This window comes from Saccostrea echinata, unplaced genomic scaffold (assembly GCF_033153115.1).
Source record: "Saccostrea echinata isolate AGI-Se365-2 ecotype Australia unplaced genomic scaffold, CSIRO_AGI_Sech_v1 ptg000008l, whole genome shotgun sequence".
Classification (NCBI taxonomy): domain Eukaryota; kingdom Metazoa; phylum Mollusca; class Bivalvia; order Ostreida; family Ostreidae; genus Saccostrea; species Saccostrea echinata.
The window spans coordinates 4096991-4169079 of record NW_026889757.1 but is presented as its reverse complement, the minus strand read 5'-3'; the positions used below and the strand labels follow the sequence as shown (position 1 = coordinate 4169079).

The window sequence follows — 72089 nt, the reverse complement described above, 5'->3', positions numbered from 1 at the left end:
TTAGTCGGTAGGTAGGCGACAATTTTTTCCCCTAGAAAATGTCACTATGAATGCTGAATTTTCAAAATCTATTTTCTAGAATGCATGAAAAAATAACTTCTTCCTGGAGATTAAAAAGTTTTGAGAAGGGCCATATTTAGCCAGTCGATGGCCTTAAAGTTAGTTTCTATATTATCTTAACGGTGTCTTCCCACTTAGCCAACATTTTGAAAAAATACAGGTAAAACATAGGTAAATGTGTGTTGGCTAAGTGGGAATGGGGTGCAGACTGAGAACAAAAGAAATAAATTACAGGTAGGCTATAGTCTGTTTTAAGCTTCATGTATAAGCCGAATAAAATAATTTATTTAATTTGTAGCATGTACATATAAGAACACCATAATGAATGTAATATTTTTATGATGAATTGAGTTTCAGTGCAAGTACAAAAAATATCTTTTCTTAAAAATATAATAATAATTGATATATTATTTACAGTGTGATTTAATTATTTTTAATAATTAACAGTTTTATTCTTCTTTATTGCTGTGTTGTATCACAATTTTTTTTTAATTTTCTTTGTCACATTTGTAACATCTTTGGCGGGAAACGTTTTCAAATATATCTATTATAAAATAAATATTCAAAAATCGATCATTGAATATATTTAAATTATTAATCATTATATCCTTCTTCTTGAATTATTAATCATTATATCCTTCTTCTTAACCGAGCTGATGTGTATAGAGTGTTGAAATAAAAAAAAAAAGAATTACCGGTAGTTAATTTCCTATTTCGGTGCAGTCGAGAGAAATCGAAAATTTTGAACTACTTCAATAACTTCATTATGCCGAAGAAGATATATCAAATATTAACATAAAGTTATATTATTGTCTGTAACATGTTAAAATTCCAATAACATATGTATACAGTCAAAACTCTCTTTTTTCACCTCTTCCAACATTTTTTACAATCCTCCTTTTTTTATTTCTTCCAAAATCAAAGGGAGGGGTTGCATTCCCCCTAACCCCTCTGAATCTGCCATTGCATATGATGTAAAGAAACACATATTTAATTATCATGATCGATTAATGTAGTAATTTAATTGTTTCTAAAATGTGCCAAGATTGAAATATTTTTAATCTCTACCAATCTATACATTTCTAACCTATTTAATTGTTTTAAATTTATTCGTTTTAATATATGTCAGAGATAATGAAAGAAAATTCTCAGGTAAACGTTAAAACGTATTTCTATACGGTTTGTTTGCAGTCCGCTGTCCGTAGTGCGATGTCAGGTGTCTGAGATTCCGAAAATGTTCAGTTGAGCGATTGAGACGTCATAGCTTAGCAACATAATTTGTGAGGAATTTTACAGTTTTAGTCTCTATCAAGATGGTTTAGTTACCCATCTCTTTCTTATGACAGGCCAGAAATCATTTTTACCTACTTTGATGTTCTTTCACACTGTGACAGATTATCATTTAAAGTGACACTGTGACGGAAAAAGGGGAAACTGACAAAAGTAAAATTTATGGATGACACATGCAAATTTTGTTCAATTCTTGAAGATATTAGGTTTAAGAAAATTACAGGTTTCAGAACCTAAAAAATCTACTTTTTTGGAGAAAAATAAAAGTAAAAATAATATTAGTTTGCCCCAACACAAAAATATTGCTTCACTTCTTCCTCTTTATTGTACGCATGCGCAGAAAAGTTGAAGAATTTACCCTGGTGTGAATTCCATAGAAATAAATGTCGGATGACCGAGGATTTTCATACAATCTCCAATAAAGATGATCAGAACTTATTAATTACTTTTGTTTGCTCCAATTCAATGTTGTTTACAAGTTTCACCCTAAAAATAAAAGTCGCGTGGCCTTGACATCGTTGACATTGACGATAAAAACAAAGTGGTAGATACAACCTTTGTTTTTCCGGCACTTACATTTTGAAGTTCTTATCTTGCTTTACAGTGCAGTTCAGTTGTCAAAACTTCGCTTTTGTCATATTTCACATAAATCTTTTGTTTTATGATACAATTACCTTAAAAGAAACACATGATTTTGACTCATTATGTGACTTTAAGTATCCTTTTACACGGTGAAAGAATATCACTTTTATTTAATAAATAAATCACAGTATTTCACTATTGAAAACGTAATAATTTAATTCTAGTTATAACACGGTATTTGATTGGATAAAATATTTACTTTATATCGGGTTGCCTACGTCACAATGACTAGCGTCAAAAACGTATCGATCCGCCTGACGTTGCATTTAAATTTTGTAGAAGATGAAATTATTTTTTAAGGGCAATTATCTTTTTTCTTACACTAAATGAATGAAAATTAAATTATAAGGAATGAAATTAGTAGCTACCCTCTTTATACGGTATAAAGAGGTTGGAACAGTTAACGATTTTTTATAAACCACTTCGCGGTTTATAAAGCGTAAACTGCCCCAACCCACTTTATACCGTATAAATTGGATAGCTATTAAATTCATTCCTTAAATAAAATATGTATTTGCAATGTTATATCATTGTATTGCTGTGCCATTTTATTCCACTTACATGTCCTTTCGGCGATTGTAAATCAAATGATCCGGAGATACGACACCAATGCTTTCTAATACTTGAATGCTTCTATCTTCTAAATTTAGAACCTTGATTGACTTTTGTGATGACACATCAATATAAAATATCCTCCTGAAATTTACATTTTAATTTCATTTTTTCTTCTCTTAATTCGTTTTCTATAATTATGTAGATATAGTTTAAATAAGTAATAAGCTAAAAAAGACTCTTAAATAACAAATATATACCTTTTAAACGGATCAACTTTTAATGCTTTAGGAATTCCCATATTTGGTGTTGATATCTCTATCGTGTTACTGATTCTTTCACTTGATACATTCCATGCATAAATCTTGCTGACTTTATCCTCACTCCAGTATAACGTATTAGTAACCCAGTCGTAATCTAAGCCTGGAAATGATAATTTGTGATAAAGAATCATTACTTATTTAATATTATAAAATAGAGTCCAAAATTCAGCTAGGGTTTTATTTTCGTGTAATTTCACGAGAAGCACCACTAGCGAATTAAAATTGATTTATATATCTTTTAGGTGTCTAAAGTATACCGGTATATTAATAAGTACTCTCGTTCAATAAGGAGTCTACAACAGGCATTATGGATAATAATGATTTCAAATTACCTAAGATTCGGTTTTGAGTTGAAAAATTTGAGGAAAAAGTTTCAAATAGTTCTTGTCTGTAAATGGTATTCTCTTTTGCAAGAAATATTTCATTGGCTTGTATTGAAACAGCAAAGTATGAAACATCAGCAGGTGTGGAGGCTATGATATCACAATTTACTGGCGAATTGAGAAATTTAAAAGAATTGATGGTGGTGATCGTGATATGACAAATTTTAGGTCCGGCTGCCACCAAAATACTCCTCTTCAATAGTTTGTCGGTTTCTGTCAAAAGAAAAAGGTAATGTTGTTAAATGAGGTTTTAAGTATTTTAATAATCATAACATTAACTGAGAAGAGCAAAATATATTTGAGTGCTAATTATTCTTCATTTAGGGGCTGTAACACTATAACATGCATCGGACTTTTAAATTGTGATATTTACTCTTTAAATAAAACCTTTTTTTACACGTTTTTATCTTCCAATAAAAGAAGAAAAGTGGAGAGTAAAACCTATCAGCTGTTCTTAAAAAGCAAGCCTTGGAATAAAAAAAAGAAACTGGTGTTTGTTAAAATACTTTCAATAGACAAAAATACAAGAGACTCAAGTTAGCTTCACATAGCTGGTTGGATAGAAAGGCAAAATGATATTATGTATAAAATTTAGTATCAAATATAAACACACTGAAACTGATATTCTACCTGTACACGTTTTATTGTCCGCTGATAAAGAGAACCCATCCTCACAAAGACATTTAGCCCCAGACAATTCCGTGATACAGATCTGGTTACAGCCGAAAGTGTCACATGCTGGAAATAGGAAAAACATATCGTCTATGTCTTCCTAATTGGCATTTTACCTCATAATTAAATTCTAAGTTTCATATTCCTTAAGTCTTTTCGTTTTACATTGTTTTCCTTACTTCCTATCTCTGGGAAATGATTAAAATATCCATTGAAGGATTTTAAAATAATATGGTCAAATTTTATTAGCATGTCATCATATTTATCATTTCTCGTTGAGCAACGTGTGTATGATTTATATGATCTATGAAAAATATTTTCCACGAAATTATTAGTCTTTTTTGTGAACTTCATTTAAAAAAAATACAATGAAAAGACATCTTTTGATTTAAATTAATTCAATTTAACTTGAAGGGAGAGAGATTAAGTCATTTTTAATACATAAATGCTTATCCTTTCCTTTAAAAACTTTAAACTGACATATGCATGTGTGAAATACTTTAAAGTATCTATAATTACCTGTTGAACTCTGTGGCTGATTGGCTTCAGAAAACAAACCTAATGAATATGGAGTGGACTCCATTGTCACCGGACGTGCTACTTTGTGTCCAGTCGTGTTAGAAAGGACCAAAATGCGATTTGTAGACTGGTCTGAGACGAAAACTAAACTCTGCAAAGAAGAGCAAAACTTGAAAGTTATCAATATTTTGTGGCCAAAAACAGTATTCCGGTACCCCAAGCTGGTAAAATGCTTAATTACTAATATAACCTTTTTGCTGAATGTTTCACCACATTTTGGCTATATCAATAAATTTAAATCAATCTGTGATAATGATAAATAAACGCATGTGTAGTACTTTTTTCCTATCTAATATTATATAAAAAAGATATAATCTTATCATTTATTGCTTTTCGATAAGGACAAATACAGTGCCAAACTATTTTATGTTATAAGATTGTAAATCTCTTTAACAGTTTTATATCAAGAACTGTGATATTTCGGAGCACACATAATATATTACACTACATGTTGCGCCTTTCAAAACAATATTTTATATAGTGAATAATACCTCTTACGTCAAATAAAGGTAGTTAAATTTCCATTCAGTATTTTATTACTGAATTCATTGTGATCATAAACGATTGGATCCAGTGGATAAGAATAAGATTTACCGCAGTGCATGGAATGCAAATAAAACATTTTAATTGCTATATTGCTTGAAAGTTTGTCCCAGTAATTTAAACTTGAAATTGTTTAAGTTTTTTTTTTTAAATTTCTTTAACAAAATTTCAAAAGATATAGGTATGAAAAATAGTTCTGACCTTAAAAATTTCTACGCCATAGAAGTCAGAATTGGTCTCGTAAAAAAGAATGCGTCTCGAGTTTCCTTCTAGATCACAAGACTCTACAGTTTCCCGTGCTGAGTCGGTGAAGTATAGCAGGTTGTTGTGTATATCCACAGTTACAGACACAGGTTTGATGATGCCAGACCAAATGAGGATTTTCCTGTTTGAACCATCAGTTGAGGATCGTTCTATTTTTGGTTGTGTCCCAATGTCTGTCCAGAATAGTAATCTGTTACAGAAGAAAAAATACAATTTATATTAGAGTAAATAATTAAAAACAAAACTGATGTGTTCTTTTTATCTTTGTCTATTTCCAATTATTAACATCTCTGGCAATGAACCGTTAAATAAGTAAGCTAAAGCATCAAGACATCATGTAACCAATTAATAGCTGACATATAATGTGAACCTTTTTCTATATATATCAAGATCCTTTTATATACACTGAAGATTGGCTTATTCTCTTTTATTCTTTACCAAGGTACATAATTTTCATTTTTTTTTAACACGTTACCTTCTACTAGCATGCACAGCAAGACCAGAAGGAACGTCCAAGAACTTGTCCACCACAACCCTGAATTTACTATTAAATGATATTGTTTCTATGTTTCTAGGAAGAGCTTGAAGTCCTATCCAGCCAAATAAGCTATCTGACCAGTAGACATTGGAGCTGACCCAGTCCACGGCTACATGACCAACACCAGAGGAAGTGCCGACGTGGACAAAAGTCCCTTGAGCTGCACCATTACTTCTCTCTCCAAATAGTGTAATTGTATTGGCACTATTGTCACTGAAGATGAGAAATCCTCTTTCAAAATCATAGGAACATCCTAGATGTTTATGTCTCGTATCCCCATAAGAAAAGCTGAATATATATGGGTTTGTATTGTTGAAGACCCATTGCTCTGTATTGTTCTGGTAAAATAGCATATTTGTCTTTACTGTCCAGAATAAGTATGGGATATCGGGGAAAAACGCTACAATAAAAATGATAAAAATTATGTTTTAAAAAGATGGTCGCATTTTCGTATATATTATAGAATTTGTCTATCACTAAAAATAATGTTTTCGTACAAACTGCACTATCTATTCAATAACACTGAAGCTTTGATCTGGAAATTTGTAGGGCTGAATCTTATCTTCTATTCTCAAGCAATAAAATCCTCAAAACATTTTATACATGACATGATGAACGGAGGCGAGAACATTTTAAGGTTTAAGGTTTTCAGAAGAGAACCATGATGGTAATTAGACTTGAAAGACTTCATCATTCAGAAAAATTCAGTAGAATACTACAAAATTAATGACGCAAATTTTGCATCACCTAACACAATAGTTTTTAAAATTCTTAATGCATGAAGGTATACTCACCCGGTTTACAAACTGTATGACCAAAAATAATAACTAAATAAATAAATCCATGGCTGAACCTGCTTTCCTTCATTTTAGCTCTATGGCTTTGTACAGATTAACAGTGCAGTGTCTTTAAATATCCTTAGTATATGATATTTTCACTTCCTGAATTTCTATCAACATTATTATACGGTTAACTGGACACTACCCGTCCATTTGTGTAGTTTGCTTTTAACTTTAAGTGGTGACTCATAGAGTAACAAACAAAGGTATTGAACAGTCTCATTATATTCGTAGTTTCATTTACAAGCACCTGTGCATTATCCACCTAAAGTATTCCATCACCAACAAAGAATCGTCAACTTATCGATTCTTCAACAGATTTGATCTTATTTTATTGTCAATTTAAACTCTAGTTTCAACGTGTTTTTTTTAAATATATATAGTCCTGGATGGCTTGTCACGTACGCATGCGTAAATGAAGTCCCTCATAGTTTTCATGCGGTGAATATCATATCATAAATGATTTTTCCCTAATTATAACTTCATTTACAGATATCAATCTACTTGAAGTAAATATTTTCAAATTATATAATAATAACAATACACTAAATATTTGGGCGACATTTTTTTTTAGAAGTAATCATTACAAATATTTGTGCGAAAAAATAAATACACAAATAAAATCATGAACTTCATTAATGAAAATAAAAGTAACTGTGAGTTCTCCAGGTTCAATACTTTTCTAAAAATACACTTCATGTTGGGTTCCTGACCTGCCATTTTTTTGTATTTTTAGATTTCATGAGCACTTTGTCAGCTTATAATTAATCTTAATTTGTCTGATTTCTTTTGACATTTTTTAAAATTCAAGAAGGAAGACCTATTTGGTGTTCATATCTTGTTTTAGATCTGAAGAGGGGTTCATTATTCCTGAAAGAGTTTAAAGTATGTTCACTTTACTTCCCCACTTAAACAATCTGAGAATTCTTCTAGAATCCCGAACTTTATATAATTTGTCTTTGCTAATTTATCTTTATATTTTTGCTTAAGTTTTGCTTAACTGAGAAATATATATAAATGAAGAAGTCTACAATATTTTTTTATTATTATAGAATTGACTTTTGTGTTAAAAGTAGTTAGTTTCTGATTCATACGTATGAAATTGGAATTGAAAGTGTTTATTTGTTGGAGAAAATATAAATCATAATTTGGACATTTGAACCATGTGACTTTTTGCAAATTTCCGATAAATTTGGATTCAGTTCATGTAAATACTAAGAAAATTATATATCTGTGTAGTTTTTTTTTTTTTTTTTTTTTTTTTTTTTTAGATTATTAATTTCAAAATAACTTGCGTTTGGAAAGTAATGTTTTTATTTACAAAATAACTTTGGGCAATTTTTTTAATGAAATAACATTCAAAGTGTCTTTCTATGAAAAATGCCCTTAAAATGAAACCAAGATTCATTGACTGTGTCAATGGTTGATGAAATAATGAACTATTAATACCATTGGGGGAGGGAGTGTTGAGCGGACACAGTAAATAGAAAAAAAGGAACCATAAATTTAAAAGATTTTTATCAATGCATCCTGTACTATTTTAGAATAGTAACATCTTTGCAAGATTGTTGTGAAAAAAATACATTCTACATTTATTGAAATAAATTCTTACATTCAGTTTTATATAATTTTTTTTCAATTCTAATGATTAAAGAAAAATATCACTTTCCTATCACAAATTAGGAATCTTTGTATCTTACATACAATAACACAATATTAGGGGTCGGAGATGGTAGATTATTTTGAAGCTTTGTTAGCTTATACTGATAAAATGATTTAGTCTCATGCATCTTAATTTTCTTTTTTAGTTGATTGAGAATTTTTAAAAAATACAAAAGTTTTTATAATTATTGTAATAAAATAATCATAAATCAATCATTGATTGAATGTTCCGTGTGATATATTTGTATATTATATATCATTTTCTCGTTTTTCCTTTTCGTTCTTGCTGGTACATAATCATTTCACACAATTTCTTATTATTTTTCCTTTATTTCTTTTTCATGTTGTTTTTGTTCATATCCTTTCCCCTCTACATGGTTTTCTTTCCTAATACAATATAATTATATCCTGCTCTTTTTCCACTCTTAGAGCACGTCCACCCTATCATCATCTGTCATCTCGCATAATTTCTTAATTTTCAAAATTAATTTTGGAATAAATCTAAATACTTTTTGGCGTTTAGTGTAATGGTGTTGAATTCCTTGTGTTTAATGTACAACTATTTCGTCAATATAGGGAAAAAAACCTTGTCTATCTTCTAGAGTGTTTCCTTATGTTTATTTTACTCTCCCCCTTATTTCTCCGTCAGTAGGAATGTCACGGTTCAAACCCCGGCCGCGACTGACCTCAGTTAATATAAAGGTGGCAACTGTTTCTTCGCTAATCGCTCGGCATTTTGAAGTGAATGTTGCAGGTCTTTCCTGAAAAACTGAGGTCCCGTGTCACGGAAGGCCATCCCTAAATGCCCAAATGCCGAGTAAGGTCTCAATTTGAAAGCTCTTCACCTTTCACTGGTGGTGAAGACTCTACATGAGTGAAAAAATTCTCGAACGGGACGTAAAATAACATATAATCAATCAATATCTCTCTTCCATATTGTAACAAATGTTAGACTCGGACATTTTTTGACGAGCAAAAAAACCACTTCTTGCTAAAACCTGAAAATCCTATTTCGTGTGTGTGAAGGGGAGGGGGGCACGGCGGTGTAGGATACGCCTTCTTTCCTAATTTTCTTCTTGTACATGACTCTCCTTACTATTTTTAAAGGGCTTTGTGTTTCCTAGGGGGTGGGGTGGGGTTTCCAAGGTCATTTTTTTTTTACTTTTTCATAAAAATTTAATCACACTGAAAACTCCGGGGAGGTCCGGAGCCCCACCGCACCCCTTTAGATAGGCCCATGTTTTTAATGTCTATAAATTAAGGTTTTCATAACACTACCATTATAATAAGACTTGAAACACTCCATCATTCAGAAAAATTCAGTAGAATAATTACAAATTACTTACAAAATTAACGACGCGAATTTTGCATCACCTTACACTAAAGTTTTTTTAAATTCTTTTTGCATGAAGGTACACTTACCCGGTTTACAAACTGCATGAACAAAAATAATGACTAAATAAATAAATCCATGGCTGAACCTGCTTTCCTTCATTTCAACTCTCTGGTTTGGTAAAAATAAGCAGTGGAGTGTCTTTACCTATCCTTAGTTTATGACTATTTTCACTTCCTGAATTTCTGTCAATGTTATTATACCGTTAACTGGACACTACCTGTCCATTTGTGCAGTGTTCTTAACTTTAAGTGGTTGCTTATAGAGTAACAAACAAAGGTATTGAGCAGAGTCTTATTACATGTATGGATTCTTTTAAGAGCACCTGTGCATTATTCACTCAAAGTATCCCCTCACCAACAAAGAATCGTCATCTTATCAATACTTTAACAGATTTGACCTTGTTTATCGTCAATTTAAACTCTAGCTTCAACGTTGTTTTTTATATACATTCCTCCGATTTTGGCTGGCTTGTCACGTTCGCATATGTAAATGAAGTTCCTTATGCTTCCATGCTATCATATTGTACGAAATTATTTTTTCCTCCCATATGTCTTTCTGTAAATAAGATCCTAACTAAAATTACACATCATAATTATTTTCAGCTATCATTATACACATATACTTTATTTAAAGCTATCAATCTACTTGTGTAGATATGTTTTAAGAATATTTTTTTACTATAGAAGTGGTTTTTGTGTTAAAAGTAGTTAGTTTCTGACTGATACGTATAATCAAATTACATAATTATAGCAATACACCAAATATTTGAGCGATAATTTTTAGAAACAATAATTACAATTACATACAAAAAAAGACAAGAAATTCAATAAGAAATGCATGTCGATCTTATCAATCAAAGACGGAAAACCTACACGTATTTTGTAAGGAGGGGTTGTGTACACACATGTAACTAATTTTAGATCTTAAGAGGGGACCGTTATTCCTGAAAGAGTTCGAGGGGGCCATTATTCCTGAAAGAGTTCAAAGTCATTTTCACCTTACTTGCTCCCTTTGAGAGTCTGGGAAATCTTCTGGAATCCCAAACTTCAACTTCCTTTACTTATGCAGCAACAAACCCTTACCACCTGCATATGGGGTGTATATATTTCAGTTGACTCAATACACAAGAGCATATGAACAATTTCTAAAACGATGTAAGTTATTGAAAAATAAGTTGATGAAACAAGAATATCAACAGTCTCGTTTAAAGTCATCATTTCGTACGTTCTATGGTCGATACAATGACCTTGTCAGCAAATACAATCTATTATTTAGTCCTATGCCGACTGACATTTTTATACTAATTGTATCGGCTTTTTCCGTTACTTCCCGATCATGACAAGGAGCACACGGCGGGTTTGACCGGTCGGCAGGGGATGCTCACTCCTCCATGGCACCTGATCCCACCTCTGAGGTTTTGGAGGTCCTTGTTTGCTCTGCTCCCGATTTGTAATGTTTTGATGAACTTTGAGCTTGAATACAGTTCGTTATCTCAATATTTCATTAGATTAAAGGTATTTTTCTAAAAGTCTAGACTATTTTTTTTAACTATAAAAGAAGTGGTTTTCCTGTTAAAAGTAGTTGGTTTCTGACTCATACGTATAAAATGTATAAAGGATATTGTCTTTATTTGTTGAAAAAAATGTAAATCATAATTTTATAGCATTATACCCTGTGACTTTTGCTAAATTAATTTTAGCTTCAATTCCTGTAAATACAACAAATGTCCCGAGAAAATTGTATTTACACACTAGTATGTTGGGGTACCTTGTAGGATTCACTGTGTAATTTTGCATAGTTCCGAGTACATGGGCTTTTTCCTTAATATTTTCGCTTACAATTCAGAATGTATGCGTTCTCTGTTATTTTCTCTCTCCCTCAAAATAACTTGTGTTATTTATTTATTTTTTTTTTTTTACAAAATAACTTGGACAATGTTTTATCAAAATTATTATCTCTATTTCTATAATTAATGCCATTAAAATGATTCCAAGTATCATAAATATCGGTAATGGTTGATGAAATAATGAATTATTAATAACACTGAGGGAAGTGATGTGGAGCGGATACAGTGAATCTAATTAATTTAAAGAACACTATCAATGCATCCTGTATTATTTTTGGATAGTAACAACTTTGCAAGATTGTGGTGAAAAAAATACATCCATTTATATATATATATATATATATATATATATATATATATATATATATATATATATATATATATATATATATATATATATATATATATATATATATATATATATATATATATATATATAATCGTACATTCATTTCTTTGTTTCATTCTAATAAACATCACTTTATTAACACAATTTAGGAATCTTTGCATCTTACATACAAAAATACAATATTAGGTATAGGGATAGTACACTTGGTCTACAAGATTATTTTCAAGTTTTGTTAGCCTAAATCGACAAGGTGATTTAGTCTCACGCACCTAAATTTACTTGTAGAGTGTAACAGTTTCCTCATGTTTATTTTTTTAATTCTCTCTCTCTCTCTCTTCTATGATATTTTAAATCAATTTACCTCTTTCTTATTTCTTGCTTGTCTTAATCATTTTTACAATGTATACCCATTCGGGGTCTTTTTAGGTCTTTAAATCAAGGGCTTGGACCTTTCTATTTGGAAAAAATTGCGACATTTGGTTGAAATTGGGAAAAATTTGTTTATGTTTCGAACCGTCTTTTGGGAATTCCTTCTATGAAATCGGGAAGAACACACACTTTTTACCATTGGGAATGGGGCAGAATAGAGGTCTCTGATGACCCCTATAAACCCTTTCATCTGTGTGTGTTTTAATTCCACTGAAGTCTGAAGTTTTTCTAGTACAAAACGAGATGTGTTTGTGAAACACTGATGCCCCCGTATGGCAACATATAGCGAAGGTTAAACTTTCTCAAATGCAAATCAAATATGTTGATACCCAAATTAAAGCCTTGTACCGAGGAATATACCTGTGAAATATAAAAACCCTAGCAGCAACCATTGAAAAGATATGGAAAAGGTTAAAGTTTTTCAAAAGTAAGTCAAACATCAAGGTCAAGGTCAAAATTAATGGTGCCCAAGGAAAGGCCTTCTCACAAGAAATACAGATGTGAAATTTGAAAACCCTAGCACCAACCGTCTAAAAGATAAGGCCAAGGTTAAAGTTTTTCAAAAATAAGTGAAACCCCAAAGTCCCGGTCAAAGGGTCAAAGTTGTTGGTATCCTAAGTAAAGTCTTGTCACAAGGATTGCATATGTGAAGTATGAAAGCCCTAGAACTAACTGTTTAAAAGAAATGGCCAAGGTTAAAGTTTTCCAAAAGTACGTCAAACTCCAAGGTCAAGGTCAAAGGGGCAAAGTTGTTGGTATTCATAGAAAGGTCTTGTCACAAGGATTACACATATGAAGTATGAAAGCCCTAGCATTAAGCGTTCAAAAGTTATAGCCAATGTTAATGTTTTTCAAAAGTAGATCAAACTCCAAGGTCAAGGTCAAAGCGTCAAAGTTATTGGTATCCGTAGAAAGGTCTTGTCACAAGGATTACATATGTGAAGTGTGAAAGCCCTAGCTTCAAGTGTTCAAAAGTTATAGCCAATGTTAAAGTTTTTCAAAAGTAGGTCAACCTCCAGGGTCAAGGTTAAAGGGTCAAAGTTGTTGGTATCCAAAAAGAGGTCTTGTCACAAAGATTACACATGTGCAGTATGAAAGCCCAAGCATCAACCGTTCAAATGTTATGGCCAAAGTTAAAGTTGGGAAAAATTTGTAAAACTGGGTCAAACTCCAAGGTCAAGGTCGAAAGGTCAAATATGATGGTACCCAAAGAAAGGTCTTGTCACAAGGAATACACATGTGAAATATGAATGTCATAGCTCTAATCAATCAAAAGTTATGAGCAATGTTAAAGTTTTGCGGGAAAACAGACAAACAGATAAACAGACGGACAGACAGCTAGACAGACGAACGGACAGGGCAAAAACTATATTTCCCCAATTCTTCGATACGGGGGCATAAAAAATACAGGAAAAAATATTCCACCCTCAACTAAAACACCATTCTGGTATTTCATTATTTACGTCAGACTAATGAGATACATTCAATCTATCCTACATTTCTTAACTCTTCTTTTTCGTTACATGGATTTGTTTACGCTTGGTTTTTATCCAGTTTAAATTCTCCTGCAATAGTCCAAGTCTTCGGGAGTGTTATTTTGTTCGCAAGTTCTTTTGAGTCATTGTCTCCTTTTGGCTGATTACCTTTTTCTATATTGCAAATTATTGATAAGATATCGATGCGGTTATCTGTTCCTCCCAAACTTTCGTTATCATACATCGATTTAAATCAAGCATCTGATTTGGTTCAAGTAGTTTTCAATTCAATTTTTGATGTAGAAAGAAAGTATATTGTAACGAAAAATACCGAGGTTAAATTTAATTAATTGATCTTATTATTTTAATTTAATTATTTAATGTATTCTACAGCATTTCGTTATAAATAATAGGTGGGCTCTGTACCTTTATCGGTCGACAAGACAACAAAGTCTTTTTTAAATACACACAAATTTATTGTAATAAATTAAAAATTACACCAATGCTGAGGTTAACAGCTGACGAGGTAGATCCAAGGGATAATACATTCGTCAGGAATAATGTGTAAAATAAATATAAAAACACTCTAAATGGACCTAGGTCGTAGGAAAATATTGTTTCTGGTAAAGGTACAAGTATATGCGCCTTTGTATACAATAAATTATGGGAAGGCGCGTACATGTCCGAGAAGGTGTGCCGTAACTAATGTAAACAATAGCCTGGTTCCCTGTCCCTGCTATGCCTTGTATACTCCGCGCCAGGTGGACTACAAGACATTCAGGTCGATTCTGTCCTGAATCTATGCCCATTGTGACGTCGTATTTAGCTGCACCGTCGATGTAGAAGTTTATTGTGACGTCCTATTTTTCAACATTATTGTGACGACGATATTTATTTATTCGTCCAATATGATTTAATAATTTAATTTCGTTTGTAACGCGTCATTTGATTAGATAAAACTTAGTTTATACCTTATAACCTGTGGTTGCCTACGTCACAATGACTTACGTCAAAAACGTATCAATCCGCTTGACGTTCTTTTAAAATATGTTCAAAAGCATTTTTGAAGGAGAAATTTATATTCTGCACTTTATGATGGAAAATTAAATTGTTTAAAGGCATAATTTAATAGCTACCCAAGTTATACTGGTATAAGCTGGGGTGGATCAGTTTACCCTTTTTTATAAAACCGCTCGATCTGCGGTTGAAGCAGGTAAGAAAGCCCCAACCCAGGTTAAACAGTACATGTATAACTTGGGTAGCTATTAAATCATTTCTAAAATAAATAATCACCTCCTGCACCTTCGCTGAATCGTGCAGTAATTGCTGTTGTGACATATTGGTGGATTTAGAACTTCTCAGTGCCTCTCTATTTATAAACACTATACATGTATGCTGACCAATCATAGATCGGCTTACTAAAGAGGTAGCACGCGAATCATGAATCATGAAAGTCTGAATCATGAACAAGGCACAAATAGAAACCCTGGAAGCATCCGAGATGGGATCAGGTGCCTAAGAGGACTACTCATCCTCTTTCGATCGGTAACTCTGTTTTGATCACGATTCATATGTAGTTAATATATATATATATATATATATATATATATATATATATATATATATATATATATATATATATATATATATATATATATATATATATATATAGTATAAATGTCAATCGAATACAGAATTCCTAATCGGTTAACCACAAGACCTTCCGACCGATTAACCGGTTTATCAAACCAAAATACACATTTACATTTTCTTGACACTTTTTTCAGGAAGCTCTTTCCATATAATTATACACAAGAAGACTAAAAAAAAACCCCACACATCAGAAATTAGAAACATTCTGTTTATCTTGATCAGAAAACTATACATGGATACATAGTTTATTTCTATTTCAATACACACACAAAAAATTAAGAAGAGCATGAAACATGTCTACGAAATCAGATATTGATAATTTTCCAGAGAAGATGTCACACAAGTTCATTCTGCAATGTCACCATAATCAAAACTAAGTCTGAACTATGACTTCATTTACAATCTTTCTTTAAAAAGATAATTTGATAGATAACTGCAAAGATAGCACATACCAATTCACAGTGCTCAACGGTGATTTGATCAATATCATTAATACAAATTACAGGATAGTCATGGTAACGGCTAGACCAGTGTTTAAATAGAAATCAGAGTTTCAGATTTTTATCGAACTGAAAGACATACTTCTTATAGGTATAAATACATTCCTAAATACAGTACACAATAGAGCAACATTTATAGCATAATATTGTAAAATAATTAAAGCATTTATAAATCCAGCAGTTTATTAGTCCCCTACCGGTGAAACCGAAGGGGACTATAGGTTTCCTCTGAGTCTCTCCGTCCGTCTGCCTGTCTGTCAGTCTGTCCCACTTGGTTTTCCGCACCTTTCTTCTAAACGCTTGCAGATATTGAGCTGATTTTTGGTATGTAAGTGTACCTTGATGAGTTATAGATCAAGTTTGCATTTTGTTCCGCTTCATTGATTTTTGACTGAATTATGGCATTTTCAATTTTTAACGGGAACCAGATTACACTTGCCGGTAGGGGACTAGTATTGCTAATGCAATACTCTCAGAATGCTTGTTTCTAAAGGTTTGCAAAAAATATATATTTTCCAAGGTTATACATTTCCTACAGGTATGTATTTGAAATGGTCAACAGTTGTATTAGTTTATAAACACTAGGGCGACAGGAGTAATAGTTTTTGAAATACTTTTTTCTCAAATTTTCAAATTTTGGGCATTTAAGTATAAAATGAAATTCAACTTCTAAATCACCTGTAGTACAAAGATCACATTTTCTACAATTCCTTGGGGTATCATTATTTCTTTCTCATTCAATTTTCAAATCATGAGCACATGATCTTATTCAGGAAACACATGTTCTATAATTTGTGTGTAAATGTTTAGTATGATTGTAAAGTAAAAATATCCACGAAATGTCGGTATAAAAATCCTTGGAATGAAACATTGATATTTAACAATGTTTTTTGTTTGAAAATATCACAAATGCTTTCATACAATATCTTAACAGAGTGTGAATCAACATTACTGTTGTTATACAGATCTGATGGACCATTCAGATTGAATCCATTTCTTATGTTTGTAATCCACACATCATTTTCTACCATATCCTGTAAACATGACTTTAGTATACAATTATCACCATTTTGTAATTTTAACCAGTAACTTAAGGTAGGTCCCTACTAGCAGAATTTGTGTGTTAACAGTGCAATTTTTGTCCTAATTTACATTAAGAAATACCTTATGTACTTCAAAAGCACAAAGAAACACAGATAATCTACTGAGATAGAGTGTGAAACACTCATGTATCTACATGTACCAATGAAAAAATTCAAGACTGTTATCAAGGCAGTTTGTATTTTATGTCATTGCACAAGGTAAATAAATTCTTTTTAATATAAATCAAATGAATAATGATTATTTGGAATAATTACAAGTTAAAGTACTCATTTGTGGTTAAAACTAAGAAAATATTGAAGAATTTATTTCATTTGCTACTAAATAATAATATTAATATAATAAATAAATAAATATTTATAAATCAGCGAAAAAAACATGAAAAAGGTAAAATATTCTTTTTAAGAACAATTACATAAAAAATTACACAATCTTTCTTAAACACAAACAAAAAATTTCATTCAAACTTTAATAGTCAATATATATACTGAGGACATATCCATCACTACTGAACCGACTTTCCTGAATGTTTATTAATAGAGATTGTTCTATCTGACGTATCCGTATAAGTATATAAGTATATCGAGGTGAGAGAGGCATATCGATCCCGATGTCTAAACTATTTACTATAATTTCCATCGTTATTTGTTTGGTTTTAAAGCAGCCCCATTCATTAAAGAATAGCATATGGTATTTTTTCTAATAAAAAATGTATTAAGCTGCTGTAAAAGTTTGTTATTTTGCTGGAAAATTAAAAAAAAAAAAAAGATAATGAAATTCAATAAATTTTGCTTAAAAACATTTATCGGGATCCCCGGCCTCTCTCCCTCTTAACATCAGGACATTTTATTGATTGATTCTGTAATTTACATTAGATGACATAAACTTTAACCCCCTCACTCACACACTAAATGCAAAAGACGTTGATATCCACACAATCAATAAAACCGTGTAGCAGTTTTCTAAAGAGAATTTGCTTCCAGACCCTTACCAGTATATGCTTAAAAATGCCAGTCCCCCCCCCCCCCCCCGGAACACACACAAACTTTCATAGCGTCTGTTGACTTTCTTCATTTTTTTTTTCAATGAACTATTTGACAAATACCTGTATGTCTCCCCTTCCCCTCCCCAGTTGAAATTGCTACTTTCGGGCCTATTCTCACACGGCTTGATTTTGTTTTATATTTTGTCCTTTCAGCAGTAATAACTTGAAAAGACTTCATGGCGACAAAAATAGGTAATGAAATGAAAATTCAGTTGTTAAATTTGATCTTTCTTTTTAGTTCTCTTGTTGTCGTACATGTGTATTATAATTCATGGTTTGATATAGAACTGTTTCAAAATAGGGTATTCATTATCTTAACTCTCTTTTTATAAAAAAGAAAAGAACATTAGACTAAAAAATGCCAAAACAAAAGATTTATCTATTTCTTCTATGCTACCTTGTCCATCCAGTTGATTTTTATTTATTTATATATTTTTATTTTTATTTATTTATGCATTTTGGCCCAGATTGGGACAAGTGTGAGTCAATTCAACACGCAGTTCATAGAATTGAATAGAAGAGGCTGCTTCAACGTAGCAGAGAAATAAAAAAAAAACACAGAATAAAGGATAAATTTATACAAAACATATATAGATAAAATATCAGCATTTTTTCAGAGTTTTGATCCCGCTTGTACACAAAGAATTACAGTCATCTTAATTTCAATAAATAAATCATTTAAGTAAACTTTAGTAAACATGTATATAAAGTAATGTATAAGACATAAAAAAATTTCTCCGTTTATCTCCTTTTATCGACAATTGTTAATTCATCCTCGACAAAAACTGCGTGTAATTGCAACACTTTCGGAAATCGTAGTCCTTTCTCAAGCTCTCTGGAATTTCGGATACGGTTATCACCTAACAATTTAGGGAATTTAGAGTCTTCAAACCACCCCAGAATTGCCAGTTTTCCAAAGCTTCTCTGGAGAACTATGTCCATCAAATATAATCAAATGATATACAGAATGTTGATAATGACAAAAAAGAAAATGAGGATGGAAATTTTCAGTGACCCCCCCCCCCCCACCCACACACACACAGAGTATTCAGTATGGTCACGTTTTTATTGTCAAAGTTTTGATAAGGTGACTTGTCATTTTTTAGTTTAGTTTAGTTTCTCCCTGCCTCGGCCCAGCTTCCCCCTTCTTCACTTTGTTAATCAATTTTAAGTGTCTGCTTGATGTAGACAAAGTCCCTTTTTGAACCTTTTTTTTTTTTAATTTTTTAACAATTTAATAAAAATATACATATTTTTTTGTACTAATTTTATTTTTTTAAAAATCCTTCCATAAAATAATAGGTGAGAACAGCAACTTGATACGTTTCATTAGAAATATTACTATATATCTTATTTTCCAATGAATGAGGTTAAAATCAAACAAGAAACGATGGAAATGTTACCCAACGGTTAAATCATCGGGATCGAGATGCCTCTCATACTTCGATACGGATACGGATACGTATACGGATACGTCAGATAGAACAATCTCTAATACTAACAAATGATGATAAGAAAGAGTTACAATGTCTTTCATGCAAAAATTATGTTTAAGAATCCTCTTTCAAGCTCACAATAAACCATATCATTACAAGTACTTTTTCTTACCTTTAAAATTCTCTTACAGTTTGACACGTACTTTTTAGCTCACATCAACGAAATTGGGGGGAGCTTATGTAGTACCCTCGACGTCGGCGTCCCAGGTTAAAGTTTTTGGAGCAGATTTCATTTCAGGTACTTCTGTGCCCTATATTAATCAGAGATGCATGGAAAATGCTTCTAGTATGTTTCACTGTACCACTCAGAGTTTCAGAAAGAAATTCTTAGAGAATTTTGAACAAGAGAACCACTTTTTCCCAAATTGGACCCCTTTAATTTATTTTTTATAAGTAAAGTTTTAAATCATTGAATAGTCCTACTGTCACTGTAATTGTCTTTTTTATAAACTGCTTTTATTTTTTCTTGTCCAAAAATTTCATGTTATAGTATATTTTGTTTTCTTTGATTTATTTCCCTCCAGATTTTATGACGCGTCCCCAGCTCGCTCCATCAGAGCGTTTCATGTTTTTGTTTAGTTACCGTGATAGATAACTAGGTAACAAATTTATTACGGAGATGGTCGTTAGTTAAAGATGTCACTCACTATACACAATAATAGCACTCTCTTGTAAGCACTTACGAAGACAAGGCAAAAATGTACACAGCTCTCTCTCTCTTTTTATATAAAGTTATATGTACTATAGAGTGTATTTTTATAAACCAGTTATTTCCTAAATAGATTAAACTTCAAACTTTATTGTAGATGAAAGACTTTAGAAAAAATGTAAACTTCAAAACTTCATCAATCACAGAGCAAGAAGGTATCTCTCTCTCTCTCTCTCTCTCTCTCTCTCTCTCTCTCTGAGGGGGATATTCAGGTATTTACACGATGCATTTGCACCAATTAATTGTTATTATTTAGATAGTTAAGTATATTTGGATTTGTACAGCAATATCATAATGGTGATTTAATCCATTCATTATTTCTAAGGTTGCTTTTAAAGTTATGCAAATATTTTTTTCGATGTTCTGAAATCAAAGATGGAAAAGAATATTATATCAAGTCCTTCTGTCTGTTATTCTGCTTGACTCTGCGTTTTCCTATAACTTTAATAAGCATTAGCTAGAAACTATATGTCACAACACTAATCAAGGACATTTTTGATAAGATCAAGGTCATATGCAATTAAAAGTATAAAACACGATAAAGGCTACAGACTGACGGTGCTTCAGTCACTCGTGTTTAACAGGCATCTTGTATCATTGCATATTTGATTGTATATTGTATCATTGTATATTTGATTGTATATGGTATCATTGTATATTTGATTGTATATTGTATCATTGTATATTTGTGTCATTGTATATTTGATTGTATATTGTATCATTGTATATTTGATTGTATATTGTATCATTGTACATTTTTTGTATATTTGATTGTATATTGTATCATTGTATATTTGATTGTATATTGTATCATTGTACATTTTTTGTATATTTGATTGTATATTGTATCATTGTATATTTGTATCATTGTATATTTGTATCATTGTATATTGTATCATTAATATATTGCATCATTGTATATTTGATTATATATTGTATCATTGTATTTTTGATTGTATATTGTATCATTGTATATTTGATTGTATATTGTATCATTGTATATTTGATTGTATATTGTATCATTGTATATTGTATCATTGTATATTTGATTGTATATTGTATCATTGTATATTTGATTTTATTTTGTATCATTGTATATTAGATGATAATGGCGAACCATGATGTGCAAAAATTCATTAATTGTAATTTTTATCTAAAAAGGTGACTGAACTCAAACATTCAGAGAATGACTATTTCATTATTCATATCAAAAACGTGTTTAACAGGTTTGAAAACAGGACTGTTTTAAATAAAGTGATAAAATTCTTTAGAATTACGAGAAAATGTCAATTTCCTTGTTAATAACTTAGTTATTTACAATATTTTTTCAATCATTTTCCCCCTACTTCTATTCTTGATTGATGAATGTCATTACTTGCGGGCCTTAGGGAATCTATACAGACGATATTTCTCTGTAGTTTATAATTACCTTTGGTCATTAATTTTCGACAAGTTTGCATTTGATGAGAAACATTTCTGGTGATAAAAGTTAATATAAATATTCTTTGTTTTTCCTTGGAGTGTACAATATTTCCATTTTATTAGCATTCGTTGAATTCATAAAGTTAAATTTGATTTATTTTTTTTCTGTTAGGCTGCATGTTTTGAATGTTAATAATTCTAATTAAGTAGACTAAAATTGTTTAATGTATTCAAATAATGTGCAGCTCGGACTGTGATTAAAACAACATGCAGCCTTCATAAATTGTAGATTAGCTTTGTAGCATTTTTATAATAGCTTTAATCTTTATGAACTTCGAACTGAAGGCAACCAAAATATTAATGTCAATTTGGAATTTTCTATATTTAAAAAGGATTGTGGTCTCACTTACAATGTTAAGTATTTATCTAGAATTAACGCATTATAGATCAAATACCATCTATAAAAACATTTATAAATAACAAAAGTTTCTGATCCCACGAGTATGCAAATTAGACAAAGACACGTCATATTTTTTACCTCCAGCGTGATTTGTAGGGAGAGAATGGCGAATTACAAATTGAATAAATTTCATTGTTTTTACAGATTTCATACGTAAAGGAATGGAACACCTCGGCATTGATCCACTATTTGTGATGGATTGTTTCTTCCGAAACACGCCCTTTTATACCAAGACAGGTTTAATTATTTGCTTGTCGGTATTACACATTGCACGACCTAATTCATTACGTGTGTAAAAATATCATGAAATTATGTCTGGTCTATTGAGAGGTGTGTAGGCCTTCATGTGGAGTTCTCCTTTGGTAAGATACTTTTAATTCTTTATTGGTGATGGCGTGGAGAATCTTATGACGGCAACTACTATTATATCATATTGATTATATAAGTATTAAAGAATAAGTGTTTACAATATTACAGGTGATATATTTCATGTAATAAGTCATATCTACTTTTTCTTATCTTAATTTATTAATATATATACTTTTTATTATTTGAATACGTTATAATCATGATAATTAAAGAATACTTTGACAATTCCATATGTATACTTAGAGCTCTTTTATGTACAGTATTTACACGTGTATCAATCAATCTCCAGCATTGCAGAGACATAAAAATTACATAGAAAGAGAAAGTAAGCTTTAATTACTAGGACTGAAAATAGTTTTATCCGTTCCAACATGTTTCGACCACCTTGAATCTACATATCTTGAGTAAGCAATATTGATGCCACATTTCATAACAGTATCCGGTCATACTTTCATAACAGGCGATTGCTAGAACATCTTGTGCTTTATCGGAATAAACTGTTGACTACATTCTGTGATTAAAACAATAGAATCAGAAAGGAAAAAAGCATAACATCAGTATGGTGGCATATTTCTGCCCTCTACATGCAAGATAAATTATGTCGACATGCCAAATAATAATGTCTACGTGCAAGTTATATGTTGACATTAAAGTTTATACCATTTTTTACATAAGATTTTGATTTTAATATGGACAACTTTGTTTACAGTTTCTGATATCATTTATCTATGCAAGATGCAACATAAGTATGTAGACATGCGATTTAAATTATTTATGTCAACATGCGAGATAATTATGTTGCCATGCGACCTTTTTATGTCAACATGCGAGATAAATATGTTGCCATGCGACCTTTTTACGTAAACATGCGAGATAGTTATGTAAGCATGCGACTTTTTTATGTGTTGACAGGCGACTTACTTATGTCAACATGCAAAATAGTTATTTCGAACAGTTGCATACCAACATAAATATCTCGAATGTTGACATAAATAAGTCGCATGCGTGTACATAATTATATCGCATGTTGTCATAAGTTGGTTGCATGTCTAAATAATTATGTTGCATCTCGCATGTATGATGTCAGATACTGACGTTAGTAAGTTAAGTTACCCGTAATAAAATCTAATTCTCTAAAAAAAAAAAAATGGTAACTTGCATATTAGCATACTTATCTTGCATGTAGACATAATTATCTTGCCTGATGACGTACTTTTCTCGCATGCTGACATAATTTAACTTGCAAGTAAGGGGGGGTCACTTTTTTCATGAGATCTAGTCATGTGCAATTACATGAATTTTTAATATTCATCATTCTTTATTATATTTCTAAAATTTACAAGGCAACTTGAGTATTAAAAATATTTTCCGAAACTATTTTTCGACAGAGAAATACATTGACACAAACTTTTTTTCCTTCTCAGCCAAAGTTTGGTTGATTCTGATAACTAACGAAAAACTTGAAAAAGAGATCAGGAATTGCAGTTTGGCATTATCGAGAGCTATTTAATGTATGATTCTTTGCCGTTCTTTGTAAATTCCTTCCTTTCATTTTCAGGTTGTTTGGAATTGGAAGAAGTTATTTAAAAAACATGAATAGAAACAAGAGAGTGTTTATATTCTTTGGGATTTGGATTTTACTTGCCTTTATCGCCATCTTATTAAACGTGTTGAACGTGGATTGGACCAAAACCAACTACATAAACGCCATCTTCATCATTGTAGTATTGGGTGTTTTACAGGGAAGCGTGATGGAATTCCCCATGCAAACTGTGGCTACATTATTAATAGGTGGAGAAACTCGAGACCCACAAAGAGCCAAGTGTGACAGGTTTACCATTCTTTTGAACTACAATCTTCTTGCGCTCAGTAAAGATGAAATTGACGATTGTTTGGATAATATGTTCCAAGCTTTCATGGGGAACCTGAGTCCTAATGTCTCAGCTGTGCTTGTTAGTGCAACTGGTGCACAAGAACTTAAAGACTACGAAATAGAAGTAGTACAAAAATACAGATCCCTCATATATGATCATTTATTCCAGGAAGGGGTATCTTTTGCTGAAGAGGATTTTGATTCAATCAATCCTGCACATTTGGAACATTTGTGGAAATTATACGATGATGTGGAGAAATCTGTATTTATTACAGAGTACTTGCATGATATTTGTGATCGATTTGCGCGTGAATTTATGGTTATACATCGTGTCAGTCGCGTATTACGCAAGTGTGGACAGTACCAGGACCTGATGCTCCTTTCGGAAGGGGATGACTTAGCTTTCACATACTGTGACAGAGAATTTTATGGCAGGGATGCTAGACCGTACTCAGAGCCTCTATTTCACGATTCAGAAGACGTGAATAACATTTTTGGAAGAAAATTTGACTATACTTTAGTGTTAGACGGTGATACTGGTGTACCAGATGGGTGTGTTTATGAGTTATTGTCCATCGCTGCAGCGAATCCTGAGCGAGGAATCATACAGCCTGCCATCAAACTGTATTGCAATGACACAGACACAATTTTTATGCACATAGAAGCAATGAGACAGTCTATTTATGAACCAATGACAAATGCAGTGATGGCTTTGCTTGGTCAATCAGCTTACTTTGGGAAGGCAATGATAAAAAATAAAATATATATTGAAAGAGTGATTGGGACAAGAGATAATTTAATAGAGCGAGTTCCTGTCGATGTTTTGAGTCATGACACTTTCGAGGCAGCATTATTACAACCTTTATATGCGGGTTCGGCGTATCTCCTAGAAGCACCCTCATTTAATTTCGTTACATGGAACATTCGAGAAAGACGCTGGAATCGAGGAGAAGTGCTTTTAGCGATGTACTTCTGGAAGAATGCCGTAGGGAGGCTTATGAGATGGATTCAAAGGCAGATGAAAGGAGATAAGTTTAACCCTACAAAACTTCGTACCGAGTCTCATCTCGATTTTGTGAGCAGTTTCATTGCCTATGCTGCTCTCAGACAGATGATGATGAAACCATTCTTACTTTTTTACGTTCTTATTCACATCAGCGTACATCTCCGATACAGATATGCTTCTATCATCATTGTAATGTTTCTAGTTCTTGTATTCCCAAAATTTGCAACGTGTAATAAGAAGAACTACAAATATGTCATTATTGAAACTATCGCTTCTATTTTACAATTCACACCAGAAGCAATAGTGGGTTGTGTTAGATTTGTGAAAGCAGTACAAGCGAACCTTGGTGCTAATGTTAAATGGATCCCGCAGAGGGCAGTAGAAGACGAATTTAGAGCGTCCAATTGCTTCATATCCAGTCTAAAACATCTTTGGGGATATTCAGTTTTTGCTGTTATTTGTAGCATAATCATTGCATTATTTGTGGAACAAGCTTTATTATTGTTAGTCATGTTTACCACATTATTTTTCCTACCCCTTTATACTGGTGTAACGTCACTTCCTCTGAAAAAAGAGGTAGAACGCCATTTTTACAAAACAAATGTCGAAATTGCTACTGGCGCAGCACACACTCCGGGAATTTACAGATCATTTGAAGATTCTGAATGTGTTAACAAAGGTGCAGAGCTAGATATTATTTGATATTTTTTTCTTTATATTTCATCATATTATTTATAAATATTTATACAAAATTGCGTGCTATAAGTAACATTCTTTTTTTTTAAACCTCCTAAAATGTATTTTGTTACATTAATTTGTGTACATAACAAAATAAATGAAATTTTTTAAAAAATGTTTTGTAATAATGTGTCTTTTTTTCACTTCCAACTTATACTCATAGTTCCCTTTCTAAGGAGGAAAATTTTCAAAATCATACGTCAGTTTTAAATATTTTTAATATTCATATCAACCAAATTGAATATTTGAATTACTATACCTATACTGATTCCTAAATTACATAAAAATCTTTATAAATAGAGATTCATAGCGTGTTCTACTAAATGTTTTTTAAAAAGCCTTAGTCGCTGCGTGGCCTATGTAGTGGTTATAGCGTTTGCTCTTGATTTGTGGAGTGAGGAATTAATCCTTATGTTGCGGGTCCGAATCCCACTGCAGGACGTGGAGGCCAGTCCTTCGAATGAGACCGTATAAACGAGGTCCCGTGTCGCAGTAGGTGCTTGCACGAAAAAGATCCCTCACTGCTCAAAGGCCGTAAAAGCCGAGTACAAGTCTGAATTTGCAGCCCTCCAGCAGCAAGTAATGGATTTTCAATATGAGTGAAAAATTAGCGAAGGGTGTTAAGCAAACAAGAAAAAAACGAAGCCTCCCTCTTTACTCCTCACAAATTTATTAACAGCAACAAAGGAGAAATCTCAAGAGTGTTGCACAACATATTTGAGAAGTGGTGTTAGTCAGATGTGGATACTTAAAGACTCTAAAGGAACTATTAGAAAATTTAAAATCACAAATTTTTCAAAATCCAAAGTATCAAATCGCACGCCATTTCAAGACTATATACAACCATGCCCCATGACAAATTAAAGACCAGGCTTTACATACTCCAAAGTTGATATTAAAAAGATCTTAAATTCTGATTGTCAATATCTAATATGTACTTTTTGGAGACCAGGTCTTCCAACAATCTGTTAGAATTGCCATGTGTTCTAATTGTTCCTCTTTATTAGACCTGTTTTTGTATTCATATGAAGCAGAGTTTATTCAAAAACATCTGAAAAGAAAAAAAAATATGTTGCCCTCATTTCGACATTTAGATATATCGGCGCCGTTTTATCAGTTAAAAGTATTCATTTTCATTCCTGAGTTGATTCAATATATCCCTTTGAACTCAAAATAAGACACCACAGTCTGACACATCTGTTTCATATTTGGATATTTTACTACAGACTGACATTTATGGCAAACTAACAACTAAACGTTATGATAAACGTGATGACTTCGAATTTTCTATTGTCAACTTCCCTTATTTATGTAGAATATACCATTATCACCTGCATATGGAGTTTATGTCTGGAAGTTGAATATACTAGTATACGTAAGAGCATGTTCTACGTAAGAACAATTTCTAAAACTAGGCAAGCTATTGACGAATAAGTTGATGATCCAATGATATCAGCAGTCTCGCTTGAAGTCAACATTTTGTAATTTCTATTGTCGATAGTGTAGAAACCTTGTTAGCAAATTATGTTGAATGTTAACTGACTTTCTCATTCAAATTGTTCGGCTTTTATTTTCACACTGAATTGTCTACGGATTTTCCAACTTATCTGATCATGACAAGGAGCACACGGCGGGTGTGACCGGTCGACAGGGGATGCTTATTCCCCCATGGCACCCGATCCCATCTATGATATTTTTAGAGGTCTGCGTTTGCTCTGCTCATAATTTGTATTGTTTCGATGGACATTTGAGCTTGAATACTGTTCGTTATCTTCATATTTCATTCCTCTTGTAAAGGAAAGCATAATTTTCCTAGTCACAGTTACAGGTACCTGAGGACAGGATTGTGCTTCTATGATGCACCACCACCTTTTTAGTAATTGTATGATTTTTTTTTTTACCTTTATAACCTTTTCAGTTTTATGTTTTTATTTAAAATCACATCAAAATTAACAACTCAGATACAAATTTTAATAACATTCATTACCCCTAGAGGGCGTCCAGATGCTTTATACTTTAGTATCCAATGCAAATTATAATAACATTCGTCACCTCTATATGGTGACGAATGTTATTAGTATTTGTATCTGGGTTGTAATTTTTCTGTGATTTTTAAAGAGAGACACGTAGGTGAATCGCAAGAGATTAAAAATAAACAAAATAATTTTTTTTTTTACAAATGATAAAATTTTAAAGGGGAAATCGTAGAGGCACGATCCTATCCATAAAGTTCTGTGTGACTGTCCTATATATTACGTATCTCTTGTTTTAAAAGCCATACTGCTGGAATTGTGGTTTTTTTTTAAAAAGTTTTGTCAAAGTTTATTTAAATCTCATAAGGTAAGTAATCCTGATATTTTACAAAAACCAACTGCATGAGCAAAGGATATGCAAAAACATTCAGTTGCTCCCCCTTTTGGTTAAAAAGAGACATAGTTTTTGTCTGCATTGTGTAGTGTTAATCAAATATGAAGATATAGAACAGTAATCAAGCTCAAAAGTCCATTGAAACAATAAAAAAAAATCGGGAGTAGAGCAAACTACAGACCTCTAAAAACATCAGAGGTGTGATCAGGTGCTATTGAGGAGTAAGCGTCCCATGTCCGCCGGTCACACCCGCCGTGTGCTCCTTGTCATGATCGGGAAAACGGAAAAATCTTTAAACAATTCAATGTGTAAATAATGGCCCAACAATTAGTACATCTATGGTAAAAGAACCAAACATTTCAATTTTTTGTATAAAATGCAGAAAAAAACGTTTGCGTGGTAAAAGTAATTTATGACCAAAGAAAAAATACTTTGCATAATTGTGAGTTTTTAATTGACCGCGTTGCAGTAAATTCAAAATTTCAAAATTTTGATATTGCAACCTCCTGGTAAATTTAAAATTTACAAAATGAAATAAACATATTGAGGTCATAATAAACTGTGTCCAGTATTTGTAATTTGTAAAATTTGTGCATAACATTCATAGTTGAAAAAAATCACAAATTCACAACTAGTTATGCAATTGCATTTTTTTCTTCCCATGTCATGATTTTATATGCATTTGAAATCTATTTCATAATAATATGTAGAAATTTTGTAAACATCTCACAATACAGAATAAGTAGCCAGACAAAACAATTTGGGTGTGTCTGATAAGACCACACAAAATTTGTTTTGGAAACCCTGTTGTTAGAAAAACTCATAATTATAAATAATTGAGTAGCCTTAACAAAAAATATATATCTCAGACTTTTTTTTTAAATCAATGATCACTAATGACCAGTTTACCTTTGATTTTATCTTTCTCTCAGCCCAAAGCTCAAGTGATCAAAGTTTGAAATATATATAATTCTATATTCTATTAAATAATTCTTTTCTTAAACCACCACCACCCCTACCCACCCTACCCTATCCGGTTAAGTTTTGGGTCAACAGTTTTCATGAAGTAGTGTGTGTTAAAAAAATATTTAGTCCTTTCAATCATTGTTGAGGAAAAATTGAGGGTTATGTTTATGAACTACCACTATAAGTCTAAAAAACATTTTAGTTTATTTACAAACAGGATTCATTTCATTTTATTTATATCATTCATTTGGTCCATTCATCTTTTATGATCGTACTACGACTCTGAGTTTGAATTATTTAAAAAATAAAAAAAATAAAATAAAATAAAATAAAAAATAAAATATAATTTAATCGTTCTACGAGCGTACATACTTTTATATCAACGTTTCGGTTAACACTTTTATCTACGCATTGCTGTGTGAATGATGTTTTCGACGATTTAAGGAATCATAGACATATGGACTTTTGTATATGTACTGGAATATGCCCCCTCTCATATTTGTGATTTAATGCATTATAAAAGCGTTTGAAGCAATAATATTGAAGGTGTGAAAACGATATTGAATTTGATATTGATTGAAAGAAGACTAATCTTTCAAAGGATACATATTTGATGACAAGTAATTGATAGGCTTTACTCCATGACACAGATACAGTTCGGAATATGAAATGATTATCGAAACAAAACTCCTTTTTCCACAGTCTACTGACAACAGTGCGTGGTGACTAGAAATATGCAATAAAATAAGTGAGCTTGTGATTTGAGTAAGGAGATAGGAAGGAGGAGAAAAAGATCCTATATTCACCTGGGATAAAGAGAGATGTCACGCATCGAGATTGTCATTTTGGGATTTATCGGATCACAGAATAATTTGCAACATCTAAAAGATAAGAGTGATTAATAATTCATGGCAGATGAAAAACTATCTGACGCTCATAAAGGATGCATAACAAAACTGCCACGAGGTAATGAGTTTGATTTCGTTGCCAACTGTAGTATTTACATCAGCATTTTTAGTGCTATCGAGAGAAATTGTTCAATTCTAAACTTTTCCTTTACATAATACAGCGGACATACATTGTAAGTTTAATGCTGCGTAATGTATCTGTGAGTTCAAGACAAGAAGATGTGGATTGAAAATGCTCTGTTTTGCATCTGAAAAATCAATCAAAGGAGAGTCAATTTACTTTGTTAATACTAAAAGCTTTTCTGAGTGGTGATATATCCGTTCAGGATGGCAAGCTTGGGTGTTAGAACGGAAAATACCGTGGACAACGATGAAAATAAAGAAGGGAAGGACAATGGAGAAATTACAAAAACAAAAGACAATGGGGAAAAAGAGCAAGGAAGAGACGGCAGACAAGGAAAGGATAGTGTTGAAAGCAGAGGGAGAAATGGCAATGGGGAAAGTGAAGGTGAAATGAACAGTAGAACAGGAAAGGACAGTGGTGAAAGCAAAAAGAAAAATGACAATGGGGGAAACGAAGGAGAAAAAGTCAGCAGAGTAGGAGAGGATAGTGTTGAAAGCAGAGGGAAAAATGATAATAGGGAAAATAAAGGGAGAAAGGATAGCAGGACAGGAAGGGGAAGTGGAGAAAGCAGAGGAAAAAAAGACAATGGAGAAAACGTAAGTCGAAAGGCGAAGGACCCAAACACACTTAAATGCTCACTTTGTTACGAAACTTTTAAAGATCCAAGGTTACTGGAGTGCTATCATTCCTTCTGCAAAGAATGCTTGAAATACCAGATTGAGGCGAAAGGTATATTTTCAAGTTATGAGTGTACTGTTTGTGGAGCTGTAAGTAAAATTCCTCAGAATAAAGAAGAGGGCTTTCCCAAAAATTTCTTCTTTTTCAACAAGGATGGAAATGCGATTTTAAAGTGTGATGTTTGCGGAGAAAAAACGAGAGCTGAATTTTACTGTTTCGTATGTGATCAGAATTACTGCTCATTTTGTCTTCGGGTACATTCCAAACTACAAGGAACTAAGAGTCATAGAATTGTAACCATTAGTGAAAAGGGAGACAGAATGATATCACAAAGTGTTTCTTTATGTGATCATCATACTACGCAGGAGTTGAAATATTTTTGTGTAACTTGTAAACAACCAATCTGCATCGACTGCAACATGACAATGCATAAGAGTCATGAGTGTAAGGATATATCCGAGGCAGTTATTGAGTTTCGAAATTCCCTTGAAAGTGCAACTGAAAATTCGGAACATCGTGACTTTATTGAAAAGTTGTCCAACGAAAAAGCTAAAGCAAAGAAAGAAAAAAACAAGATGCTAGATACTGAGGAAAAACTTCTCGATAATATAAGGGAACAAGCACAACTTTTTCACAGATTAGTCGATGATATTCAAGATGAATGTTCCAGTAAGGTATTGGAATACTCTCCTGACAACAGTGCTATGAAGAATGTAGAAAAAATCAAGTTGCAGTATTTAGGGCTCTATGAATTTTCAACTATGCTTTTAGAACAAGGAAACGATATAGATATCATTATTCACGGCACAAAACTGACTGAAATGTTGGAAAAAGTGAAAAATTCTACAGCTAAACCACCTGCGAAGGACAATACAAATATTGACTTTGTAAAGGGGTTCTTGATGAAGGAGAAAGTTAGAGATCTGTTTGGATTCATTTCAATTCCAGAGGAGAAGGAAGGCGTTGAAGAGATAAGACTTGTAAAATGGTTTGATTGTGAAATGGAGGATACCGTGATAACGGGGATTTCTTGTGTGGAAGACGACAAAGCATGGATATGTATGGGAAATGAAGGAGTGGCAAAATTATACGATGTAAAAGGCAAATGTCATGACACTTTTGTCACTGATTATAAACTAGATGACATCGCTTATGATGGAAAAGGAACTGTTTATCTATCTTGTAATGCAAGAAAAATGGTTGTAAAGAAAGAGGGTGATACCGAGCCAGAAACCTTTCTGCGTACCAAATGTTGTGCCCGTGGTATGACTTTTGACAGGAATAGCAACACACTCACTGTGGGCTTAACCGAAAAAGACGTGTTTTATAACTGCAGTGAAAACCCATCAGCATCGATGGTCAAGATGCAAAACATGAAGACAGAAAAGAAAGTAATGGGGAGAAACACTATACAGTATCCAGCTCGAATTGCCTTAAACGCAGAAGAGAGCTGGTTTGTAGTGTCGGACTGGATTACTCTTCAGGTGGTATTGACAGACTTTGAAGGGAACCAGTTGAATTCTTTTGATGGCGAAGCCCCGGAGTGCATGGAAGAGTCGGAATTTATACCACGTGGCATTTGTTGTGATTCCAAGGGCCGGATCTATGTCGTAAATAATGGTTCAAACTCGGTTTGGAGACTAACTGCTAATGGTCGCTTCGACAAAAAGATAGTTGACATTGATGATTGCTGGTCACTTGCATGTGATGTCAAGAATAGACTTTGGATAGGTACACAGACTGGGAAAATTTTTATTTTTCAAGTGTGACCGATTGTTATGATTTCAATTAATAATTATTCCTTAGTTAATTACAAACATAACATTTTTTCTTTCAAATACGTCTGAAAAGAGTGAAATATACTTTACTGAACACAGTACTAATCGAACAAGTTTTACCTATCCAGTTCAAGTGGTCCTCACGACCCCATCTCAATTGATATTATTTTTTCCCCGATTTCGTGAGTTAAACTTCTCTAAGACAGGCATGTGCTAAGATACCAGATAGCAAACTGCTCTTCGGTACTCTTAATAAACAATAACTTTCATTCATTTCAATTCAATTCATGATGCAAATATTTTGGATATTTTTTTTTAGTTACTTAATGATGAAATATAACTTTATGATTTATTTAGATTCTCCTCATTGCAATTTGAATTCTGACAGCTTTGATCTCTAGGGATATGCGCGAGACAGGTTCTGGTTTTTTTTCCTGGAAACGTCAAAGGATTTTTATTAAAATTTCATCATTAAATGACAATCATTATTCGCCATATCAATATTGACATTTCGCTATTGATAATTCATTTCAAAATTTTCATAAGAATGAACACGGTTCAAATATAGGAGAATCAAATTTGATATTTTAGGGTTATTGAACTTATGTTGGTGAATATTGGCACGAGTGCCAATATTCACCAATATAAGTTTAATAACTCCTTTATTATATAGCTTAAACATTTTACCATTGTCAATTAACAATGGTTATTTCCATTCTTATGTCGACACGATATATCCCGGTGAGCTTGAGATAAAAGATACCACAGAGTCTGACACATCTGTTTCATATTTGGATATTTTATTAGAAAAAGACATTAATGGTAATCTAACAACAAAGTTTTAAATAAATGATAAATGTGATGACTTTAACTGTTCAATCATCAACTTCCCTTACTTATGCAGCAATATACCCTTATCACCTGCATACGGGGTTTATATCTCTCAGTTGATTCGATACGCCAAAGCATGCTCTACGTATGAACAATTTCTAAAACGAGGTAAGTTATTGACAAACAAGTTGATGAATCAAGAATATCAGCAGTCTCGTTTAAAGTCATCATTTCGTAAGTTTTATGGTCGATACAATGACCTTGTCAGCAAATACAATCTTTCATTACGTAAAATGCTGACTTTTTTCAACACTAATTGTTAGGCCATTATTTACACACTGAATTGTCGACGGAATTCCCCGATCATGACAAGGAGCACACGTCGGGTGTGACCGGTCGGCAGGGGATGCTCATTCCTCCATGGCACCTGATCCCACCTCTGATGTCTCAGAGGTCCGTGTTTGCTCTGCTCCAATTTTGTAATGTTAAATGGACATTTGTGCTCGAATACTGTTCGTTATGTGAAATATCAGAGTTTGTCCTGGAAGTGTTCAATATCATTCAAATAAGCGTAATAAGCGTAAATGACTGCGATTCTGGGAAGGGGCACCCATGTAATTCGGAGTCAGATACCTGGTGTTATTTTTATACTATGGGTAAATTTGTTTTACAGAAACAAGTGCCTGTGCTATAATTGTATTAATCAATAAGTGTTTTGCAAAATAAAACTAAAATGAAATTTGAAGATTAGTGTTTCATTGAATGGAAATTGTGCTAAAATGGGAGGGAACTACAACTGCTCAACAAGTGGACCATACGATGGATAACTGTGAAGCAGTAGATCGATATTGGTTTGTCACGAGCACTCTCTCACCAAAGCATTTAATCTTGCAACCAAACAATTCATAATTTATTAAAATCAATCAGTATAATATTTCTTTTGCAAAAAATCAATTGTGATGTACTTAAGCAATTAATAATCTAAAGTCACAACATCTAAAAAAAATAATAATTAACAAATAAAAACTTTAATCAAATTCGTGGGTTTTTTTTCTGGGGACAACTGAAATTCCTAAATTCATTTTTCTTATACCATATAAAGAATTGCTTTGTTAATTTTAGTAGAAAGTTCCACGATGTAAGGAGTTGATCCTTACGTCGCGGGTTCGAATCCCACTGCGGGACGTGGAGACCGGTCCTTCGGATGAGACCGTATAAACAGAGGTCCCGTGTCGCAGTGGGTCCTGGGATGTAAAAGATCCCTCACTGCTCAATGGTCCTGAGTACCGAGTATAGGACTGAATTTGCAGCCCTCCACAGGCAAGTGGTGTCTTCTCCATTTGAGTGAAAAATTCTCGAGAGGGACGTTAAACAAAAAACAAACATACTAGAATGTTCCATGATCTTGATTATTGTTTTAAAGACAAACATATGAATTATATATGTTTTTATTACCTTCTCTAATGAAAATCACTTCTTTTTTTGTATCATAAACAATTTAAACCGGGTTTTTCGTGGAGAAAATCCGGTTATCGAATTGGAGGTAATGGGGAGGGGGGATTGACGGGCCACTGCCAAAAATGTACATTAATTGTCCGGATAACTCCTACTATAATTTTCAAGATGGGAACTTTCTAATTTTGCAGATCAGTTGTACACATATCAGAAATATGCATGTTACTTGGATTTTGGTTTTTTTTTTAATTATTATTTTGTATGAAAAAAAAAAAACCAGATGTTGAACTTTGGGGGGGGGGGGGACAAAATATTGCATTTAGGGTGCATCATTTGTCCTCCTACAGTTTTCAATAGAGGAACTGTTTTTTTATATTGCAGATCAACTGTACATTTATCAGAAATGTGCTCATCTCTGATATATGTACAATTGATTGTATAATTACATAGGTTTTGACTTTTGATTATTTATTATATGAAATATGAGGATAATGCACAGTGATCAAGCTCAAAAGTCCATGGAAACAACACAGATTTGGAGCAGAGCAAACACGGGCCTCTAAAAACATCAGACGTGGGTTCAGGTGCCACGGAGGAGTACACATCCCCTGTTGATCGCTAATACCCGCCATATGCTCCCTGTTATGATCGGACAAACGCAAAAATCCGTAGACAATTCAGCGTGAAAAAAATGACCTAACAATGAAAAACGTCAGTCAACATTCGACTTAATGATATATTGTATTTGCTGACAAAGTCATTTATCGACCATAGAATTTGCAAAATGTTGACTTTAAACGAGATTGTTGATATTCTTGTTTCATCAACTTACTTGTCAATAGCTTGCCTCCTTTTGGAAATTGTTCTTACGTAGAGCATGCTCCTGCGTATCGAATCAACGGGAGACATAAATTCCATATGCAGGCGATAATGGTATACTTATTGCTACATAAATAAGGGAAGTTGACGATAGAAAAGTTGATGTCATCACGTTTATCAAAATGTTTTATTGTTAGCTTACCATTAACGTATTTTTCTATTGAAATATCCAAAAATTAAAGTCAGACTCTATGGTATCTTTTTTCGAATTCAAAGGGATATATCGAATGAACGTAGGAATGGAAATGATTATTTTTAATTGCTAAAAAGTCGCTATATCGAAATGTTGAAATGAAGGTCGCATCAAGACTTTTCATGTAGAAGTTTTTGAAGTTGTTTAATAAATTCTGCTCCATATGAATAGAAGAAAATAGGTCTGCTTATAACGAGGTGCAATTAGTACTAATGGGAATTCCTACAGATAGTTGAGAAAAATACCAGGTTTTTTCCCAAAATATTGCATATAGGGTACATTATTTGTCCGGATAACTCCTCCTACAGTATTTTTTAGACGGGAACATTTTTATTTTGCAGTTCAATTGTACATATATCAGAGTTTTTCATGGCACTTGGATTTTGATATTTGATCATTTATGGGGAAAATGCCATTTGTTGAACTAAGTTATTTCTGTGCAAAATATGCTAATAGGATACATTGATTTTGTTGGAATGTCACCTCCTACACTTTTCAGAATAGAAAGTTTTTATAATTCATATAATAATGTGAGAAATACCAGTACTGTTCACACAAAAGAAAATCCCATTTCCTGTCACACTGACATGTAAGGGCATTATAACATGCAATTAACATGCAATTAAATATATATTTAAAAGGATATTATTAACTTGCCAGCTCATGAAAATAGATCTAAAGGATTTCACTATAGCTATAGAAAACCGTCATTTTCGATATCTTCTCTTTTAATCATAGCCAACCTCAAGGTTGTATTAAAGTAGATCCACATGCAGTTAAGTAATTTCTTACAAAGCAGTTGTGTAAGAATCTTCAAAAAGAATTGTAAGAATCATAGGTTGTAATAATATCTTTTCAATCATTGGTTCAATTTCTGGTGAATAAAGTTAATCACATATACCTTTTTAAAAATGTTTTGGGGTTCGGTGGGATGGTGTTCGCTGGAGAAGGACAGACAGTAGCTATAGTCTGTTGATTAGCGAAGTGGATGCCTTACGGTTGCTTTGCCGGAATACATGGTCTTGTTTCCGCTACTTGATCATTATTAAGTTCTGTAACAAGGCCTTCGACCGTTACATTGTTAAGAAATACAAGGAAAATCGAATCTCAAATTTACAGTTGTATTAGATGTAAGGTAGGCTCTGCGTTGACTTCTTGTCTCAGACTGTGATTACTGGTTCGGCCACTCTCTCGTCATTGTGGACTTCATGGTCTTGTGATGACTACCGTTCCCCTTTCTCCATATGCTAGTGTTGGAGAGATTAGGTTATGGTTGTTTCTCTGCTTGCGGGACTTCTAGAAAGTCTGCCTAATGTAGTGGACTACTTTTATTTCGTAGGGTGTGTTGGGTTAAGACAACCTTCAATTTCGAGTTTTTGAGTTGTAAGTTTGTCGATTCGTTTGAGTTCCCATCATTCCCCTAAGTAATACTTATAAAACATATATCCTTTAATAAAGAGTCTAAGAAGACCCCGATTTTTGGTAAGATGATCGCGTAATAAAACGTGTTGCGCGTCACAAAATCAGTGCGTTGGACATTATTTTGGGACCTAGGGTATGTTTGACGTATCTGAGGTGGATGTTAAATGCAGAAATCCGCCATCGTCTTTAGATCACCTACAAAGCTCTGTTTCATTAACTTTTCTGGTCTGTACTTACTTTTCCATCTTTGGGAAAAAAACCCTGCTGAAAATCGTTCTTTTCCCTAGAACTTCCCGCAAGTAGTTTCCATATCCACGATTGCAGATCATTTTGCACTGGTAAAGATTAAAACCGTACGTAATGGTGTTTGCAATTTATTTTACGTGAAAACTGCATGATATAAAGAGGCGGAAGCTTGCAAATTCCAAATATACTTTGAAAGATTGTGTTTCGATTTGGAACTTTTTCTGTTTGCCGAATATTGCCATTAATTTCTTTTTTTTACTTTTCCTTCAATCTAGCCTTAATGTCATTAGCCGTCAAAATTTGGAGTACTCTATAAGTAGACATGTCATTCTGATTTTTCTCGTTAATAATGAAAAAAATTAAAAACTTATTCTTCCGAGCTTTCTTAAAAATAGTATAGAGTATTTTAGTTAGGGTTTAGCTGTGTTTTCTGGTAGAGTTTTCCTAGACTAAAATTTCTGTCGGTTTTCTTTTAATTGAAATATATGTAAATCAAAATAGATGTAAAACAGATTTTGGAAAAAAAAAAAAACAAGCTAATTCAGGGAATTTGTGTCCCCCGCTTGAAGAAGAAAAAGAGGAGGGAAGAATTTAAAAATATATATATATACAGATTGAGGGGGAAAAATGTCAACCTTCACCTTTCAGTTTTTGGCTTTAAGTCAGTAGGGGTCCTTTTTAAGTTAAAGAAATTCATGATCTTAAGTTTCATCGCAAAAGCATACAGAGAACTAAAGTTATCACCTGAAAACTGTATTATGTATGCGATATACATAAATTTCTGACCTTGGACTTTGACCTTTTAACCTCAGAATCAAAGAATTTTTCTTTAGGTCATATTGACTAAGCGTATAAAATTGAATTGCAAAACCTCAAAGAGAACTAGAACTAGAGTTATCAGCAGGAAACCATTTTATACAAGATATGAATTTTTTACCTTGACGTTTTGACGTAAAAATCAAGAGGTTTTCTTTATGACATTTGGAGTTATGGTATATAATTTCAAAAAGGCTAAGAAGAACTAAAGTTATTGTATGGAATTTTTTTTTTTTTTTTTGCATCGTATGAATTTCTGATCTTAACCTTTGACCTTTCGACCTTAAAAAAATCAGTAGAGGTCCTTGCTAAGACACTTGGAGTTATGATATATAACTTCATTGAAAAGGCTCCATGAAAATCAAAACTGTCAACTTAAAACCATTTTTTTTCAACATGTATATTAATTTTTGGCCTTGGTCTTTAAACTTTAGACCTCAAAATCCATACGTATCTTCCTTAGGCCATAGGTACAAGTAGCTGTGATACAACATTTCATTGCAAAATTTCAGACTTTTTAAGATATCGCCCGGAAACGAAAGTGAATTTCCTTGACCTTTGACCTTAAATTCAATAGTAGTCTTTCAAGGCCATAGGAAGTTGTGATCTTAAATTTCATAGAAAAAGTTCAAAGAACACCAAGTTACCCTTAAACATTTTGTTGTCGTTGCTTTTTTTTTTTTTTTTTTTTTTTTTTTTTTTTTTTTTTTTTTTGCAATGTATGAATTTCATATCTTTGACCTCTAAATCAATGGTGGTCTTTTTAGGCCATAGGGAGTTATGATATTGAGTTTCATTGAAAAGGCTCAAAGAAAACTCAAGTTATCATCTGGAAACTTTTTTTGCAATATATGAATTTATGATCTTAACCTTTTAACGTTCGACCTCAAAATTGATAAGTGTCTCCTTTATGCATTAAGTAGTTGTTATATAAAATTTCATTGCAAAATATCAAATGATTTTAAAGATATCGTCCCGAAACGAAAGTGTTACACACAGACAAAATGTATGAATTTCTGACCATGAACTTTGACCTTAAAATAGTTGTCCTTTTAGTCCATAGGGAGCTGAAATATAAAATTTCATTGCAAAAGTTCAAAGGTTTATCCGGTTATCATATAAGTCAATGCCTTTTGTCTTTGGACAGTCTATTCAATCCCAAATTGAAAGTACAAAACTGGTTTCTTAAACATTGATTCCCGAGCAAAGCTGAACACAGCTGAATTGAGTCAACCTGAAATCTTCCAGAAATGTGTGATCCTTTTCAGAAAAACAAAATACTAATAACTCACAGAGTATATATTTTATTATAAAGGGTTCTTTTTTCATTAAACATGTTCAAGGACAATGACAAAAAAGCAATCACTGCCAAAGAAATTACAAGTTGGGGTAAAAGAAGGGGGAGGGGATGGTCTCAATACAAACTAAACATACAAGTAACCTGAATTTTTAAAAAATCATGAGATTGCAAATATTTAAACTAGTACTGCAAAATACAATACATGAAAATCACTTGATTTTATCAAATTGCTAAACAATAAATATCACATTACAATAACAAAAATTTTCATGTGACCATCAAGGAACACCTAATAATAATTTATAAAGAAGAAAAAAACCAGATTTATACTTTGACCTTTTATTAATGCTGAGAGGTGTCTATAAATACAATGCCAAGCAAGCTACATCTATGTGATACATTGAGCATTTACTAAAATTAAGCTACAAATGTGCAACATGCTGGCTTTAACTACAGAGTCTGCATACAAAATTGTTACTTTTTTCATGTTTATAAATGTCTTTCTAAAATATTTCATAAATTAGTTAATCATTACATATTTATCAAATTTCTTTTTTAATATAAATATCTTAAGATCATCTTCGTGGAAATTGGAAGAAAGGAAAGTTTAATGAGCACATGTACTCTGTTCACCTGCCTATTAAAATGTAACTTAGAACATTCTTACATTTGATGTAAATGATTACATGTATATGATAAACAATAGTCAAACATTCATATACATTCCTGATGCCATGTGTATATACATGCAAAATAATATCATCAATTATATACAAATTCAGGTCTTGTTTAAAATTCACATAAATTTTATTCCAAACTTATTGAAATTAAACATACATGTATAATGTTTATAACACTTAAATATCCATCTTGTTAGCTTCACGTGCCATTAACATGTTTTCTACATCACAGTCTAAATAGAGCAACACAAATCATAATATTGCAATAAACATTTTCATACCAAGCACTTCTTTATAATATGACTTCCTGGTTCCTCCTTCATTAGTATTCAAAGAGCTTTCAACAATACGTGTATCACTTTTGGCAAATCTGGTGTGTCAGAGTTTTACATGGACTAAAATTTTATAAAATGATGGATTATTTTTCCTTTTGAAACACTGTACATAAAGTCCTCTGAAAGATTATTCTGAACTCACTGTAAACCTATCATAAAATTAACTTTACATTCAAAGGGGAATAAATCTAACTTGATTTACATTCAACTTCAAAACTATACACATCTTATTTCAAAAAAAAAAAAAAAAAAGAAAAAAAAGATGCTTGGTGTGTGAAAAATATGCAGTAATGCACCTGAAACCATAAGTACTTGTTAAAAATGACTGAAACATTCATAAACTAAATTGTGATATATAAGGACAGCAGTAAATGATTTTATATAGAGGGGGAAAAAACTCTTTTAGTTACTACATTATTCAGAAACTCCAATCTGAAAACTTCTTCAAAAGTCAACTGGCTGGCTACCAATTCTCAGTGAGGACTATACTACATGAAAGAATCAGCATTTTTTTCAAGATTATTTTTCGGTAGCATAAACAAGTGGAGACAATTCTTCATTGTAAGCTTAGATCATTTTTCTCACAATATTACCTTGTATATGAAGTCAAACCTACAATCTTAGACCTACTAACCCCTGAAGAACATAGTACAATGTACTTCCATTTCATCTATATTTTGTTTGAGAGAATAAATATACCACACTTCTTTACACAGGTTTATTCTGAATTCATATAATGCAAATAAAGGAGTTGCTGTCTGATTTAAGCAACTGGGGGAAAAAATGTTATAAAAGTGTCTTTAAAAAGGTACTGTTTCATTGAAATATTTGAAAAAAGAATTCCAAGTTACAATTTTCATACTATTGTGCATACACAACTCATGGGCTTATCGAAAGCTTGCAAAATAAATCAACCTTTTTTTAAAAAAAAAAAAAAAAAAAAAAAAAAAAAAAAAAAAAAAAAAAACTGGTTTGATTTTCATATTTGTTAATTTTTTCCAATCTCATTGCAGAAAGGTAAAAGTTTCTGAGAACTGGTTACCATCCAGGTACAGAATTATCCAGATCATGTAAAATGTCTCCTGAAGTCCTTTTTTTTTCAACACTGAAATTTGTATATGTAATACATTTATTTGGTAACTATTTGAAATACTAAAATCTAGGTTTTCATTCATTATGGCACTAGTGCTTCTCCATAGATGTAAACATATATTATCTTCCTATTTCATGGCTACACTCTTCACTTCTTTTAATCATGACTACATGTATAGTTATGGTTCTATTTCCATTCCCAAAGCTACAAAATTTAAATTGTATAAATCTTTACATATATCAATGTAACATAATATATTAATATATCAAGAGCTTCCATAAAACATTAATTTGTTTCCCTAATACAGGGAATTTAACTTCCTTAAATTCTGATAGAAAAAAAACCCCTGCTGATCACTACACATGTATGGAAAGTTAACAGTTCTCACATTATTTTCACAGGAAGAAGATTATATATGGCACTTTACCAAGTCTATGCTGATTTATTCTACTTTACACTTATTTTGGCTATTTCTTCCAATTTGGCCAGATAAAAAGTTAGAGATAATGATTTGTCATGTGTAATACATGCATGATGGTGTGTGGTGATGGGCATCTCTTAACAAGGAACATTTATTTTTGGACAAGTGTTGATAATAAGAATGAAAAAACTGTCAAATCCTTCAAGTTAAAATGATCAACATCTGCAAGTGGATATTTTGAGGTGGTGGGATGTTATGAAACTGACATTTGGAATATTTTTTTTTAATTGCACTATAAGCATGCAATGAATTACACACGAATATGAGAGATTTTGATCATCAACATATTTTGAGTTGTAAAAATAAGATATAAAATGTTACTTTTTTCCTTTCTTACTTTTTGCCTTCCAAGATTTTGTATACTTTATACAAGTATAGATATGGAAAGATTTCAGGTGTGGTTGTTTAAACCAATTTTTTTCACATTGTTGTCATGCCTCGACTAGGTAAACTGACAATATGTAAAAGTTTTATTTAATAAAAAATACTGGTGGATTTTTCCAAGTACCACTACTGAATTGATGAGTTGTTAGACTAGGGTACCCCAAACTACAGTTACCAAATTGCCTTAAGTTAACCAAGTTCTTGCATGGGTATTTACAACTGATGAAACCAAAGGTACGTCAATGACATGTACTGTATGTGCTGGGTATACTGTAATGTCACAATATACCATTCCAAGGATGTTTTATATGCTTTGCAGATATTTTCTTATACATAGAATCTTTTTTTTTTTCAAAACTGTATATAATGAAATGTCTTCCATATAAGTTTAAAGACATTATGAAACATATGATGACACTTTAAAAGAACACAAGGACTTGATTGTCCGACAAACTACTATGAATACAAAGAGGGTGAGAAAGAGTTTTTTGGTTCTCAATGCATATTCTTCACTGATTGGTGGATATTTAATGTAGTTATGGTTACATATGCATGAAGGCAGCTGATTGGCTCTTCATCTGTAGGAGTAACAAAAAGCACTTATTCAGGTAACATGAAAAAGCCAGGCAGGATCATATATGGTTTGATTCTTGGTTTTCATTGGTCATCTATCATCCACCTGAAAAGTGAAATAAGCAATTGTTAGTTCATTAAACAGCAAGACTGACAGACATTTATAACAAGATTTCTGAGGAACTACATTATAAACTTAAAGTTATAGTTTGATTATAAATGCCACAAATATCACATCCAGGGATTCTGAGATCATAGCTAGGGCAGGAAAAACTTGTTCAGATAATTGAGCAAGAACTTACCAGGAAGTCAAATCATTTAAAATATCATAGTTCTTAGATTGTTATAAACTTATCACTGATAAACATAAAATAAAAGAAATTAAACATTGTTACATGTACTTCCGAAGGTCTTTTACTATATCCATCTCATAATGTTATACTCTTTTGTTTATTTAAGACAAAATGTTGGTAATAATACAAATGCTGAATGTCAGCATGTATACACATGTATATGCATGTATCTACATAATGTTGTCAAACACAGTGATCACAATTATCTATGTAGTACTTGTATAACCACACAAATCAATAATAACAAGCCCCCTAATCATAATGTATATTGTTGTGTCCACCCACAAACACTAAAAAACTGTTTCTCATCAATCAAATCAATATTTAAACATGTCCGATATACAAGAAGGACAATGATAACAATTGATGGTTGTATGTTGTGAGAGGAAAAAACTTCTTGTCATGTCATTGTTGATACATCTACTGTATCCCCCTATATTCCACACATACAAATAATTCGCTAAAAATATGTCTTACAAATTGTCATTTAATGAAATAATGATATAAGATATTCTTGAGTTGATGCATTCATTTGATGCTATACATATTTTAGCTATTGGATTTATAAACAGGGAAGGACATCATTTTAAAAAAATTTCATCAGTATTTCAAACACTGTTTAAAAGTGATTTTCACATTTTCTTTCGAAAGGCATCAAAAGGTACAAGCACTTTTCTCTGATGGAGATAACCTCTTAATTGAACAAAACATCCATACAGTATATCCTCTAAAGTACACGTCAGAAATGTTTGTACATGTGGGAGATTCTTCTGTTTACATTGTTTAAACATGTAATCAGAGTATATATGTGGGAAACCTTACCATTGCAGGGTTTATACATATGCTTACTAGGATATATATATGCTGAGATTCTTATGTTTAGCTTATGATAAGCTTGGTAAACAGGGTATGTATATATACCCAAGGATTATGAGGTGTTGCCACTACCTAATCTGACATTCCACAGAATTTAATCCCCTATGACTACATTCATGTAAATCGGATAGCATTGAGAATCAATCCCTTCACAGCAGTTCTCTCTGTTACTGAATAAAACTAATACTTCTTTTGTCACTCATCAATGGCTACAGCTTATCCGTACACTGACATGGTATATTATTACATGCATGACACAAGAATTAAAATGTGATGAAAATGTGCACTTCAAATATCAGCACACACTGACATATATTGTATGCACAAATACTTAACATTTCAGTCAATATACATCATGCAGATATATATATATTATAAGTAATTTCCTATCAAATTCCAACTACATTCCATTACATATGTTTTAGTTATTGCTTTGCTTTTAAGGCATTGGCTCATACAGATGCTACCATTCTCCACATACAAAGTACAGACATGCATAATAGTCAACAGAACATGTACACATATTTGTTAAATTAATTATGAAACATTAAGGAATTCCTGTCCACATTTTCTCAATATCATAATGCCTAGATATGTACACTTTCCTTTAATGTACAGGATTTACATGCTTCAGCAATTGTTTTAAAATGTACATGCATGATAACTGAACAGAAGGTGAGAGTGTATATATTTTTAGTACAAAGTGCCCCTGTAAACATGGTAAATAAAGACTGTCCACTTAAATAGTCTAGCTTATGTACAAAGACATCCTGATCATTTTTAGTTCAAAACATTGTAAATCCTTATCATTAAAAATATTAGCTAAATGAAAATATTTACTTTGAATTTAACAGAGGATTCATTCACAAGGCAATGATTACAACTACTTGAAACACACATACAGATCATAAGGACCCTAAAAGTTATCTATGACAAATTTCAAATGACAATATACAATGCATAAAATCCTATAGTATTATACATAATATACATCGGCAGATTGTACATTGGTGAGTTAGTGTGTTAATATTGTTGATATTGACCTTTTATCATGTTTATTAGTCAGATCTGTTATGAATAATAAAACTGCATGTATCCTCATTTGACTCCTTTTCAGTACAGTGTACAATGTCCTGAATTTCTTGTTCAATGTCCTCATTTTGATATCCCATAACAATATTAAGAGAGTGAAGACATTTACTGTGTGAAGTATACTGTACTCTGACAGTCTCAGCAATTAAAAATTCAAATTACCCAAAGTCCAGCTGAAAATTTTAAATCTCCAGTTGAGTTGTGCGTGTTCAACTTAGTCACAAATGTGTGATTATATATATTCTATAATGACCATCCATCAATTGATCAAATGTGGTAAATTAATAGTTAAAAAGCAACATCTTCCTTCCTTGACTATGAAATATTTATAGACTAACTTCATAACATATTTAACTTCGAAACAGGAAAATGGCAAAAGAGCTCTTAGTTTAATTGTGTACACACAAAGATGTTCATTTTAACTTGCATATGAAACTTAACAGGACAAACAGTGTAGGCATAAATTATGAATCTCTATAATTGTCTGAGAGCTCTTAGTATCTGCTCTCTACCTAAAAACTTCAAACCCAAGACAAGTACACTGGGGGTGTTTAAGACTTCTAAAAAAACGTAACAAGTACGTGATATATATATGATATGCATAACATAACACATGCAAGACAGGAAGCATAAATCTGCTAATAAACATCACTGACATCACATAATCCAGGCTTAATCTACTTTGATTCAATGGAAATCTATGCAGAATCCCTAATTACCTTTTTCACAAAACCACACAACGACAGCATTTTGCCTTTTCCTTCACTGGACTAGTGTTCATTTCTCGGACAATTTCTATAAAGATTTCATTCACATTTTGAGTAATTTTAGCTGACGTTTCCAGAAATGGGCATCCCCACATTTGTCCTAGAGTCTCCCCCTCTGAACGTGGTACTTCACGTTGATGCTCCAGATCAGCTTTGTTTCCAACTAATATCATGGGTATATTTTCTATTCCTTTGACACGAATTATTTGTTCTTTCATAGTTTTTATGTCTTGGAACGTTTGAAGACTTGTTATACTGTAAACAATGACAAAGCCTTGTCCATTTTTAATGTACAGATCTCTCATAGACGCGAACTGTTCGGTACCTGCAGTGTCTAAAATTTCTAACACAGACGGAGCAGAATCGACCTCTATCTCCTTTCTGTAAAAATCTTCGATCGTTGGGTCATATTTTTCCATGAAAGTTCCCGATACAAACTTCACTGTTAGAGCACTCTTACCCACACCACCACTTCCAAGAACTACAACTTTATACTCTCGCATGATGATTTTGATTTGGTGTACTCTGAGAAACTGGAGTCGCTAGTCGACAAATAATTTGACGATCAAAAAGTATTTTTTGAATGACTCATCGCAATAACTCCTTCATATTGTAAAAACTGGTCTTTTAGATCACATATATATTTCCTCTGAACTCTTTTTCCTGATATCACAGATGTAATAAAACAAAGAAATTAACTTTACATGTAAGGGATTGGGATAGGCCTCTTTTCACCTTCTCGCCATTTTGGGTGGGCGATAGTGCTTACATACCTTCGAAACTGAAAAGTTCTATCCAAGGGCGAATAACTCTCCAAATATGTTTAATACTTTTTTCCTTCTTGTAAACATGGTAAATTGATAAACTAAAAAGAAGGAAGATATTGTTTCGTTTGATTTATTTTTCCTCCGAAACAGGGGAAGATCCAGGAATTTTAGCGGATGAGGAGGGGGGGGGGGGGGTTGGTTCCAGAAGCAGGGGTCTGGATGATTTTAAGAGTAAAATTTAACCTTATTATTAGCCATAGTTACATCGCCCCATACCAACAAATACACGTTTTAGTATCAATAATTAATTTGTGTAAAATTTCTCACGGATTTTTTTCCTAATCAAACTTAATTGCTCATCATTGAGCTGTGATTTGAGGCCATCTTCTTGTATTTCCTAAATCTGAGCCATACTGTGACCCCCCCCCTCCCCCCCCACCACCACCACCACCTTTCATCGCGCGTGATGACGCCTTTCGTCTCAATAAAAATGTCTTTTACGGTTTTTGTAAATGTGATAATCAATAAATTTGGAGATATTTTGAGGAATTATATTAATGTATGAGCTAAAAAATAAGTGCATGATTTCAGAGTTATAATGACTTTCCTGTGCAAATGAGGAAGACAAAAAATGAGTGACGTGAATTATTTTCAGTATCTTTGAATTTCATAAAATAATGTGAAACTGTTGTATAAAAAAGTTGAATGATGATTATCATTTTAGTCGGACATTTGATATTTATTTCCATCATAATTATATGATATGTATCTTATTAATGTTGTAAAAAAATCATTCAAAGTATATAAACCGCTTTCTGATATACATATTTACAACTACAGCTGCAGAACTCGACAGAAAAATAAAATTGGTTAGCAGATCTTAAAGCTAAACATGCAAATTGAAAATGTGCGCTACTTTTGGATTTATTTTCCTCAAGCAGCCTATGTCATGGTATTTTATATAAAAAATTCACACATTTCACTACTGATGTTGTCACTTTCTTTTCCTAAGAAATTCAGAAAAAATGCATTAAATTCTTGCAGACCCATGATTTTTAACTGTTAAAACAAAATCGATCTTCTTCACTTTCCGAGGTTCGTGAAGGCGTTTAAAAGAATTTCTGATCTGAGAAGGTAAAGTGTCATCTTTAGTAGGGAAAGGACTTAGAATTTTTGGTATCAAGAAACCGATGGCAGGACTGTATCGTGAAAATAGACGATTAAGAAAATCATATCTCCTGAATATTGATGCTTATAGGTGTAGTTTTATTGATCACAAAGGTTCACAGGTGCAGAACCGTGATTTTTTTTTCCGGGGGGGGGGGGGGGATCCATCCCAGTAAAAAAAATCCAACCCAGAAATTTCTTGATAAGCAAAAAGAAAAAAAAAAAGAAAAAACAACCGTTACCTCCTTTCGCAAGAAATTTCTTGCTATTTCTTAAAAAGGTGTCCACGTTTTCTAGAGGGTCCAAAATCAGTTTTTATTTCCTTCAATGTATACATATACTAACTCTGCAAATTCCGGGGGGTGGGTGGGGGTCCTGATCTCCCTCTAGATCCGCGCATGGTTCAAATTACGTGCAAAATCATTCCACATGCGCGGATCTAAGAGGAGGGGTCTGGGGTCCGGAACCCCCCCCCCCCCCAGAATTTGCAGTAAAATACTGAAGCAAATAGAAAATGACTTTGGACCCCCCTAGAAAACGTGGACCCCACCATCACCACCACGGGATAGTTGTTTTTCACGTTTGGAAAATAGATTTTACGTTTGTTTTTTGTTTTTTTGTTGTTGTTTTTTTTTTTAGTGGGATGGACCCATCCCCCCCTGGAAAAAAAAAATCCGGGATCCGCTCCTGTTCCACAGCACTTTTTTTTTTTTACAGCAAAACTACACATCACAATGCTTTAATATTTGTGTGATAGACAAATTAGTGTCTGTGTGGTTTTTTTTTTTTTTTTTTTTTTTTTTTTTTTTTTTTTTTTTTTTTTTTTTTGTTTGTTTCAATGTTTGATTGATGATTGTTTGGCCAAAAGACCATTGATAACTAATAGTGTGCACTAAGTAGTAAGTTTACAGAAATTTAGATCACTTTATATTCATCATATAGTGGTGAATGAGTGGTGTACGTGTAGTGGATAGATCACCACTCGAAACGTAAGTTTACTCAATGTGTGTGTGTGTGTGCAGACGAGCCGTCGGAGATTTTCGGAGACAACCGAGAACGAGAACTTTGTGAACTCTTCTGTGTGGAGGTGAGATTCTCTGTCACCGAGATTTCCGGTCTGTCGGTGCGAGGACTGTGTAACTGTCTGGGCGCAGATTGTTTTATAGATCAGAATGGTTGTAGAATGTGTGCACTTGGAGGCTGATGTCTATATGGTTTGTTTAACACATGCATTATCAACGGAAAGAGAAGAAGTAATGGGATTACTCATAGGGGAGGTAATATTACTAAATGGCGCAGTGACCCAGTTTCTCTCTCAGCTGATCAGCTGGAAGCCGGTCATGCGTGGAAAATATATACATTAATTAAGCAGAAAAGCGTCTAAATACGTACAACTTCAGCAAAATATTGTGCATATATTTTTTAAACATATGTAATTTAATAAATAAAACATTACCTTTCAACAAGTTCGACAGGTATCATGTTAAAACATGAAGTTGATATAGGGAAAAAAGTTATGTTTCATGTTATTGTTAAGAAAGTTTTTTTCTGCAATGTGTTTTATTTCTTTTAGGTTGATGAGAATCGTACCCTTCACATATACTCTGTGATCATGTTAAGAAGATCTGACAAGCAACCAGACAGAGTAGAAATCTCCCCTGAGCAACTCTCAGATGCCTCAAGCAAAGCAGAGGTAATTCTACAGCCAATTCTTATCCTTCAGAAAAAGACAGGTCATTCTTTGGTCAAAAGAGGGTCATGAGCAGGGTGATAACTTCTTGTGTTTTTTTCCTGAGAATTTTTATGAGAAAAAGATATATACATTAATTTTATATAATGGGACAGTAATCTACATGAAGATGCAGGTGAATCTGATACATCTTGCAACAACTTGCAACCAGCAGTTATTTGCTGAAAGCTATTTCACCCTATTAAGTATAAAGGTATTTAAGGTATTTAAATTTATGCTCTTGTAGGTGCATTACTTGTATAGTTAGTCAGCAAGTCAGCATAAATCTGCATGCATATGAAAAAAAAAAATATAACAAAAAGGAATTTTAACAAATACTGTATTCATCCAAGGAAACACTTGGGATTTGAAATATAAAAAAGGCAGCAGATCCATCTTTTATAACTCAGTTTCCTGGGGGTGTAAATTTAGAACACATTGAACACTTGCCATGTTTAATTTGATTTAGAAATGAAAATCTACAGTTAGATTTGTATTGTATTAAAAAAAAAAAGATACAGTGATATATCAATCATGTGTTTAAGCAATACGTGTATCATATCATCATTCCAGATTCGTGATACAGAAAGTAGTTTCTATAACTTAATAATACCTTGAAAAACAAAATGGCATCCAAAAGCATGGTGGCTAAAGAAACTTTAGAAATTCATCTTGAGATAAAGACATATTGAAATTAGAAACTCATTTATTTCCACAGCTACCATCAGGTTATCAAAGTTTAACAATATTAAAGTGTTTTTTTAATCATGTATGCTATGTTTTTTTTCATTCTGTAAAATGATTTTTTTCTTTATTACATTGTACGTAGAATTGTATTGTGAAACTACTGAAACATACTTATATTGTGTGTCAGTATCTAGATATGTATTGTATTGCAAAGTCGTCCATGTTGCGTTATTGTTGACAGAGACTAGCCCAGCAGTACAGCAAGCCTTTGAGAGTTTTAGGGTGGTACCATTCTCATCCCCACATCACTGTCTGGCCGTCACATGTTGGTAAGTACACAGCATATCATAAAAAATGAAAATCCAGAGATGCTGTACTCATCTGTAATAAATCAAAGTAAGGCAAGAAAATAAAAAATGCCATTTAACCCATATATCAGACATTAACTAATAAAACAAATTTAAACATTTCACCGATCTCTGTGGTTAAATAATTTTTTTTCACTTGCACATTGTTTCTGATACCACTACCATTTTCTGTCCTTTGATTCTTCTATTTTTACACATCTATACCAAATGTATACTTGTAGATGTGAGAACTCAGGCCATGTATCAGATGATGGATGAAGGTTTTATTGGACTAATATTTTCTGTCTTCAATGAAGACAAATCTACTAAGGTTAGTTATACAGGAAAAATGAGCCTCTGCTAAAAGAGTAATAGTTACAGTCAAACCACAATACTTATATTTGCTGTGTTTTTCTAGTAACCCAAGTGAAATTGATTTGAATGCCATTTTTGTGTATACTAACGTGTAGAAATATGCATGGAGGAACTGGCGCTAAAGTGACGTCACAATGAGGCTAGAGAGTAGAGAGATGTTAATAAAAATATATCGATACAGGGCAGTGAGAAATTCAAAAATTGAGTATATTTTTGGTGCTTTTAAACATGTAAAATGTAAATATAAGGATTGTTTTTAAGTTTAGTGTGAATTTTGGTGTGTAAATCACACAGACTTGCACTTAGGCATATTTTTCATGAAATATGCCTACGTGACAAGTCTGTGTGATTTACACACCAATAACTCACACAAAACTTTAAAAAAATCCTTAATTATCTCAAACTTGATGGTACCTAGAAAAATAACTTTGAGATATCCAAGGGTTTCAGATATTGAGGTTAAAATATGTTGATAACAAGTTATTGGGACTTCCAACTCACTTCAACTCACCTATGTTATTCAAGATATCACCTTAAGATCAGTTTTCAAAATACAAAAGGTCAACTGTATATCATCTTTAACAATGATTTTTCTCAGATTTTGCCCTGGTAAGTTCAAAGCCATCCATAGTATAGTATGTTATGTGCTCTTTGATCTGTTTCTGTTTCCCCAAGACCCCAACACATTCATATTCCACATCAGCAAGAGTTTTTATCAGCCAGTGAGAGTGGTCAGTAGAGTGCTCTCTATATTACTGATCACCTGCTATATATCGAGCATATCAGAGAGGCAGGGCCAGTCTAGACTTCTAAATCTTTTGTGACTTGGAGGATATTCACATTATTTGCATATACATTTATAAAGTTTTCATGAATGAAAGATCATTTGCATATACATTTGATTATGATATTTATATATCAATATTTACATTTGCAAATGTTTTTCCTTATATAACATTAATTGAACAAGGAGTATTTAATTTTGTGTATAAACAGGTTCGTCATGACCATAAATTCATCATTTAGTGATAAATGATGGATGTAATTTCATAGTTCGACGTGTTCAACACATTTAATTTGTACTATTGAGGTTTGAAAAAAATAAATCATTTAACTCATGACTTTAAAAATAGTACCCAAATATTTGTTAAAAATCAGTCACAACTGTAAATATAAGAAATAAGGTAATTTACCTAACAAATAAGGTAACTTTATGGCCCTTCTAGTTTTATGGGATTTGATCACATGACCAACCCATATTTACATCCCAATATTATTTTTAATTAACTTGTGTTTAAAGAATAAACAAATGATGGCAAGCCAAAAATGTTATAAGGTCTACTTGACAAACAAATTGACTCAAAAAAAAAGTTATACAAGTAGATGATGTATATTGCGTTTGTTGTCCATGAGTGGAGATGAAAGATGAAAAAATGAGTTATGAAAAGATTTAATATCAAAGCAGGTCCAAAAATCATCCAATAAGTAATATATGATTGCATTATAATTATAATGGTGAGGTACTCCTGGATTATTTCAGTGATGTTATTTTTTCACAGAGTTACAGACATCAGCTGACATGTTTCCAGTCCGTAAATCAGGCCAGGGAAGGCTATCCTCCACAGTAAGATAAATTTCAATCTCCAGTTTAACTTCTAGTTTCATTGCAATGTAGCATTGAAAACAAGCCCTTCAAATATTTTGATTGAAAAAAAGATCACAACTGGTAGGGAGAAAAAGAGGGGGGGGGCAATTTATGTTTATAATGATTTAATCTTTTTTAAAAATATTTTTGGATATAATTTTTAAAAAGTATACTGTTGTTTGAATTACTTCCCTTGCTTTGCTTTCCTAGAAGTGGACAAAATTGGAGGGGGGGGGGGGGGGGGGGGATGTAACTTGTATTTGCCCACTTGAGGGTTTTGTGTTCAAAGTTTGTTCATTGTCTCGTTTCATCTCTTGTGTTCAGATGTTCTGATTGAAAAGTGAATTCTAATGGTCCCTTGATTCAGATGTTCTGATTGAAAAGTGAATTCTTATGGTCTCTTGATCCAGATGTTCTGATTGAAAAGTGAATTCTTATGGTCTCTTGATCGAGATGTTCTGATTGAAAAGTGAATTCTTATGGTCCCTTGATCCAGATGTTCTGATTGAAAATTGAATTCTTATGGTCTCTTGATATGAGAGGGAAGAGGTAGAGCCATTTGGCAAAATTATGAAGACTTGTGTGTAGCATATGTCCATATTTCTTCTAAGGCCAAACAAAAAAATATGTGTGGTTCCGATTACACTTCTAAAAAAATTAGGGTAGGTAGGTAGGGATTTTTTTTTTTTTTTTTTTTTTTTACAAAACGATTTTTATAATTTTTCTAAATAATACCTATCACTGCTTTTTAAGTGGCATTTAGATGTGGCGTGATAATATACTAGTCAACATTGGTAGGTGACACCTACATGCTAGCTTGCTTTGGATTTAACACTATTAAAACTTGCACTATATGTTGAAATGATGTTTTACAAGGAGGCCGCCATTGCTGAAACTAAAACTAATACTGGAGCCAATGATGGAAATCGGGGAAAATTCTGGAAAAATTATGAAAATTGCCGGAAAAAAAGGGGGTATAAAATAGGGACGGTCGGGTAACCAGAACCACACATATTTTTTTATTTGGCCTAATCATGGTCCACAAGGTTAGGATGAGGCACAGGAGAGGGTCAAAGATTGACTTTGGAATATATAGGAAAAATTGTCTTTTATGGAACAACAAATAAATGTATACAATTCATAAAATTATTGAAATTAATGTATAACCATTCTCAAATTATGTAAATTTAAGTTTGTGCAAATTATGGTTCCACTGTTAGAATGGCAACATATTAGCTTTTCTGAGGTTGAGCTCTACCGGTTAGATACCAGAAAGCTTGTGCATGAGTAAGGTGTTTGCTGTCTGTCTAGCTGTTTATCTCTCCATCATTCTTCACAGTGCTACTCCTCCTACAGTTTAGGTCCTATTTCAAAAAGACTAAGGAAACAAGTACGCTATACTAGGATACACAATTCTGTTTATCACTCAGTGATTGATTTAAATAAACAGTGTAACCATGGTAACTGAAAATAGAATTTTCTGTGATATTCTTTCAAAATGCAACTCCTCCTACAGTTTTAGTCCAAATTTCAATAAGACTTGGTACATAAGTAGAATATACAAAGATACATATTTTTCTTTATTGGTTTTCATTTCGATAAAAAGTGTTGCCATGATACAACTTGCCTGAAAATAGAAATATCTGTGAAATTCTTTAAAAACGCTACTCCTCCTGCATTTTTTGTCCATTTTCAATATGACTTGGTACACAAGTAGACTACCCTAAGTTTCATAATTCTGTATATTTGGTAATGATTTTTAAGAATGGAGGGCATTTGAAGAATGGAGGGCTTATTGCTTTACTGCCGTCTGTCGGTCAGTCTGTCTAGCTGTCTGTCTGTCTGTCTGTCGGTCCACCAACAGTTTCCGTTCATTTTCTTCTCAGAAAGTGGACTTACTGAAATGAAATTTGGTATACAGATTTATCATAAAAATATCTAGGTCAAGTTCTGTTTTGGGTACAATTGAGCAATTTTTGACAGAGTTATGCCCCATGGACTTTGAAAAATTCCAATTATTTGCAGTTTCCATTCATTTTCTTTGCAGAGGTTGCACATACTGGAATGAAATTTAGTATACAGATTTATCATAAGAATATCTTAAACAAGTTCTGTTTTGGGTATGATTGAGCAATTTTTGACAGAGTTACGCCCCTTGGACATAGGAAAATTCCAATTATTTGCAGTTTCCTTTCATTTTCTTTGCAGAGGTTGCACATACTGAAATGAAATTTGGTATAAAGATTAATCATAAAAATATCTAGATCAAGTTCTGTTTTGGGTACGATTTTGACAGAGTTATGCCCCTTGGACTTAGGAAAATTCCAATTATTTGCCGTTTCCGTTCATTTTCTTTGCAGAGGTTGCACATACTATTCGGTACACAAGTAGACTACTCTAAGATACAAAATTCTGTTTAATTGTTTTTGATTTTCAAAAATGGTGTTGCCATGGTTACTAAAAATAGAAATTTCTGTGAAATACTTTGAAAATGCTACTTTTCCTAAAGTTTTGTCTTAGTTTGGCAATATTTACCAGTAATATGATAATAATGGAATTCATTTAAAAGTTAAAATGTTACTTCTCCTATGTTTTTAGCTCTACTGGTCAGAGACCAGAAAAGCTCATGCGATAGTCAGTAAGGTGTCAGTCCATCTGTCTAGCAGTCCGTCCGTCTGTAAACAATTTTTCAAAAAGCTTCTCCTCCTACAGTTTTAGTCTGATTTCAATATAACTTGGCACACAACATCATTATACCAAGGAGCTAACAACTTTCCATTTGAGTTCATCTCAGATTGACTTTTTACATAAATATAAAATTCAATGAAACTTGTACTGGTAAATGATATGAAAGATTTGTGAATGAGAATCATTCTCACACAGTTGTTACATGTAGCATCCTGAATGGCCAATTCAGTAAGTTGCAGATTAACATTAAATCGAAATCAACACAACGGCATGCAAAACTGTCATTAGAGGATTATGGCATTACTGTTAACTTGATTCAATCATTACATAATATCCCAGGTGGTTGGCCTAATGTGTTGTAACGGTTGCACACAGTTTAGAAAGTGATGCATTGATTGACTAGATTTTCTGAGTCATAGCCTTCATGTTGTCTTGAAAGGGAGCTCCATTTTATGAACATGTAGGTACATCAAGATCAGCAAGGCAGTGAATTGTTTAAATGATATGATGATGATAACATCAATGTGTGTCCTGTAGACCAAATGTGTGGAAAGAACAAAAGCCTATGAATAAGTGTCCAGAGTCTTTGTATATTCACTTATCTGTTTCTCAGAAAGAGAAATATCACTCAGGTGGGTGTGTTGGCCCTCAGGCCTCTTGTTGTAACCTCTTTTAAGTAAATCACAGAAAATTTTTTTTCTCTATTTTTATTTAAAAGTTGCATCTAAAGTACAATTTCTTTTTGGAAAGAATTATATAAGATAAAAGCACATTTTTGCCCCCATAAAGCCAGAATTTGAAAGTCTCTTGAACTAATACACAGTTGTATTATAGTTTGGAAGTAGATTATCAACAATTCTTGTTTCTTCTTGATGTCATATCTAACATATGGCATCATGGCTGATGAAAATAGGTAGTTCTTTCAAGTATGCGGATATTCCTCTGGTTTAGAACATAATTATAGACTTCTTCATCAAAGTTTGATTTTGTTGGCAGATGTTAGTATTTACAGAATATAGTCCTTTGTTAATGACAAACAACCTTGAAATTTTAGGTATGCAAGAGTTGAAGTCCCCCTCCACATTGTCCCAAGCTCTGGGCTGGGAAAAGCTTGTTTGGAATCTCTCATAGAACTTCCCAAGATCCTTTGTCAGGAGGAGGAAGAAGAGTACAAAAAGGCTGAGGCCGACCAGGACTTAGATCTGATCACTAAACTCAAAAACTCCTCAGGTCAGTAAAATATATAGCAAACCAGGACCTAGATCTGATCACCAAACTCAAAAACTCCTCAGGTCAGTAAAATATACAGCAAACCAGGACCTAGATCTTATCATCAAACTCAAAAACTCCTCAGGTCAGTAAAATATACAGCAAACCAGGACCTAGATCTGATCACCAAACTCAAAAACTCCTCAGGTCAGTAAAATATACAGCAAACCAGGACCTAGATCTGATCACTAAACTCAAAAACTCCTCAGGTCAGTAAAATATACAGCAAACCAGGACCTAGATCTTATCATCAAACTCAAAAACTCCTCAGGTCAGTAAAATATACAGCAAACCAGGACCTAGATCTGATCACCAAACTCAAAACTCCTCATGTCAGTAAAATATACAGCAAACCAGGACCTAGATCTGATCACCAAACTCAAAACTCCTCATGTCAGTAAAATATACAGCAAACTAGGACCTACACATAGATCTAATCACTAAGCTCAAAAACTCCTCAGGTCAGTAAAATATATAGCAAACCAGGACCTAGATCTGATCACCAAACTCAAAAACTCTTCAGGTCATTAAGAAAATACAGCAGACCTGGACCCAGGTCTGATCACCAAACTCAAAAACTCCTCAGGTCAGTAAAATATACAGCAGACCAGGACCTAGATCTGATATTTATTCAACCCTTCCGACAGGGTAGCCCCTAGTTGGTCGAGATTAGCAGGGCTATACCGACGCCTTCAAACCCTAGCGTCCAGTTAGTCCCACACATTTTCGATTGGGAAAAAAAGATAGAATTTACCGATGCTAGTTGATTGTGTAAATGTGAATATGTACGAAAAAGTCTTGACAAACTCGGGACACATTTTCCTGTGGGTGAACATGCTGAATAATTAGGCTTACGACGCACATGTGCGCGAGTGAGAGTATCACGTAAAGTTAACGAACTCACGGAATAGATTTCTTTCAGTTTTAGAGTTAATGTAATGCTTATGATTTGTTACTGTATAAGTATCTGTTTCAGTGGTAATACCGTAGTGATTACATAGGTGGCAGGATGAAAAGCCACATCTTCATATGACGTTGTTACTCGCCAGCGTCACCATCATGGTTGGTTAAAAACCTTTCCTGTTTCTATCTGACAGGGAATAAAATGTTCCTTGGTGGAAAATTAATATCAAACTGCACAGCAACATGTTGTTGCTCTTTTCTTCACTTAGGCAATTCAAATACCAGAGTGAGACCCAGTGGAACTTCCGTTAGCCGTACCATGATTACGAGAAATTCATATCGACTGTAAATATCGAAAAACAATGTGTATACCTTCAGTGCATCAAGTAGTACTAAAAAATCTCTTAACAGCCCTAAAATCATCAATATGCACATGTTTTTGGCTTTTAACACTTTTCCTACGTGACGTCATACATTTCACGGTTGAGTAATTTTGAAAACCAATTTTAGTGCACAGTAACCAAAACAGACCTCTGGTCAATTTTCATAATTTTCGGCCACTCAGTCAAAAATATTGCGCGTATTATGTTACCCTGCGTTTCTTTTTCCTTTCGGTTTAGTCGCCCGCGTGGCGCAGTGGTAGAGCGTCTGCTCTAGGGTCTCGGAGTAAGGTGTTAATCCTTACGTCGCGGGTTCGAATCCCACTGTGGGAAGTGGAGACCGGTCCTTCGGATGAGACCGTATAAACCGAGGTCCCGTGTCTCAGTATATGCTGGCACAAAAAAGATCCCTCACTGCTCAATAGCCCTGAGTGCCGAGTAAATTTGCAGCTCTCCACCGGCAAGTGGTGGCGTCTCCATATGAGTGAAAAATTCTCGAGAGGGACGTTTAACAGCACACAAACAAATCCTTTCAGTATATATATTCTCATAGTTTTAGTTTTGTCTTTGGAGTTGTCTCTCTTTTGCCTCTAACGGTTAAAACTCAAAATTCTGACAATTTTTTTCCTTGTAGTTTTTACAAATTCACTGTGCCATATCATGGAAGTAATGCATGGACCATTAATTCAGTCTTTGGAAAGCCGTTTAGAACAGAACAACGCAAAGATCGCAGAGCTAGAAAAGAGAGAAGCGGAAATCCAGAGACTCCTTGACAGCAGCTAGTTATTTTACAATTGTTGTTTAAAAGTTATTTGTTATAAATGTGAGATTTATATGCCCGTGTTTCTTGTAAATAATAAAATGTATGTTATGATCATTTTATTACATTTGATTTAGATCTTTTGGTGGAGAAATTTCCACTGTATTTTACCTTAAAATCACTTGAATAGCTCAAACACGAGGTAGATCAGTTTACTTGTCAAAATACAAAGTCGTGAAGCAAAATGATACTGAATAATATCAGCTTGTGATTTGTTTTACTTCACAAGAGAATACGGATGCACTGATATGTCTCTACATATACAGAAGATAGAGTTTTTTTTTACCCTATTCTTTGAATTGTTTTTGTAATGACAGCTCCATGATGAATTTGGAGAAAAAGAGCCATGCTTCTATGACACATATGGAATAATTAAATCGGTAGCATTCAGGATCTTTTTCCCCAATAATTTTGCCAGACTTAGCATATACTTTACAGTAAAAGACAAGTTATGCCCCCTCCCCATAGGCACTCCCCAGCTTAATTGTTAAAAAATATATATCTACTTATAGTATAGTAGATATATATTTTTTAACAATTAAGCTGGGGAGTGCCTATGCCCCTCCCCAATAGTTTTGCCAGTATATACTATACATAATCAATGGTTGTGCCGTCTGATAATGACTGCGTATCAAGACAATTCTGTAAGCCCAACTCCCAAACTGAAATTTCTTCCTACGCACAAGACATTTATCCCTTTGAAACAATTTTGAAAGAGAGACTAATTAAATAAAATTCTTAGTGACAAAATCAAACCCAGGCGCGGATCCAGGGATTTTTTAAAAAGATATCAGACTCGGAAAGATTTTGGAAAAAAACCCCCACAAATTTCAACTTCCCCAAACTTGAAAAAACTATGGGGTTAGGAGAAAACACTATCCTAAGTCAATTTTCTTCAGGTACACGCTTTTTACCATCCTAGAGAGGGTCCAAGGTAATTTTTTCGTTACTTTTTCAAAGAAATTTCGTTACTTTTACAAAGAAATTTTTAATCTATTCTACTCTTATAATATCTGAAGTATATCTTTGAAATAATTATGAGTTAAGGACATACGCAACGTACCTTACCTACTGATAATTTTTCAAGATATTCTTAATTTAAGATTATAGTGCCATCAGATGTTCGTAGACAAAAAATCAGCATCGTTACCAGGGGTTTTGAAAAGATATCAAATGATGAAAATTTTTGTATAAAGAAAAATTTACAAAAATTACTAAACATATATGCTAGATGTTTTGTTTATCCAGACTTGTTCTAGAAGAAGTGCGCAACAGCATATATAGACAATAAAATGTAGCACACAGTTCCCTTAAGTATTGGAACTCTTCAACTCCAGGGAAAAAGACATAGGCACTCCCCAGCTTAATTGTTAAAAAATATATATCTACTATACTATAAACGTTATGTTTATAGTATAGTAGATATATATTTTTTAACAATTAAGCTGGGGAGTGCCTATGGAAAAAGACTATAAAGTTCAAACTACGTTGCGTGTGTCCTTAAGAAACCCCCGATCTTTAATTGGCATTCGGATGAACGGCTGAAAATTGTTTATAGTCTCCGTGAATAAAGACAGGGGTTCTACGAACTTGCTGACCTAAAATGCTTTTTCATTTCATCTGGTGTGTGTTTAAGGAAGCTCTAAAAACTGCACACTAAACTTAAAGGGTTCCATAATCGTAGCGTTGGGTAGTTGTATGCAGTTAGAGTGATCTGCCCTTAGATGTAAGCTAAAGTATTATATACATTTTACCGACGTAAGTAAATATCAGCGATTTCTGTTCACTAAAACTTCATTTTTCATGGGAAATATGACAGGTACCTTAATCATGTTGAAATTAACTGGATAAACTTAAAATGTTTAGGTGATATACTAGTAGTTTTTATAAAGCCCAAAAACATTTTTCATAATTTTTTTTTTTTTTTTTTTTTTTTTTTTTTTTGTAAGAACTCAACAAAAAAGTTAAGCATCTTTTGTAATAGATGTACATTTAGAATATCATACAGTTGTGAATAATTGATATAACATAAGAAAGAAGATAAGCTAATTAGTTCACTATTAGAATAAGGCTGAATTCATGTTTCCGGCGCTCTCGTGTATATCTATAAAAGGAATAAATGGAATTTATTGATTCCTAGATCAATTTATTTTCTGCAACAAACTTGTCGCCAACGGCACTAATAAGAACATATCAAACGACGGCCATGTTACACAGGCGCAGCGTTGGAATTCGAATTTTGAAGGCAAAATTATTATGCTAATGTTCTGACAAGTAGCTATCAAACTTTTTAACGGGAAAATTATTAAAAATTCTAATCGTACATAAACATTTGAAATCAGCATAACTTTCCCAGTCGTATTTTTTATAACACAAAGCAAAAAAAGCTGGAAAATATTTATATTGTATTCAACAAATATAATACTAGTACATGCCAATGCATGAAAACAGACTGACACCAAGCAGATCGATGCAGTATTCATTAACACAGAAAAGTAAAAGTGCATACATAGAGATTAATAATCATATATTTTCATAGTTTCTTTTATGCAATGAGTCCTTGTACCGGTATGCGCTTAACACTTGCACTTCCATGATCCTATGCATATCTCTTTATAACTTACGTATATCATTTTCTTACATGTAGACAAAAAAATCATAAGATGTGAATACTATTACAGTCCTGATAACCAGTGGTCACATACAAGAGGGAAAATTGAGAAAATTATTCCTATAATTATATATCACAGTTTTCATTCACTTGCAGCCGCAAAAGCAGCGCCATATTTGTTAAATTGGTTATTCACTAGGGGTTTGGTGCTCCTCTCATAAGGGGGATAAATGTCTCTCATGCCATGGTTGGAGTATTTCCACGGATTATGCTTAGGAAATGGTTCCTGTGATACGGCTAACACGTGAGTTGGCGTTCTGTACGGAACATCCGGGGACTTATGCCAATCAGTTGTGGATGTTTGTAATTTAATACTTCCGGTTTCCGGAGCTCTGTACTTCCGGGCAAATCGCCGGTGAGCTGGCGGATTTTCGGTGGGTTGGCCGAGGTATGATACCCTATAGTTTGTGTTTAAATCAGCGTCCACGGGGTTTCTGGAATGGTGCTTTAAAAACGTCTTCTCTGTGTGATGTAGACGAAGTTCGGGCAGGGTTATTTTACGACCCAGTGTTCTTTCATCCTTCCCCTTTGAAATAAAACACCAAATATTTGAAAATCGTAGAATGCACATTGCAGTGCAATTGTTACAAAAAGGAGTCTTTATTGTCATTCCGAAGCATCTTTTCATTTTAAAAAAAAAGGCTTAAATACTGGTACATGTATTATGAATATATTCTGTACTGAATATATCGTTTCAATAGTAACTAAAACAAATGTATTGAATATATACAGAAATGTTCTAATTCTAACATAAAGCCGGACAAAAATGCTTGTTTAAAAGTATAAGATGTAAAACAAATGTTATTTTAGAAACTTGAATGGCCACATAAAAAATTCACAACTCTAACAAAACCTCACAATTTGTAAATAGTTAAATGTCTTGACAATACAACGAGAGATAATCTTTATGACGATTTTATTTTCTCGTATAACTGAATCAGTCGCCTTTATTACTCCACGATTGTTTTTCAACCTTTGAAATGGTTCACTGAATAAAAATAATGCATCAACAAGTTTAAAATTTCATTCTGATATAAACATTGAGTCCTGTTGCATGATCTGGGGGTATGAACGATTTCAATGAACCAATCATTTTAATGAGATCAATGAAAATTGATTGTTTTTCTGTATTATGTTTACTTTCTTCAACGATTTTTTTCTCGTATTTAGGTACTTACATTGCCAAAATAGACGCCATGATCTTGAAATGCGTGTCTATTATTGTGTTCTGAAAATTTGTTTGCAGTCTTGTAGTTTATCTGAAAAAAAAATAGAAAACGTAAAAGTATGCTAGTAAATTGGCTAATTGCAAAAAAAAATTTAAATGCATATACTTCATAAACTTTAATAACATGTTTACTTCATTAATCCCTGGCAAACCAAAGTCTTCATAGTCTTTTTGATAATACGGTCGCTTACTCCAAAAATAAGCCATGATTTGGTCACAAATGCCTTATCACATTTAAGTCACATTAAAAAAAAAAAAAACTTTTATAATTCCAAATGAATTATTTCCTTTCAATCAGCACATTTTCACAACTGCTCTCTCGCATGGCAAAGTTCCTTGTCTTACTGTTACTAAGCATGTTAAAGAGATACTTCAACTGTGCAGACTTTAAATATTCAGAACTTGATTAAACCGTGACGTTGCGTCCTTTGAAAGAAATCGCAATCAATTGGAGGGATATGTGGTATCAGTCTTAGTAGGTATTTTTCACTGAAATGAGTGACATGTGTAGGTTTTGGCCCACAATTTCCCCCTTATCAGATTGTTTGGGGATAAAGAAAATCTCAATTGCTTCGATACGGGTACTCTAAGTCTGTATTTTTTAGATAAACTACCAGAGGTTTATATTTATATAAGTTACACTAGTACGACGGCTTTTATATAAACTTGGATTTCCAGAGATTCTCAAATGCACAACTGTGCACGTTTATTTTGCCTTAAGTCTTTCCTGGATTAGAGCACTAAATTAGAGCACAAGTTCCTAAAATTACAGTGTAGCCTAGATTTTCTTTGATTTCAAAAATGAAAATAATCTTTAATTACCATTGAAAATTGTTATATATATATATATATATATATATATATATATATATATATATATATATATATATATATATATATATATATATATATATATATATATATATATATATATATATATAAATTCTTTAAGTTTTTATCAATTATTAATAACCTTTGAGATAATATTAATATATTATCTTTAGACAAATTACAGTAGAAAATTCTGAAAATGAAAAGTTTTCAGTTATTGGATTTTCTATGCACATTTATGCCAGGATGTGCACTAGTTTGCATCTAAATCTTTTGTTGCTTGATAGTATTGATAATTTAATGTTATACCGAGTCTAGTATAAAGTTCATCTTTATATAGTTAACAAGTTTTATAGATTACTTGCATTGATTAATTTCAGTAGATAATTTGTATCTTTAAATTCTATATTCTATGCACTGGCTGTAACCCACTATCAAACTTTCAAAATATGACGGATGAAGAAATGCATATGTTTGACATCACAATAATATTGAACTGAAGTGATTTTCAAATGCGCTTTGCATTTTTAATACGTATATTTACATTTTAATAAAATTTTTAATGTATTTGAGTATACCAGTTAAATGACGACTATTGTTAACAGACAACGTCTGAATGTTGTCAATTTAATGAATCTCAAAAAGCGTGAATGACAGATCCCCACAATGTTATCAGAAATTCATGCCATAAAGCCTTAATAGAATTGATTTAACAGTATATTTTGTTGCGACCTTCTATGAAAAGGGTTCATGGTCAATCTTCACCCCCCCCCCCCCCCCTCGAAAAAAAAAACCCGAACACACACACATACACACACACACTCAAAAATAACATTAAAACATTTATCACACAGACAGCAAAATTCATGTAATCATCTTAGAAGATTTTTTTCCATTATTTTTTTTCTTCATGAATTCAAGATCTAAGATTTTATTTGATAAAGACAAAGGCTAAATTTACTCAAAATCTATGAGAATAAGCAGTTTCCCGTGGTGTGCCTCAGAAACTACATGCATAGCATACAGAATAAGAAATCCTCAAGAAGTTCACAAGTCATTACACAGAAGTTTTGGATCATTTTAATTCAACTGAAGAAACTGGAGTATAAAAAAAATATACCCCCCCCTTTTCCAGTTTTCTCAGTGGTCATTATAAATATATGACCCGGCTCTTCATTCATTTTAGACCGTAATAGATTGTTTTCTTACTCAATTTTTTTTCATATTTTAAATGAAAATTTAAACAAAATTCTCATTTTCTTAATTACTAAATAATTTACATCTATATATATCAACAATTTATATTGTATAACTATAAAGTCAGATTAATACTTGCTGTATAAGCATCGTGTAACAGGAATGATTTTTGATTATTTTCAAGTATATGCCAGTATAGTAAAATTCTTTATACTTTTTTTCTGACACCCATTAGATGTTTACAAAAAATAATATTCTAGTTTCTACATCCCAATCTTTGAAAATATCGCTGTCTTTTATCTGCAAACATCTCTTATTAGATTATGAAGATTCCAAAATATGTGCGATTTTCCAGTTACATGAAATCCCCCCTCCAAAAAAAAAATACATTGAACAATGATTTACCCCCTTCTCCAACCAGTTCTTAATTTTAAATGCGATCGAGGGGAAAACAGATACACTAGTGAGGATGTAAAAGCTGAAGATAACGAACATTGATCAATCTCATAAATCCAGAAAACAAAACGAATCATGAACAGGGCAGAAACATGGACCCCTGAAAATAACAGAGGTGGGATCAGGTACCTAGGAGAAATAAGCATCCCCTGTCGACCGGCCACACCCGCCGTGAGCCCTATGAGGACCGAAAAAACAACATAATAGTTCGTGATCGCCCTACATAGGTCTTTATTTATTTATTCATTCATTCATTTATTCTGCTTATAAGGCAAAACCCGCACAAAATACAAGTACGTCTTCTTATTCATCGAGGAGGGGGAAAACAGTTTGACTGATTAATTTCACATGCACGTTTTAGAGATTTTATCTTAGCAACCAATTTTTACTTCCGGAATTTGGCACTTGATAAAATAAAACTTTAATATCGCTCAATATCCACACATTGGATTTATGGATCCAATAGATTTTGTATGCGCAATAATGTAGAATATTTTATTTGATTATGATACACCGTAGTTTTATTACACAACATCCATGCTATGATAATATAACGACTAACTCACTGCTTTTGTTGCAAAATGAATATTGATTTTGCAATGAGTAAATTCGTCGTAATATCAGAAAAAAGACTGAAATAATAACTCTAGGTATGTTCATTACTATTTAATCTGTGCCCCCATGATAAGAGCTCAAATATTTGTCTTTGTGTATCAACACATTAAATCCTGTAAAATTCGATGGTATTAGAGGTATCTAGTTTTAACAGCTCTTTAACATCAAGTGCAGTCACTGCAATGTATATCGGTTTGATGACATTTCTTTCTAGTTTAGAATCGGAAAATCTACACCCTCAGATTTTAATAGTTGTTGCTTGGCTATTCCAGGCAGGAGAGAGAGAGAGATTTTGGGGTTGGCAGTGATTAAAGTAATATGGTATCTGTTTCCTGGTTGCCTTCCGCCAACCTTTTTGTTTTCAAGCATCGTATCCATGAAAAGATTTAAAGAATTGGTGCTGATTACTTTAATGAAGAAAAACATTAAAGGTTAAGAAAAGACTAGAACCCTGAAAGGATGCTGCTTGCCATCGATGTATTGTCTCTTGTAACTCATTTACCTCCAACCACAGGAGTTCGCAATTTTATCAATAAAGTCAATAAAAATCACTCGATTGACCAAGCCATGAGCTATGCGTTAGCATAGCGAACAGTTCGCTATGCTAACGCATAGATCATGGCTTGGTCAATCAAGTGATTTTTATTGACTTTATTGATAAAATTGCGAACTCCTATGCTCCAACGTAAATGAAAAGATCTATTTAAACCTTTTAAGTAGTTCGAAAAAAACCTCTACAATCACACATAATCTTCTACACTCGTGCTTGTATCTGCTTACCTCTGTTTTAGACCGGAAGGGAGGCGGTGGAGGCGCTGGTTTGGTTTCCGCTTCCTGTCCAAACGGTGCAGCTAGCATAATGCCAGTACTAGTGAGGCACTTCCTCTCGCCATACGCGCTCTCAGAGCCTCGATGAACAAACTAGAAATAATCATCTTTTAAATTAAAGACAGGTAAATAACACATTTTTAAAATACCCTCATCCGTCCTCCTTTTTCCATTATACAATTATTAAAAGAACACATGTCTGGTAAAAAAAAGTTTGATTTGGAAAAGAAGATATACCGGTATATATATATATATATATGAATTATATATGAAATTGAAATCTAAACAACGAGCTTTTTGTGTTTATTTTGGTGTATGTGAAAATGTATTTATGATTAAATGTAAATCATTTCAGTTCATTCTTTCGCCAATTAAGAGGAAGCACATTAAATACGTACACAACGTTTCTTGAGAGCTGAAACATTATCTACTCATGGAAAAGTGAAAAATATGTGTGTGTATACATGTATTCAGACTTAATTTAAATGTTTTTGCTACAATCACTGTCAGTGAAAACGCTCTCTGGGTACATACTTAAACAAACCAGTAATATTGATCCTCATGTCGGGTAGTCGAAGATTGCATTAAATCCCCCGAAAAGTAACAATGGATCACTTTAAGATAGGATTTGCTGTACAACTTTTTAGGAATTAATTTTGCCATCGTGTACAGGAATTCAATTGATTTATTTTATATTCAGCACACACAAGGAAAGGACCATTTACGTTATAAATGTTAGATTCGGGACAAAGACTTTGTTTATTATACAATTCACAGGCCCGTAGGAAGCAATTTCAGTTGGGGGGGGGGGGGATAGGCATACATTTTTCAGTTGACAGTTGAGGGGGCACTACCAAAATTTCCTGACAAGCAGAAAAAAAGGCCATTAACTACAAAAAATCCTTGACAAGCAAAAAAAAACAAAACAAAACAAAACAAAGCAAAAAACAAAAAAGGTCATCAGACGTTTTTATTGAGGGGGCACAAGCATATAGTATCTATGTTTACTACAGTAATCTATATATCGGCAAAATTATTGGGGGGGGGGGGGGGTCCTACGGCCATGATTCTCGTACATGTATATGTAATTCGCTTATGTTTCTTGGCGAATTAAAACATCAATATCAAAACAATCATCTTGGTACTCTCTCTGCTGTGTTAAAGTTGATGTTTCAAAATCTATGAAAAGGGCTGTGTGAAAAAAGTAAAACGTTATGTAAATAAAAAAAATATGTGTTCTCCCTTTGAAATTGATTTCGCTTTTTGACAATATTTGAAGTACATATTACAACCGCGAGTTTTCAGTGGCCCTTGAGTAATAGGACATATTAAATGGAAATGTCTTATTGTACGGCCCGGTATAAATAAACACTTATCTCAGTTTTAAATTTTCGCAGGTAGTCTACCTCTTAAGGAGATTCAATTTCGCTGAAGCATCGAGCTAATCTCTTGATAATCCACCATTTATAGATAACGTTATAGGGGAATACTTGTCGAGACGATATAAAAGGGGGATTATCGTGTATTGTTGGTTACTGAACAACATGTTGAGCCTGCTCCGTAATAGATCTTAGAAAGATGGATGGTTAACTGCTTTATGACAACATCGATATCAATGCATTAATATGGCTTTTGATTCACACGGGCTAAATTAAAGGAAACCTTCGTAGAATGTTTTATTAAATTTGGCATTTTCAAATTTTGTAATTTCCTATTTTACTTTCTCCAGAGTAAAAAAGAAACGAAAATAACATTTGAATTCAATGCTCCGGTATAAAGTTTACATATTTTACATTAAACCATGTTTTCAATTTTCATTTTTTAAAAACCATTGGAGCTCACATTTACATAGGTCCATTAAAAGGCTTCAATGTATATTCAAAAGTTGAGCTAAATTTTAAATTGGACTTTAAAAGGCACATTGGATTTATTATTAAAGATTTTAACACCGTATTCAATATTAAACAGCAGTATAATTTTTGACGATTAAATTCATGAACTTAACCCTGCTGCGACAATTCAACGCTTTGGATAATATTCTGTAATTAATCACCAGATTAAAACATGAAATACCGTATCAGGCACGGGTCAGTGGATATGGCTAAGTATCAGAGCTATTTATAAGTGTATCGTTACTAAAACGATTGCGCGATGTTTAAGGGTTCTTTTGATGTCAACAAATATTATTTCACTTTATGTATTAGCATTTTTCATAAAGAGAATCAAACAAATTTTTGCTTGGGTAATGCATAAACGTTTTGATATGCTTAATAGCAATGCATAAATATAACAATAATAACATTATCAAACACAAAAGTACATGCTGAGTTGTTGTGTTAAATGTTTTGACGTATAATTGCATAGTAACATAAAGAATTGGATTAAATTTTTAAGACACAGATTAACTGAATTTAAAAACTTAATTCAGTTTTAAGATTTTACAAATTAAATGTTAAAATCTTAAAAACTAGACATTCAAGACTTTTTTCTTAGTATCAAAACATTTCCGTGGCATAACATCAATGCTTTAAGATCCTACTTACCCATTTTCCATCAGATGCAGGTGATGGCGCAAACTGTCTTCCTCTTGCCATTTGAGTATTTTTTTTCCAAAAATATTCTTATTTGAAACTACAAATGTATTTTTAAAATATATATTCACACAGTAAGGTTACATTTTCCTTCCTGATAAGAAAGCTACACTTAGGACTTTAAGTGAAATGCACTTTAAAAATGTTTTTAAGTTTTTAACAATTTAAAACCCACTGTCTCTTATCTTGCCATATTGCGATAATCGTGCTACGTCACAATTGGGAACTCTGTGTTACGCACTCACAAATAGTCCCATGGCAACTCAGGTCCGATGGGATAAAAACATCAAACAATGTAGAATTTTAATAAATTCCAATGATTTAACTTTACTATTACAAAATATATACTTTTCGAAGGTTAACTGTTGTAGTAAATAATATTTCCATTAGTACACTGTAAAAATGGTTGTTGTCAACGACGCTACCTTTCTAAAGGAGTTAACTCGTACATATCATTCATTATGATCCACGTAAAATATTAAGGTTGTCCATCTTTTTGTCGAATAACAAAACACGACCAGATTAATAAAATTAAATCAATACAACCACCATAAACCCCTTCAAAAGAACAGAACAAACAAAATAAACGTTACAACTCTACAGAAAGCACCATTTTTGAAGTTTTACACGTGCTTATTTTTTTTCAGCTCTTTTGACATTTACGTATCACTCCGGGAAAATAAAAACCATAATGGCTATGCCCTGAAGAAGTAGTTAAGAATTTAATACATAAGAATAATATTGTAACATATAATGGTTTGAGACAGTTGTTTATAGTTTATCTATTTTCTCCTAAATGCATCATATAAAATACCAAATAACTCCCGCCCCCCCCCCCCCCAAAAAAAAAAGAAAGGAGAACATCTAAAATTAAAAAAAAACAAAAAAAAAAAAAAACATGTGAAAACCAATCGTCAGATACCCACGGGTGATCTCGTCTTTTTATTTATCACCCGGGTGATAAGTAAAAAGACGAGATTACCGTGGGTATCCGACGATAGTAAAAAGCAGAGTTTTGTGGATCATTTATTCCTGTGAAGAAAAAAAAAACAAGATTGTAAATTTTTATAACGAAAGAAAGTTTTAAAAAAATGAAATGTAACAAAGTAGCAAAATTTCATTATATTCAGTTTGAAACTTTTTTTTTTTCACTTGAAAAATCTTTTCTGATATCTCACAATGATATCATTTCAAAATATAATGATATTTTGTCGCCAATTTGTCCATTTATTACATGATTCACATAATCTTTTATTTAGGCAAGTGACAGTTTTATATCCTATTTTTGAACAACTGCCAGACAACGATTAGTTGCACAAAATTTGATAAGTGTCTTTCTGTGTGTACGAGGTAATTAGTCAAATATTTTAACATAAGAATCGTAATCTTTTTGATGATATATTTAAATCGCTATACCATTTTTAATACATTCATCAACGAGATTTTGCTTTAATTTGTTTAATAGTGCAAGAATATGCATACATGAAACCCAAGAGTGGCGAATATAAAGGTACTGTTCATACAAACAATATCATTTCGATTGCTTCTTTATATATATTGTCTGTCTTAAGGGAAAGTGTATAAACCTGTATGCATGTAGTGGGAAAGTCCAGTTCCCCTTATACAAGTTATAACAGCGGCAAATGGGATCGATTCCTATGTTTGGTTTGAAAATTCAGTGATGGTTCATCGCTTGTATGATTTGTTTTTATCTCCTGGGCTGAGCAACCTAGAATTTTTTATGGCTAGAAAAAAAAGGTGAAAAACCCAATTCGGTGGGGAGGGGGGGGGGGGGTTCAACACTTCTCAAGGGCAAGCCACTTTTGTATAAGCTTGTCTTCTTTTTACAAGGAGTTGCCCAAAGTTTAATATTTTTGGTTAATTTTACTATATAAATTAACAATCCTGAATATTCCATTGGGTGGGGCGATCCACCCCGACACGCTACAAAAGATCATTCAGATGTGGTATTGTTCAATCTTTTAAACGTCTTCTTCAAAAAATTCCTCCATTTTTGTTTCATCATGCTATATAAAATGTTATATCAACTATATCGAGGAGAGGAAAAATATCAGTTTCACAAT

The 72089-nt window shown here is 32.7% G+C and overlaps 6 protein-coding genes across 6 annotated transcripts in view; 3 read left to right on the top strand and 3 right to left on the bottom strand.

Moving 5' to 3' along the window:
* Positions 1–6988, bottom strand: part of LOC133180944 (low-density lipoprotein receptor-related protein 2-like) — a 15536-nt gene extending 8548 nt beyond the window's left edge. Inside the window, exons 1-8 of the mRNA XM_061315412.1 lie at positions 6641–6988; positions 5784–6246; positions 5246–5498; positions 4442–4592; positions 3881–3988; positions 3200–3463; positions 2805–2967; positions 2554–2688 (exon numbers count right to left, since the gene is read on the bottom strand). Coding sequence (XP_061171396.1) covers positions 2554–2688; positions 2805–2967; positions 3200–3463; positions 3881–3988; positions 4442–4592; positions 5246–5498; positions 5784–6246; positions 6641–6713 — 1610 coding nt within the window. The 5' untranslated portion in view covers positions 6714–6988. The remainder of the gene's footprint in view (positions 1–2553; positions 2689–2804; positions 2968–3199; positions 3464–3880; positions 3989–4441; positions 4593–5245; positions 5499–5783; positions 6247–6640) is intronic.
* Positions 6989–22344: 15356 nt separating this feature from the next.
* LOC133181273 (glucans biosynthesis glucosyltransferase H-like) lies at positions 22345–26258 on the top strand. The gene is made up of 2 exons (XM_061315803.1): positions 22345–22590; positions 24156–26258. The coding sequence occupies exon 2, from the start codon at positions 24190–24192 to the stop codon at positions 26176–26178; it is 1989 nt and encodes a 662-aa protein (XP_061171787.1). The 5' UTR covers positions 22345–22590; positions 24156–24189; the 3' UTR covers positions 26179–26258.
* Positions 26259–30782: 4524 nt separating this feature from the next.
* LOC133181156 (E3 ubiquitin-protein ligase TRIM33-like) lies at positions 30783–33026 on the top strand. The gene has a single exon (XM_061315696.1). The coding sequence runs from the start codon at positions 30783–30785 to the stop codon at positions 33024–33026; it is 2244 nt and encodes a 747-aa protein (XP_061171680.1).
* Positions 33027–42147: 9121 nt separating this feature from the next.
* Positions 42148–47565, bottom strand: LOC133180943 (ras-related protein Rap-2c-like). Its single transcript, XM_061315411.1, has 2 exons — positions 46764–47565; positions 42148–43829 (listed from the first exon to the last, which is right to left on the bottom strand). The coding sequence occupies exon 1, from the start codon at positions 47312–47314 to the stop codon at positions 46769–46771; it is 546 nt and encodes a 181-aa protein (XP_061171395.1). The 5' UTR covers positions 47315–47565; the 3' UTR covers positions 42148–43829; positions 46764–46768.
* Positions 47566–49818: 2253 nt separating this feature from the next.
* Positions 49819–59645, top strand: LOC133181271 (lys-63-specific deubiquitinase BRCC36-like). The gene is made up of 7 exons (XM_061315802.1): positions 49819–50022; positions 50319–50438; positions 51403–51490; positions 51751–51839; positions 53443–53507; positions 57271–57446; positions 59403–59645. Exons 1-7 carry the CDS (start codon positions 49918–49920, stop codon positions 59549–59551), a joined length of 792 nt encoding a protein of 263 aa, XP_061171786.1. The 5' UTR covers positions 49819–49917; the 3' UTR covers positions 59552–59645.
* Positions 59646–61972: 2327 nt separating this feature from the next.
* Positions 61973–70212, bottom strand: LOC133181270 (testis-expressed protein 36-like). The gene is made up of 4 exons (XM_061315801.1): positions 69958–70212; positions 67367–67507; positions 63438–63518; positions 61973–62785 (listed from the first exon to the last, which is right to left on the bottom strand). Exons 1-4 carry the CDS (start codon positions 70006–70008, stop codon positions 62342–62344), a joined length of 717 nt encoding a protein of 238 aa, XP_061171785.1. The 5' UTR covers positions 70009–70212; the 3' UTR covers positions 61973–62341.
* Positions 70213–72089: the final 1877 nt, after the last annotated feature.

Excerpts from the sequence above, each read along its gene's own strand:
- LOC133180943 (XM_061315411.1), bottom strand. The coding sequence starts at position 47,314 with ATGCGAGAGTATAAAGTTGTAGTTCTTGGAAGTGGTGGTGTGGGTAAG.
- LOC133181270 (XM_061315801.1), bottom strand. The coding sequence starts at position 70,008 with ATGGCAAGAGGAAGACAGTTTGCGCCATCACCTGCATCTGATGGAAAA. Across the intron at positions 63,519-67,366 it reads CCTTCCGGTCTAAAACAGAG|ATAAACTACAAGACTGCAAA; the intron begins GTAAGCAGATAC and ends TTTTTTTTTCAG. Across the intron at positions 62,786-63,437 it reads ATGGCGTCTATTTTGGCAAT|GGGAAGGATGAAAGAACACT; the intron begins GTAAGTACCTAA and ends TTTATTTCAAAG.
- LOC133181273 (XM_061315803.1), top strand. The coding sequence starts at position 24,190 with ATGAATAGAAACAAGAGAGTGTTTATATTCTTTGGGATTTGGATTTTA.
- LOC133181156 (XM_061315696.1), top strand. The coding sequence starts at position 30,783 with ATGGCAAGCTTGGGTGTTAGAACGGAAAATACCGTGGACAACGATGAA.
- LOC133181271 (XM_061315802.1), top strand. The coding sequence starts at position 49,918 with ATGGTTGTAGAATGTGTGCACTTGGAGGCTGATGTCTATATGGTTTGT. Across the intron at positions 51,491-51,750 it reads TGTCTGGCCGTCACATGTTG|ATGTGAGAACTCAGGCCATG; the intron begins GTAAGTACACAG and ends GTATACTTGTAG. Across the intron at positions 53,508-57,270 it reads AGGGAAGGCTATCCTCCACA|GTATGCAAGAGTTGAAGTCC; the intron begins GTAAGATAAATT and ends TTGAAATTTTAG.